This window comes from Castanea sativa, chromosome 7 (genome assembly GCF_040712315.1).
Source record: "Castanea sativa cultivar Marrone di Chiusa Pesio chromosome 7, ASM4071231v1".
In the NCBI taxonomy this organism is placed as follows: Eukaryota; Viridiplantae; Streptophyta; class Magnoliopsida; order Fagales; family Fagaceae; genus Castanea; species Castanea sativa.
In genome coordinates, this window is record NC_134019.1 from 8,159,542 (window position 1) to 8,227,281 (window position 67,740).

The following is a 67,740-nucleotide window of genomic DNA, read 5'->3' on the forward strand; positions in this document are numbered from 1 at the left end:
AGAAAAGAAAATAGAAAGTTTGACACCAGAGACACAAGGAGATTTTAATTTTAATTTAGAATTATATATTTTTGCAAGTCAATTGTATTGTTATGTTTTGGGTCCTAATATTTTATTAGGCTATTAGTATTTTAATATCTGTAAGCAAAGATATTTTTGTTCCTATGCCAATTAGAACTAGAGTTTAGTCTTTCTATATATGCAAACTATTGTATCCTTTTTGGAGATGATTTTGATGAATGAGAAGTTTCTTTTAGTTTCTTTGGGGCCAAAATTGGGAATTAAGCCCATTTTCCCAACTATATAGTTAGTAGGCACGATTTCAAAAGTATATATTTTACTAACATCTCGAGTCTCAAAGACTCGATTTTGGCCTATAAATCGAGTCTTAAAGATTTGGTTTCCATTAATCACGTCTGATGTGGCGTTTTGTCTATGTGGCGTTCACCTGAAAATTGAGTTTCTAAGACTTGATTTATAAACCAAAAAAAATTTAAGTCTCAAGTCTCTCATGTACAAGCCATTCCCAGAAATACCAAAAAAAAAAAAAAAAAAATTGAGAAATCCCAGAAACACAACAATCCCAGCACAATGAAACACATTCGCGCGGCTGTGGGTTCTTTGGTTTCTGGTCTGATGAGAAGGTGGGGTGGGGTGAATGGTTTATAGTGTAAGGAGGCTGAATATGTAGGGTTAAAGGTTGGGCTTATAAATCGAGTCTTAGAGACTCAATTTTAAGGTGATCACCATGTGAAAAAAATGCCACATGGTGATTAGACCATAGAAATCGAGTATTTGAGACTCAATTTATAGGCCCAAAATCGAGTCTTTTAAACTTGAGATGTTAGTAAAAAAATATAGTTTGAAAACAGTGCCTATTAATTATATTGTTTGAAAAACAATGTTAATTTTCAATTTTGGCCGTTTCTTTGGTCTAGTGCCAACTCTAGCTGACCCTAGTGCTAATTCATAGTGGTTTTCCTCGCTTAGTGCTGACTCCGAGCAAGTCTAGGTGCTAACTCCTAGGTTTCTATATTTATTTTCCTCCAATTAAATTATTTTTGAATCATTTTGGTTATCCTGCGTCAAAGTTAGAATTTAATTAAAATCTTTACAATTAGCATCATTATAATCAAATTGAAATCTTTACAATTAGCATCATTATAATCATTCGAGATGTTAAGGGAGGTCTAAGAAAAACGTAAGAAATACACATTGATCAAAACACTGACTCTAAGATAACCACAGCAAACAATTTAAAAGAGAAGAGTGGGCAAAGGGGAGAGAGAGAGAGAGAGAGAGAGAGAGACACGCACATTGGAGCTTTCCATATATATATATATATATATAGTCTCTAGTCTCTGGCAATAGTCTCTACTCTCTACAGGGTGTTTTAGGACCACCAGTCACTAATTTTGTGAGGGGCGAAAAATTCTACAGAATATGTTTTTCCATTTTCCAGTATTTTTCTATTATTATAACATAATACTTATTTAGGAATTCTGAATAAGATAATCAGCTTTAAAAAAAAAAAAAAAATTTCTTGAAATTAACATCTCCCAAAGTATACATCTTTCCAGACAAGATATCAAATCTATTCAGGGCAAACACATGAAGTACAAAGGAAGACGAATCTCGAGCCAATCTAGTCATATATACAAAGTGACGACTGCAGGTTTTAAAACCAAAGCCAATGTATCAAAGAACTGATATATAACAACAACCAATCCTTAGTCCCTAATTTTGGGGTTAGTTATGAATCCTCAACATACTAATCATGGTCAGCCATCAAAGAACTGATGTAGACTCCATTATCATTAAGAATCCTTTTTTTCTACACTACCTGGTCAAAAAATATCTGTACACAAGCAGCCCACCACTTGTCAGTAATTCCAGAAGATTTGATCCCTCCGATATTGTTTCTTGAGATACACTGCAATTAGCCGCCTGTAGTTCCATTTTCCTGGGCTTTTAAACTCCAAAAACGCCTCTGAGCTTGTCTGAAAGTCCCCTTTACCCAAAACCTCAAACACAAATGGATCTGTTAATACTACTGGAGAATCATCCAAGTCCATTTTGTTCAAAGCAAAGTCCAAATTTCTTCCAAGTCTTTTATCCAAGTATGCATCAACAAAACAACCACAAGTCACAAGATCAGGGGCAATTTTTTCATGTTTCATGTGTTCAAGGCTAAGATGTAGATCCCAGAGCAAAGACATTCTTGAAAAGGCCAGAGCTCTGATGTTAAATGTTGTAAGATCAGGATGAAATCCAGCTTCAACCATTCTCACAAATTCTCTCTGCAAGCTTTTCATTTTAAAATTGGCAGCATAGGATAGCAGCAGCAGGTTCCATAAAAGATTCCCCACATTTTTCCGACCAAGACCCACATCCCTAAGGAACTCACCCAATTTGTAAAACTTTCTTCTCTTAATATATGCAAGTGATATTGCCCTGATTCCTTCATTTTCTAATAGAAGTCTAGACTTTTTAAAGCGGCCATAAGCATTCTCCATCTCTGTCAGAGAACCAAAGATGCTATAATATCTAACAAAAGCGTTACCAGTGGAAGAATCTACAACATATCCCCTAGAAACCATTTCTTTCAAAGTTTTCTCCATCAATTCAAGCTGCCCTCCTTTTCCAAAGCAAGAGATAGCCAGTGAGTAAGCTTCAGGTAACAAATTAAGATCCCTTGAACTTACCTGACCCAATATTTTGGATACTTCATCAAAATACCTCATCTTCCCATATGCATCAAATAACTCTGAAATTACTTGAATACTTGGCACAAAAGAACTATTTATTATTTCATCCCAAACTGCCTGTGCTTGGGGAAGAAGGTCATTATCTGCATAGCATAACATCAGAGATGACAGTGTAGAGCTGTCAGGCAAAAAACCTTCAGATTTCATCTCAAGTACAAGCTTCTGAGCTAGATGAGGCATTCTTTTTCTACACAAGGCTCGAACCAATGCAGCGCAATCTATATATCCATTTTTGTGATCGAAACCTCGTTCATGCCTCCACTGCTGGATTATCTGTTTGAAGCAGACCCAAATGACAGGAAGTTAGATAACATCTGTCTTAAGAATTCTAAACAATTGCAACTCTATCTAATTATACAAAGACATAAACATATTTTCAAACTAGGGAACTCAAAAGAAATCAATGTTTGAATAGTTTACTACATTTCAAGAACAATTATAGTCATTGAAAAGGAAATGCATGTTTAGATAAGCTGATAAAAAAGAAAATTGTACAATCATATATGGCAGTTGTCAGAAGAAGTTAAATACTTTAAGGATTTTCTGTTTATAGAGGCCTGAGCTTGGTAAAAGATTGGAACAAGAGATTGTTGAGTTAATACATGATATGTTATGTCACTAGTTTCTTACACAGCTGATAGCCCTTTTTTTTTTTCAGAATGTAGAACGTCAAACGATTAGACAAAAAGGGGTTTGTGTCTGCCATGAATATAATATGAGAAACATAGAATTTTTCCCTCCAAGAGAAATGTCAATAGGAGCAACAGATTGAGCTAAAGATTTCCCACCATAATCATTTCTAACATAATTACCAGATTTACACTACAAAACTCTAATGTAAATGCAGTTAAAATAGCTTTAGCAATAAGTAGGGAAAAAAAAAAGTTCACTTCATGAACTTTCATTTTTTGATAAGTCAATTCATACTAGAAAAATAAAATAAAAAATTGGTTTGGTTTGGGAACGCCTTGGTCAAATGTGGGTTGCTAGCATTGCAGAGAGCCACCATCAATGATAATGTGGGATTCAACAAATCTTAAAAAGAACTCTTGAAACAGGATGCACATTAAAAAAAAAAAAAAAAAATGGAAACCCCTTACAAAGGATATATACATCAATACTCCTTTTTCGTTTATTCAATGTCATTATAATTATAATAAGTGGCATTTACATGTACCAAAATCATAGATAACATGGATACAGGCTAGTTTATAAAGCATAACCATTTACAATAATGATTATTTATAATTAAAATGACATTGAATAAATTCAGAAGTGCATGTGGTTAATGACAATTGACAACAACAGTGAAATATGAAGAATGAGAATTTACTTTTGTGAAGAATAGGATATGGCAATATGGGTTTTTTTTTTTTGGTGGCGATAGATACGATAAAATTTCAACCTACGACGTCTGTTCTATAATAATTGATTTTTATCATCAGGCCAAAACAGTTGAAAACTGAAACCCACGTGCGCATTACAGCGTTCTAGTCATACAATCTTGCTTGAAAATAGAAAACTTAGTTGGCAGATTTCAGTGTTATACCCAACAGTTCCTTCTGTTTATGGATCATACTAATGATTCAAGCTCTTATTTGGGAAGTTAAAAGCATTTAATAAATCTCAAGAATTTTACAACAACCAACAAAAGCATCGAAGTTGTAGTAGAGAAGAGAATTTAGTAGCATTATTTTAATAATGCATATATATACCTTGTTGTGTGGTAGAGATGGATATTGTGAATGTGAATTTTGGTGGCAGAAAGGCGTGAAACGAGTGGTTTTGATAGTCCTTCGTCTAAGGCAAGGAGAAGCTGAGAGCAGAGAGTGATGATAAGGAATTTCCATTTCCGCCACATATTCAGAGAGAGATAAGAGAGGGATTAATATTGGGCACTTCGTGTGGCCTTTTAACAAATTTAAAGCAAGCCCAAATCAAAGCCCGTTTCTCCTGTTCAAAATCTTCATGTACTGTGGGTTAGAGTTTGCTCAATTGATAAAATATTTGATAGTTAAATTAGAGATCTGGAATTCAATCTGCGCCTACACTAAAAATCAATTGGTTTCTTGATCTGACGATAAAGAGCAAAAATCATAGAAAATCACCATTGCTTTACTCTTTGGGCATACTATTTTACTCTTTCGCTGTTTATGAAATATTTCTGAAAGCAAATAATAATGGTGTGGTAAATGGAATTTGAGGCCTTTATATTTACTACACATATTTGAAGTCAATTGAGTCCACTACTCAGGTGTTCATATATGGAAGTTTATTAAGTACTTAAAATCACTAGAAATCAATTATACTACAACAATAACAAAGAATTAATCCCAAAATTTTTGGGGCTCGATGGATCTAATACTTATGTCACATGAGACACCTTGACCCCTTTAACTTAGGCCAAAATATATATATATATATATGGGCTAAATTAGGAACTTTTGTTTAGCAACTTCTTATGTATAGGGATGACAGTAGAGCTCTACATTAATAAGGTAGAGATGAAAAGTAAAAGAGAGAGGTAGCTGTGAAAGTGCTAACAGCACCCAAAAAAAGAAAACCCCAAGTATTTCACCGACAGTAATATATATATATATATATATATATATATATATATATATATATATATATAAAATTTAAATTTAAAATATATATAAAATAAAAAAAAATCTATACATTTGTAACAGAGTGAAGTAAAACATGATAAAGTAAATAAAACTTGTTTTTGTTTCATTGCCTCTTTTAGATAGAGAAAATTCATGCAGAATAGAACGAGTCAAGACAGACCAAGCAGGGTGGAAAATTTTCATCATTCCAACTTGCAAATACTCAAAAAATAAATAAATAAATTAGCTATATAAAAATTTGTTTAAAAAAATTTTACTTTCTCAATTTGCTATGATGCAGCCCACAAGTAACAACCATTTTTTTTGTTACTTAGAGGGAAGGAGGATCGCTTGGGCCTTTTGCGTATGAATTAAAAGTTGAAGCTATTTTGACTGTTAGATATTGGGCCAGGCTCGCTTGTATAATAAGCCTCAATTAGTACTAGTCGAAGAACACTCTATAGAGTATAGTCTATACGATACTGTTGTTTTCCAAGCAAGGCCCAATGGCCCTGGCATACACCAAACCATGATATCACATTATCACTGGTCGATATTGAGGAGGCATTTGAATTAGTTTCTTGCACAAATTATATATTTTTATTTACTAAAAATCTGTATATACTAATATAAGTGAATAATTCTATCTAGAAACTGTGAGGCTTTAAAAAGGTACATAGAAGTAAATAATCTAAAAAAAAAAAGGAACTAATCCAAACTTGTCAGGACTAATTTCACAAAGCCCTTGGGGAGTGAAGTGTAAATGTTTTTATATAATTCATGCTATTACTAAAGAGATCTTGGAGGATTAGATTATTTATTTATATATATGGCTCAAATGTAAAGTTGATTCTCTAAGTTTCTTAAGATTTCATTTTAGTCTTCTAATTTTGTTTTTGTTCATTTTAGTCCTCTTAGTTTCAAATTTATTCAATTAAGGTCTTTCATCAAAATTTTGTTAAAATTTTTTGAAAGAAAATCTAGAAAATATTTTTCAATTATTAATTGAATTTTTTTTAATTAAAAAAATTTGAAGATAAATTTAAAAAATTGAAAAATCAACCACAACATATAACAAAAATGGATGGAAAAGCCTTAATTGAATAAACTTAAAAATTAGAAGACTGAAATGAAATATGAAGAAACTTAAAGGATCAGTTTTGAAATAACAAATAATGTCAAGAGTTTTGTAATTAAGTTAATAACTTCTGTTGATTCCAACGAAGACATTTAAGATTCAAATTTCTCTACTTCAACTATTAAATTATATAAAAAATAAAATAAAAAGTAGCAAATATTTATCAAAAAATCAATTAACCCGCTCCTAAAATGGGTGATAATAAGTATTAACCCATTAATTAGAAGAAAAAAAATTCTAAATCTTTTTATCAGAATATTAGGCTCAATAGGTACAGACACATTTATTAATGATATGAGATATTTATAAGAATTTGACACAAACAGCGTCCAAGCCAGCTCTCACCATTTGGCCTTTTAACATGGTTGAGGACTAGTCTCAAACATGGTGAAGAGATAAGAATATTCCCATTATAGAAACAAAAACAAAAAAAACAAAAAACACGTTAAACACAAAACATTTCTTTTTTATGGAGGTTCCATAATAGGACAGACCTATCACCTATCAAATTAATAATTCCATGTGGCTGAGAATCAGTAAAGTTGGGGAAAGTTTCAACTCATATAGTTGTTGATCTCATAACCAATGATCACTGTTTCTAAAAGTAGAATCAACAAATTAATAGTACGCATGCAATTTCGAATCACTTTGCAAGTTGACATGGTCAGCACATGCAGAATACGTGGCATATTTCAGAAATGGTTACGTTTACTGTGTGACAGACGGAAATTTAAATTTAGGTAGTAAAAATTTACAGATATGAGAAGATATTTGATCTCTTCTTTTGGATATATTACACACTTCTCACCTAAGAGTCTCACATAAGAGGGAGCTGAGTGTGTAACCAATTCACCAATCTGTTAAAAGTTAAAACTGATCTAATTCAACTAAACTTGTTGGATTAGGTCAGTTTCTAGGGGTTGGGAGTTTGGTTGGATTGTCAAAATCTTTTTTACGGTAGGTTAGGTTGGGTGTAAATTAACAGATTCATAAATTCGCATAATCCAATCCGATTCACCTATATTTAATAAATAAATATATAATTAAAAATATATATAATATGATTTTATAATTTACTTTTTTGTTTATTAATTGAGTTGGGATAAAACTATATGTTATCTTACTAACTATATAATAATAAAACTAGTTTATGTTTATTTTGTTTCTCAACTGAGTTGAGATAGAATTATTTGATATCTTACTAGCTAATGAATATATTTTGGTTTAATTATTTGTGTTGGTTGGATGCACTGTTAATACAAATCTGTGGAATTTTCACTTTATCTTACTGGAAGTATTATTCACTTGATTTTAAAAACTGGAACGATAAAAAAAAAAAAAAATTGAAAAAGTGACTATTCTTGATTTTTATTAATTTAGGGTCCACTTTCCAATTGAACCGACCTGTCCCATTTTTAAAACAGTAGTTAGTCACTTCATTTCGAGATCACCACAAACAAACAAAAAAGAAAGAAAAGAAGTGGGAGGGTATGAAAATTTCACAACCCATCAACTTTATTGACAAATTTAAGCATGACAAAGGCATTTTCATCTTTACTATTACCATGGCAATAATATCTTTGTCGAAGTGCTCAAAATTCAACCCATTTGGCTGTTTTTGAGACTATCGGTACTCATGTTTGATGGGGTCCCCCCTTCATAACTACATTGTTATTGATAAAATAAAGCCATGACAAGCGAGGAAAGCTACAATTTTGAAAACTCAAACTGAGGTAACCTGTCTGATTGGTTAAGAAATTCCCATCAGTATTGCTCGAAGTTTTAAGGACCATCAATTAAAGTGGCATTTTCCTCCACTATAGAATGGACTGTGTCTTTATTTGGTCCTGGTGGTAGGGAAGCCATGGGTCACTTAAAAATGACTAACAAAGATATCTCATCTCAAAGAGTGATGTGGTCCATAGTTTGGAAACCAATAAAGAGAAAGTGGAAGCACATATATAAAAAGAAAGTAGGCATTCTTGTGGAATATTATTTTTCTTTTTTAGTATAAGATCTACTTCCCATTATTACATTTTAAATTATGTTGATATATCATTTTTCTAACTTGATGGATCAATTAAAGAAAGGCTATTCAACCAGGATATTTCCTAACTTGCTAAATTCCATGTGGTTTTAGAGTAATATAGATGTGTATTCCACTATAAGAAAGTAGATTCTAGGGTGAGTACAAATCCTATCAGATTTTTCAATCATATCACACTTCTAACTAAGTGTTCTTTCTTGTGAACAACTTTATTTTATAATCTTCGGTGGTTTTTTGGGGCATAAAAGATCTATTCTTCCCTCATTTCAATTCAACTTTATTAAGCTTTAATGCCAATTAGATATATATTAACTCTACTAATCCTCACTAGCTAATTGAGACCAACTATGAGTTTTAATTAACTCAACTGGTAAAATCTCTGATAGTTGAATAAAAGATCTAAGGTTATAGTCCTGTAAAAAACCAATCAGCGTCTTTGTTTGAAATCAACTACATTTAAATCTTATAAAAATATTATACTCTATTGTCCCTTATGATCATATCTTCCTTAATCACTCCTATCTATGTTCTTTTAGATCCCTACATCTATTATAAAAGCTGCAACCACTGGTGGTATTAGAAATGGAAATACTAAAGAAACATTAATGAAACACTATTTGTTTGTACTTTTTCACAACTATCTCACACCATCCTGCAAGAATATTCTCAGACCCCTGAATTGTCTCAAGTACACCATGCTTTACTAAAACCACAAATTAAGCATCAAACTATTGTAACAATTTTATAACAAAAGATGAATAAAGAGACATAAAATAACTAAGTGCTACCCTCTTGGACTCCAAGTGGAAGGGTTTGGACCACCATGGAATTGTTCTTGCTCTCGCATGATCCTTGTAGGTCCAAAAATAATTCTTTTTACCTTCCTTTCCCTTGGAATTTATCACTAATTTGAGTATCAAACTCTTTCCAACTGTCCAAAAGAATCCATTATTGATCAGGATGTTGAATTTATTGTAGTGAAAAGTCATAAAAAAAAGAGGAAAAAGAAAAAAAGAATTTGTCTCTCATAGTCGCATAACAAATTAAATCCTGATTTTTTTTTTTAATTTTGCCAATTTAAATCCTAGATTTTATAAGTCATAATTCATGACAATATAACTTCTTCTTTTTAAATCTATTAAAAACTACTAACAGAGCAAATTATACGATGAGAAAATTTTTTATTAGCAACCCAGTGGGGTTGACTAAGTGGTTGGGCACTCGGTTTCAAAGTGGTTGTATTGGGTTTGACTAGGAGCTCCCTAGTTCAAGTCCAGGTACCAGTACTTTGAAAAAACTCCCTGGACCAGCAATTTACCCCGCCATGGGCTCACTCGTCGTAAACAATGATTAGTTTCTGGTTAAAAGTTTTGAGGAAATACTAAAATTTTATTAGCACCCCTACACGAACAACATTATTTTAATCACTCTACAATCTACATACTCTCTCTCTCTCTCTGAGATTTCCTCATTTCATGGAGGGAAAAAAAGTATGCATGACAAAAGTGCTGTTTGAGTGTAATAGAAGGCAAAAGGAAAAAGAAATCCCTGCAAATTGGTTACTCTATTAGTGATTTTCAATAAATATGGATAAAAATTAAAAGAGCTAGATTGTCATGACTTATAAAATTTAAGTTTTAAAATGACAAAATTAAAATGTCAGGGTTAAATTTATCACAAATTGCAAACTTTGATATATATATATATATATATATATATATTTTTTTTTTTTCTCCTTGGATTATATTAATTTGCTGATGATTATATATTTTTTTTTCTCCTTGGATTATATTTGCTGATGATTCTCCTTGATTATATTTGGTTCATAAAGGCTTACAATCATATTAACAAATAAGTTGTTGCCATGTACTGTTCATAGAAAAAAAAAGTTGTTGCCATGTACTGAAGGTGTTGATTATCAAGCAATCATTAAAAAAAACAAAAAAGATGAGAAAAGATAAAGGAGCTCTGGTCTCCAACTGAACGACAAAAACAAAATACATGTTCTTTGAAAAGAGCAAATTAATTGATAGAAAAGTTGAACACTTGCAGAGCCTTTTAGCACAGTAAGCAGCCAAAAGAATTAAAAGAAATGACCTGTGTTTTGGTTCCTTAGTGGAAACCATCCCCCCCATGATTTACTTTCTTCTAAAATAATGTGCATTGAGAGGATGTGTAGTGACTGGTGAGTCTAAACCAAAAGATCCCACCCCACCTAAAAAGACTAAGAGCTTTTATCATTTTGCTCCCAACTCCATGAACAATATTTTAAAGCCTATCTTGACTCGAGTGATGCTACCACAGAAGAAAAGAAAGCTAGCGACCCACCTAGCACTAAGTTTTTGCGACCAATTGCATTTGGGACATGATTATGACCGCTAATGTGGACTTCAAGATATTGAAAATTATTAATGAAATAGTTGTTTAAGGAATTCGGATAGCTTTATAGTTTTTAAGTAACTCTACCATCATGTAGTTAAAATCTTGTCAATACATTATGAAATGAGTGGATGAATGATATCACATCTTAGATAATATTAAATAAATATCAAAATGTTGATAGTTAATATTTTTTTGAATGTTGATTCAAATAGATAGCTAAGATTTTAAGATTTTATGGTGGAATACTGGAATTATCTTAGGAAGTATTTGGTTTAGTTATTTTTTCATCCTAATAAAGAATGTAACGTTTTCTTAAAACATTAAATTTTTCAAGGTACGATTATGCTTGTACTCTTATAAAAAAAAATTATCCTTGTACACAATAAATAAAATAAATTAATAGTAAAAATAAATTTATCCTAAAGCACATTGATGTTATGTTTATTTATTTATTTTAAAATGAAAATGCCCTGTTTTGGAAAACTTACTCATTTTCTTATATTTGGTTATGATCCCAAAAATGAACAAAAAAAAAAATCTAATGGTTTGGGTCGAACAAAAAATAATTAATGGATAATTCTTGTTATTCCAAATAACTATCTGAACAAAAACTTTCATTCATGAAAGTAACCTTCAAGTAGATTTTTTATTTATTTATTTATTATTATTTTTGTTCCTTGGGCCGTTTGGAAGCCTCAAAGAGGGAAGCATACCACAAATGTGAAATCTACGTAAAAAAAAATTGAGTGAGAAAGTGGTGGATTTGAGCAAAAGGGGCATATGAAAAAAAGAAAAAAAAAATCAACTGTTGATTAATGACGATCAACAACCAGTCAATAATAGTCAATGACGATTAACATATGCGGAGATATAAAGGTCACCTAGTTTTATTTATTTTTTATATTTTTTTTTCGTAGTCTGAAGTTTATTAACTTTATTTATGATCATTTCATTTTATAAACTATTTATGACAGGTTTTTTTTTTATTTTTTATATATAAGATAGAATTTTTATTCTAGCATAATCTAAGTGTATATGCATATGTGTGAAATTTTCTCTTGGAGTCTTGAACTTTGGCTTTTGTCCCTCATACTCCACAAGTATTGATATTTGTAGAGTTGACAACCGTACCAAGGGTGTACGGTAGTATGACAAGTTATTGAATATGTAACATTTTAGAAAATGTTTAAATGTGGAAAAAATTCTTCATTATATTAGGTTTGTTTCCATTATTAATGTTTTTCATTGTACCAAACAAAAAAAAAATGCAAAAAATATTTTCAATCGAAATCAACGGAGCTAAGATTTTAAGATTGGACTTTTATACTAAAGATTCGTACTAAAATTAAATGGACTTTTGAGAAAATTACAAATTTGATCATGGATCAAGTTGTTACCCTTCTATTCTAGATGCTGGGGTTGTTGTAATGTAACGATGACAAGATAATGACATTCATTGATCACAAAGAGTCTCTTTGCCATCATTTAAAAAAAAAAAAAAAATTATAACTTGATTTCTTGTGTAATTTTTTTCAAACTTCACTTTTTCAAAGTACAATTGTATTTTAATTAACATTTAATAATAATCAACAATCAACAAAAAGTTCCATACAAATGCACGCCTAGTTCCCTAGGTTCAACCTATTATAGTCTATAGTTATAATTGATTGAGAAAGACTAGATAGGTTGTCTTCAAGTCGATGGCATACCGATACTAATTAATAATTTATTAAAAAGTCCATAGGGCACAACAAAACTCAATATTTTCACAAGAAGTTTATTGTGAGTTATGGTGGACCTTGTAGGTTTTTTTTTTTTTTTTTTTTTTGATAGGATTGATACCTAAACTTGTTATCAAAATGTTGTGGTATTGTTATAAATTTTTTTTAAAAAAAATGGTGGTATTTGTTGTACCCTAAAAGGGCTCATAGTCTAATACAATTTGAAATGAATATGTTGGACCTTAAATGAAAAATCTAATCGAGAGAAGAACAAATACAAGAATCTAACTTTTTTAGCATCCCACTGATTTTAAATAGAGGTCCATATATTGTAGGCCAGTATTGGAATAGTTGGAATTATTCCTTGAGACCAATACCCTCGAGCAAAGCTAGAGAAAGTTTTAACTCGATTAGTAGTGGGTATCATAACTAAGTTAATGGGGTTTTCTTGACATTTATATATGAAAGCGAAATGATTGTTAGAAAGCTATGGTCATTTGGACCATGCAGAGGAAAGTACGTAACATGTTCCCTAGGGGAAAGAGATTGCTATCAATTCTATTCAACAAATAAAGGACCTCAAAATTCTACTAGTCTTTTCTCCATGAAAGATGCCAAATACATCTCTGCACTCAAAGAGCTCATCATCATGCGCTCCTGATGATTGTGGTACCCCTATTAATCACTGTTGGTGTGATACTTTCAACTTTCTGTATATCAATGGATGAGAGCTATATACTTTGTGATACAGTTTGGGCATGTGAGAGAGAGAGAGAGAGAGAGGGAGTTGTGGTTGTGGAACATCCATTTGGATTGAGTAGTAGTATCCCAAAGTGTTCTATCAAGAACTCGCACAAAAAAGTTCTCAGTATTAAATTTGTTAAGAAATGGTATCAAAGCCAATGATTCGGGAAAGCAAATGGACCAGAAGGTCCAGAACCCATGGTAAAAAGTATGTATGGTTCTTATTACTTATTAGGTGTACGTGCATGTTATTAAAATAATAATAATAATAAAAGAAAAAGCCCACGAGAGGGAGAGCTCGTTTGAATAACTAACGTTTGGATGATTCATATTTGGATGGTGGCAACAAAAGTGAAGGATTTTTTTTTTTTTTTTTAATAATATTGATTGACTTTATCTCATACATTTAGTTTTTGGTCATTACTTTAATTATATTAACTGGTAAAGTTTTTGATAATTGAATAAGAGATTTGAGATTTAATCCCTGCGTACACTAAAAAACTGATTAGTGTCTTGGTTTGATGATAAAGAATTATCATCAAAAGTAGACACTATAAGTTAAAACTCTCTAAAAAAGAAGAAGTTGTTACTTGTGAGCACTGGCGGAGTCAGGGGGGGCGAGAGGGGGCACCTGCCCCCCCTGACTCCTAAAATTTTTTAGCATCAGTACTCAAGTACTTATTGACATGGAGGAAAAAAAAAAAATGACTTCTTGGTTGAACGTGACTCTCAATAAAAAGAAAGGAAAAAAAAGTTCACAAACACCAAACTTTTGTCTTGTCCTACATCACCTATTTCACTTTTTTTTTTTTTAAATTTTAATTTTATATTATTATTTATACAATTTTTACTATTTATGATACTTTTTATAGCATTTTATTCTTGAATGATGCTAGGATACTACATATTTTACTACTTATATCTTACAAATTAGCATGTCACCAATCAAAAAAAATAATTTCAAACATTTATTCATTATGTTTTTTTAAGTAACACTAATCACATTTTTACTCCATCAATTTGTAAATTTTTTAGTAGCAATGAATTTGTTATTTTTGTTTATTTATTTTAATAATATGAAATATATTCATATTTGCTTATAGTTTTTTATTTATTCTGTTATTATTTTTTATTAGTATTTTTTAGATTAATTTCACTTTTAATATTGCCCCCTCTAGACTAAAATCCTAGCTCCGCCACTGCTTGTGAGACATATAAAGAGCTATTATCACAAGTAGATGCCATATATTGAAACTCTCTAAAAAAAAAAATTATCTCTCGTCAGACATATAGGCTAGACTTGTGACTTACTGTAGTGAGAAATTAAATGACTCCCTAAATAAAACTAAACAATTTACCGTGTAATAATTATAATACAATTAAGTAAAGATAAATGATATGTCCACAACATATTCACAACATTTTTACAATAAATCTTAAGTGGCAGGTTGTTACTGGTTGTTATTGTTGGGGTAAAAAAATAATCTTACTGTTAAGTTCAAATTTAAACCAATAACAACTAACCACCTATGATTTATTGTAAAAATGTTGTGCTATTTAAGTAAAAGATTTAAAACTTTGTTCAAATCAGTTCAGTTCAGCATCTGCAATATATTCCATTTCAAACTTGCAAAGGCCGCAATGAATATATTTTACTGCCTTAGTTCAATCCATTTTTCCATTTTTGACTCTTATAATTACTCTTTTTACTTGTAACATATCCCTTGTCACTCCACTATAGATTGATTTTTGCATCTTAGCCCAACTTCATCACTTAACCATTTATTTGCAAATTGTTTTCTAACCCAAACTCAGCCTTGTACTCATACAAATTTTGTATTGTCATTTCTTTGTACATCAATTTTGGCCATTAATTCCACGTCATGGTTTAACTCGATCCCTCTTTCCATTTTAGCCTTTTACTCCTTTAATCTATATGTTTTGCTTTGTTGGGCTTGTACTTGAATAGGAAACCATGGACATAGGCTCTTCTACCATCATGATTACAAGAGCCTAACCTTGTTTATACTTTATATATGTCAAAGTTCAACATCAAATAAGACCAGTTTAAACACAATTTTACTATTTACCAATACTAAAGTTATAATCGTTTAGTCTTTAATTGAATCTTTTAATAGAAAATATTCAGTTTTTCCAATTCCCTTTCCAATTTTGATACTATACAATGCAAACAAACTATAGCATACTTCCTTTTCAAGGATTGCAATAATCTAACCTTATGAATACATTATGACTTCCTCTTTTTTTTTTTTTTTTTTTTTTTTTTGAGAATCTATGGCTTCCTCTTTAAGTTTAATCTAACAAAAGAGACGTGAAGTACTAACAAACTAACCACTATTACAAACTAACCAATAGCTAATAGACACGTGGAATCATTTTTAATAGATTTTATAATGAACTATGTCAGTTATCTTTATGCTTTTAGTCTTGTGCTATACGTTGTTGTGTAATGATTTGAGTTTGAATCTCAAGTAACTTGACTCGATGTATTCTGTTTTGGATTTTGAACTACTTTCGGTGGATTCTTGAGCTATATTAGTTAATGTTATTTTTTTGATAAGTTATACTTTGTCATTTCTTTGAATACATATTTCCACATTAATTTTCATGATCTTTAATTTTTCCAAAACCGCACATTCATCTTTGAAAGCAAAAATCCCATAAGGCTCTCAGCCATGCTCTTCATTGGTGACACATAAAGTGGTTTGCCATTTGAAACACGTCATAAGGCCATTAAGGCCGAAATGGAGAAGGAAGAGGAGGAGCTGAAAAGCAAATAAGAATGTAGTGTGAATACTGCTTACAACGATCCTACAACTTTTGATGCACGACTTGTTTAAGCCTGTGTTTCGGCGAAAGGAATCTCCACTTCCCAATTATCGAATTATCCACCCAAAAAAAAAAAAAAAATCAAATATAAAAAGTTGCAAAGAAAAGGGGTATGAACACTTATTATTTGATTGAAGCGAGGAGGGTATTTAAATGGAAATTATTTAATACGGAAATTAAATGCAATTTTTTTTTTTTGAATAATTGATGTATTATAAAAAAAGTCACTCATGCAGGTAGGCCTAAAACTGTGACATAAGAATTGCATGAGGTTCTGCTTACATTTTTTGTGTGAAAAGGAACAGAAGGAATTTCATGAGATATGTTTGCTTACATCTATTTTGCTAAGGGGGAAAAATTCTATAACTTCCACCATGCCCTTAAATTTCATTGTTGCTCTCCTAAATAGTACAAAGTAAACTAAGCATTATATTTTTCATTGAATAATATAAAAAATTTATTTTCCATTGAATTTTGTGATTAAAAATAAAAACTAATATTGTATTCCCTCTCTCTCAAATGATAAAAATAAACACTTTAATCATATCATTTAAAAAATAAAGTGACGAAATCACAAAGTAACTTTTGGATATCTGCATGTTAATAATTGAATTCAAAGCAAGATAGAGTTTAACTCCAAATCAATTTGGAAAAAAATTGGTTGTTGGGATTGACTGTGAATATGTTATTACCTACAAAACAAAGCATTATTTTGCACCATTATATATACTACCGTGTGTCCTTGACTAAACCAATTTTCTAAGAGTGCACAATTATATTAATGTGATTTTTTGTTTTTGTGTGGATATTTTCATTAACACCTACCATGTTAATTATAAACTAGTTGTGAAAAACCAATATTCCGAAATATTCCCAAAGTAAAGAATGGCAATGCTCAAGTTTTTCAGAGTGAACATACAATTGCCTGAAAAATCATGCTCCCATGCTTGTCTTATTGTTGCTTCACATTCATTATAGTGGGTCCAATAGCTTCAAACTGGATTGGTCTTCTTCGAAAGCTTGCCAAATCTTCTCGTGGTCTGATGCGCTAGTGGTGGGACTACGCATGTGAGAGACTTCATACTTGAGGACTTATTGTTGCACCAAGTGGAAAGGGTCACATTAAAATCCAAGAAATAACCTTTTATAAATTTCACTCTTAAGTTCAAATTTCAAAATGAAGAAGAAAAAATAAGTAATTAATAACGATAATAATTTACATAAAAAAATAAAAATAGTAAAAGTACTGCTCCAAATCTATTAAAATAAAAATGGATGAATTCAAATCATGTATAATGATCAAAAGTGCACTTTCTCACAATTTGAACTTATTCATACAATTTTGAAAAACATAAGTTTTGAGACAAAATTTCTTAAAAAAAAAATAAAACCTTATGATCATTATATTTATTAAAGTATTATTTTGTGTGTGGGTGTGTGTGTGTAAATATATATGTTTTAAACAGTAAGGGCAAAAATTAACAGAAATAAGGTTAATCAAAGGAGAAGATGATAGATATATAAGTGACTTACTACGTACACTCAAGGATAATTTTCGAGCCTCCAGTATAAATAAGGTTAATACTTCAAAATACGGACAACATGAACATGCAAATTAATATTCTACATGTTTATCGATCGTTATCTTTTCCCTTTTAGTATCAAATTTAGACGCAATTGTAGTTGTTATGTTAATCCAAGTGAATTTTCATCCAGTATCTTTTAGTTCTAATTTGAATTATTTAGTTTTTTTTTAGCATCATTTTTGTTGTTGTTGCACTTATCATGTATTTTTGTGTCAAATTAGTGTAGAACATTAGCTTCAATTCCCCTTAATTTGCAATTTATAATTAGTCATAGTTAGCATAATTATCTTCAAATCATTATTACAATCATTGTGTCTTGGATAAAGTTCTCATGGTTGAGGGAAAAATTTATCAAATATCGAGTGCATATATCTCCCTTTTACATGGAGGTGGACCCTCTTAGTGAGAAGGGGATACATGTAGCCGATGCATATAATACCCCTACTTCGTTGAGACATTACTAAGCCTAGAACTCCTAAATTAGAGTCAAAAGCACCCTCAAGACCATCTCGAGGCAAGAGTGAGGCATAGACTCGAGGCTACCCCAAAGCATAATTGTCACTTTGGATATATAAATTGGAGACGACAGTAAGAGAGGCCAAAAAAAGAAAAGAAAAAAAAGAGTATAGAAATATTAAGAGTACAGGTAATGAAGCTCCAACCCCAGAATAGAGCCAATTCAAGATCCTTTAACAGACCAATACCACACGTAATGTGTTGGCATATAAGTTGAAGCGAGGACCCCAAAATATGTTAGATGGACTGCCTAAAAGTGACATTAAGATCAACCTTCAAAGAGACATTAAGAAAAAAAAAAAAAAAGTTTTATTACTTCAGCTTTACAATTTGAGGTTTCTCAAAAAAAAAAAAAAAAAAAAAAAAAGCTTTACAATTTGAGAGGTGGACAATGGCAAACGTTCGGCTAGCCAAAGAGCAAACTCTACTTTTACACACGAGGGGACAAGAATGACCTCTTGGTTATCCTAAGATCCTCAGGTGAAAATCCATTGTTGAAATTAAAGGAGAATATTGACGTAGAGAATTGTAGAGATTAACAAAAGAGCAGAGGTTAGAGAAAATAACAAAACGATTACACGGTTCAGTCTGATAATCCATATATGTTCACAAAGGAATCACTTAGCAATTACACCTTTACTGATTAAGTATGATGTAGAATGAACCTTAAATAGGAAATTTAGGCTTCCAATATAATTGGGTCTCTTGGGCCATTACACATAATTCATAATAAACTAATATCTTTTAACATTCTCCTTAAACTAAAGGTGTAGAGGTTTGATGATGTCTTGAGTTTGGAATATAAGCTTGTGAAGATCCTTCGAACGATTCTTTGAAAGTGACCAAATTAGATGGAGGATGGATTGAGCACAAAGTGGAAATATGTAAATTATTGAATTGGCAAATTTCGCATATACTGTGAACCCAATAAAGAGGACAGATGAGTCAATTTGAGTGATTTAGTAGTCTTATGTAGGAAAGGAGCCCCTAAAATTCGAATCTACATGAAAAGAAAAGCAACATATGCCTAGTTGGAACAAGTCAAAGTCAACACTCAAAGAATAATGGATCGATTCATTGTGTTGCTCGGATTCGGGTCGAACTAGTTCAAGCCAAGTTAGGTTAGCTCGAAAGGAGGACATTGTTGACATGGAAGAGTATGTTGATGTGGCAAATGATGTAGCATTGACGTGGCAAGGCATTAACGTGCAAGTGAATTGATAGACGTGTTAATATCACTATTGACATGGAGACGGTTGATGTGGCTTGATCAGGATGAGACATGTGGTGTCATGATTGTTGTGTTATGTGAAGTTTAGTTTGTGTTTGATCTTGATTATGACCCAATTTGATATAAAAGTATTTTGACTCTTTTGGTCCATTTGTAAATCCCCTTTGTAGGATATAAATACTATTGCTTTAGACTAGTGTTGGGCGTGTTGTTTTAGGGGGAAAAACTGTATTATTGCACTTTGTATGATTTCTCTAAAAATATTGAAATCACTGCAACTTTGTAAACGTAGACAAATTGCTGAACCATGTAAGTTCTTGTATTATGTGATTGTCTTTGGGTATATGTTATTTTCTTTATATTTTTTGCATTTTACGGATTTGAAAATTTGTGTATACTCCTAACAATGACGTTGCAGATGGTTGAACCAGTGCATGGCACACATGGAGGTGCGTGATTTGAGCCTTGATAAGTGTGTGTAGTGCACGGTAAACTGAAGTATTCTAGGACCACAATATTTATCATACAATTTTTCACAACTATCATATGTGTCAAATTGTAATGACCTATCACTTTCATATGAACTTACCGCTCACAATCTAAAATTAAAGTTGTGCCGCAAAGAATTGTGGTCCTATATTTTCTCTGGCACGCTGGTAGTGCATGGAAGGATTTCTAGGCCACGTGTGGGGGTGCATGGGGCTTGTTTGAAATCGAGGAAGATGATGATGTTATTTTCTTCAAGAAAGTGACAAAGTGTGTGCAGATTTAATTGTTGCTTTAGACAGCAAACCAAATCTGATGACTCGCCACAAGATGCATGTAGATCGGAGCCATGACGTCGACAACGTGCAGCGATATTTGGTTTGTTGTCACTTTTGGCTACCATGTATGGTGGCTTTGTTTTGTTGTTGGCAAAGAAAGGATGGATTTTGTGGGTTCGTATAATCAATCTCAGCTAATTTATATATGTATGATCCTTGTCAATCCCATTTGGATAAGGCCGATTTTGAGTATTAGCTGAAAATAGGTTTATTTAGATTTTTTTTTATCACTATTTAAGAATTCTATTGTATTTTTTGATACTTTTTATTGGTCTCACGGTACTACTATTTCAGCTAGTTTTTTAGGTTTATTTATAGTACTTTAAAAAAAAATCAATTTCAACTAAATAAGTTGTTTCTTAATATCATAGTTTTTGTTGCATGGTAATAACATATCCCCAAATTATTAGCTGAAACAAATATCATTAATTCTATGTTTGTTGTATGTTCTAAGATCGTACGGCTCTAAAAATTCTTTGATGATGTTGGTGTTGATATATTATTACCAGCTATTTTGTACATTGTTGATTTTAGTTAGTTCAATTATAAAGTCTATTTTTCTTTTATAATTTAAAAAAAAAAAAACTATTTTGTACGCTGATAATTTTAACACCATATTATAAAGAGCTTTCAATCATGTCTTCCATGAGCTAGTAAACCAAACTCATTTCACGTTGAAATATTGATTATTACCATATTTATGAACTTTTTGATGGTACTAATACTTTGGATCATATTGCATCCCGTGAGTCCGTGACTAAATTGTTAATTTGTTTATCAACGCCATGACGGTGACACCACATAACTTCTTGTTTATTAATTGATGCTTCATTAGGTGTGAATAGAGCCTAGCTATGCGATAATGCCCACCTAGCCCTGAGTTTGCCTTGAATGACAATCATCGAATCCCGCATTTAAAGACTTGAAAATCTGTACAAATATGTAGACTAAAATACAATTTTTCACCCTTAAATTTTGGGTTTTTTTTTTTTTGGTTTTTGAGAAAAGGGACAATCCGTTATTATTAAGGTAGGCTAGTTAAATCAATTTACAATACATGAATAATATCTAGTAATACATCTTCTATCTAGATTGATAATGGAGGGGAAAAGATTGCTTTTCTCGCAAGAATATGAGTAACCTTATTATAATACCTACGAATGTGTGATAAATTAAAAACTGAAAAATGCGAGGTAAAGAAGTGAATATTAGATACAATATATCTGTATTGTGCTAATGACCTAAAATGAAACCACTATACAAACCCAGCCACACCAAATACCCACCGCAAAACCCAAACACAACTTTGTCAAAACTCGATCATTACAGAAACCACTACACAAACCCAGCCACGCCAAAAACTCACCGCACAACCCAACACAACCACGACAACGAGACACTCACAGAATCTAGCAACCCATGACGATATCAATGATTGACCTAGCCACACCAAAAACCACCACACGAGTCACCCACAGCTATGAGCAACCAGACAACCCAAGAATCATTGTAGCTAGTTTTTAAATTCTTTTAGCTATAACACTTTAAATGTAGCAAATTTTTTGGTGTTTGAAGTGCTAAAATAGCTTTCAAGTGATTTTACAACCTACCTACAATGTGAATGCTTTAACTATACTTTATACCTTGTAGTTGTTTCTTTCCAAAAATAAATTATAAAAAAAAAAAAACATTATTCATTATAGTTATTGATGTATCGATCCAACATGCTTAGAAAATCATTAAATTGAACCTCGCGATATCAACAAAACAAAGTTATATAGGTGTATGATGCCCTTTAAAATTTTCAAAAAAAATTTGTTTCATTTTTAATGTCTCTCTGTAGCTTTGAGTTCTTTGTTAAGTTTGTTTGAATTAATCGTAATGTTTTAGTCACTTGTTCCCATATGCGTGGTATGGGGTAAAATCGGCATCATAAAAGTGGTTTTCATATAATGCCAATGGAATATTACTTTAAACGTAATGCCAACTGAGTACAAAGATGATGAGTGGTTATATAAAGCTGAGTAGTTTTTTTACTTTTCTTCCTTTGTCCTCAAGTGTCGCATTGAAATATATCAATATCATAAAATCTTGGTTGAAACCGTGTATAGAAGTAGTATTTAGAATTAGCTATTTTTGTTTTATTCTATGTACAGTTATATATGGAGAGGTGCTATATATACAACATTTTTACAATATTTTCACAACAAATAATAGGTAGTAAGTTATTATTGGTTCTAATTTGAATTCACAACTTAAATTACTTTTTTATTTACGCATAACAGAAAATAACAACCTACCATCTATGATTTGTATGAAAGTGTTGTGAAAATATTGTGGATATATCATTTCTCTTATATTTGTTATTCACGTGACATTTTATTCTTCAAACTATTCTTTAAAATACCAACTTATTAGGAGTATACTTAAAAAGATACCTCAATTCTCTCTCCCTCTCTCTCTCTCTCTAATGTTTCTCAAAAATAACAAAATCTTTGACAATTTAATGAATTTATCACTTATAATAACATAAAACCTAAGAAAATTCCAATATAAATTCAAGGTACCTTATGATAAGGACAAAATTTAGGTGCGGTATTTAGGTGCTATTCCTTAAATTCTCCTATTAATATTCAGCCATATGGTTTTTTTTTTTTTTTTTCTCATGGATTGAAGTGTTTTCTTAATCAAGTCCAGCCACATGGCCGAATCTTAAAGAGGTGAATCTAAGGACCATCATCTAAATATTGTACCTAAGTTTTGCTCTTATGATAAATATTCCATGATTTATTGTTAAGAAAAAGACAATACAAAAAACGCTAGCTATAGGGGTTTTTTTAAGTTGCGATTATAAAAAACGTGGCTACAACGATAAACCTGTAGTCGCGTTTTTTGGTGTTTTTAGTGGTGTTTATGTGAGTAGAGCTTATGGCCATGTTTAAAAAATGCGACTATAGGCCCAACCAAATTTTTTTTTAAGATGTCCTATAGCCACGTTTGGAAAATGTAGCCATAGTGTTGTCTATAGCCACGTTTTTCATTTGCGACTATAGGTTGAACAATTTTTTTTTTTTGAAAAATGGCCTATAGTTGCGTTTTGGAACTGCGGCTATAGTTTGCCTACAGTTGCAATTGTTTAAAACGCGGCTTAAAGCATGTCTATAGCTGCATTTTATAAACGCGGCTATAGGCTTGGTATAAATTAAAATAAAATAAACCCTCAATTCCACATGAACTCATATCACTCTAACCTAGCTCGCGTTTCACAAAAACCTTCAACTTTCAACAACAAAAAGTCATCTCTTGATCCACGATGCCGCCGTGCTCCGAGCCACACCATCAAGCGCCGATCAATGTTGTTGGCATTGAGAGCAGCCATGCTTCTCCATGTACGAGTCCCAGTCCAAACCCTAACCCTAATCGGATGGAAATCATAGCCATGGGGTCCGAACAATGCTTCCCTCCGGTTCCTCTCATCATACGGTGACGATCATCTCACCTAATCCAAAATGGTACAACTTGTGGTCTGTACCCACCTTGGATTAAGTGATTTTTCTGTTGAAACTAGTATGGTTTTTGTATTTGGGCAAGACTTTGTGATTTAGCTAGGGGAAAAAAAACCTCTAGGAGGCTTTAGCCGCATTTTGAAAACACAACCGCGTTTTTAAAAACACGGCTATAAGTCTCAGCCTATAGCTACATTTTGGTGTATATAGAAAACGCGTTTTTAGGGTCTATCGTCGCATTTTTAAAACTCAGCTATAACCCTCTTTTTTGTAGTGACAATTCATCCAACTAGTCTCTTCACTTAAGTATTTTATATTGCATTTAATTTTTTTTGTTGGGGGTAAGTATGGTCATATTGCATTCTTATAAGCTAGTAATTTTAATTTTTCTAAAAAGTATTCTCTTCTTTATAAGGATAATTGCGTGGTTCAAGTGATAATCAAGTGGTAATAGTATCTTTCGTGTGGCCCAATTCCAAATATGTGGTTCAAACCACACCTTCCCTTTTCCCCTCCCCCAATATTTAACTATCTCAACAAAAAAAAATCAAAGTATGACTGATTTATTGACATATTCAGAATTTAACAGTTTTAATAAATTTTTTGAGAGAGTTTCAACTTATAGCGTTCACTCTTGATGATAACTCTTTATCATCGAATCAAAACACTAATCGGTTTTTGTTGTTTTGGCGTAGGTGAGGATTGAACCCTAGATCTTTTATTCATCCATAAAAAACTTTACCGGTTGAGCTAATAGTTTAAATAAATTCATACTTATTTATGGCTTTATCTTTGAGATAAGTAATAATTTGCAATATTAATAAGCGCTTCTAGGTTTGAGCTTGGTCACTGCTTGTGATTTCTTTATCTTTAGTCAGAAGCTAATGATGATCTAAATGGGCCAAAGATCATTAATTAATTATTATTAGGCAAGCGGTCATAAAAAGATTTGTATATCTACAGAAAAAATAAAAAACTTTCTACCACCTTACTTTATACATATATTATAAAAAGGTAACTGATTCTATGACCTAACTTGAAGGACTAATATCTTTTCACGTTGAAAAAGAAAACAAAATAAAACAAAAAACTTGCTTGTTTGTATTTCTAGGCATATATGTACCTCTTTCTCAACAAAAAAAAAAAAAAGTACGTACAATGTAGGTGAGCGTCTCTCTCTCTCTCTCTCTCTCTCTCTCTCTATATATATATATAGTTTGCTTCAAGTTATATTTGATGTAACTTTAAACAATATTATATTACCTAATATTTTCTATTTGAATGCAAATTTTGACAAATTCACAATTGGATTATATTATCTTTTTATATTGTCTATGCTTGCAAAGTTTCACGATAATAAAAAATCAAAAGCCATGTCAATCACCAATTATTTAAATTCAAGTTTTTATAATTTAAAATAATGCATAATAGACGAGTTTATGGATTGAATGATAAATAAGATTTTGATGTAGAACAGACAACACTTGCCTTCCTAGAGCAACAGGGGCATAAGAAGTCACAACGCAAGATCAAAGGGAGGTGCCAATAGATGCCATTAATATAGTTTGCTTCAAGTTACATCTGATGTAACTTTAAACAATATTACATTACCTAATATTTTCTATTTGAATGCAAATTTTGACAAAATCACAATTGAATTATATTATCTTTTTATATTGTCCATGCTTGCAAAGTTTCAAGATAATCAAAAATCAAAAGCCATGTCAATCACCAATTGTTTAAATTTAAATTTTTATAGTTTAAAATAATGCATAATAGACGAGTTTATGGATCGAATGGTAAATAAGATTTTGATGTAGAACAGACAACACTTGCCTTTCTAAAGCAATAGGGGTGCAAGAAGTCACAACGCAAGATCAAAGGGAGGTGCCAATAGATGCCATCAAGGTGACAGTGTCGGAATTGCATGAAATTCAACAGGTTGAAAGGAAACGATGTTCTGATCCAAATTCATGATGGCGGCCATGAACGTTGCCAAAATTTAGGCGAATTCCTTCGTTAAGGCCCTGAAAACAGTTTTTTTCTATTTATAGTAATTTTTTTTTTCCTTAATAACTTATAGTTTAAAAGTCAAAATAAGGTTTCGTCTGTTTTGGGACTACCCTTAAGGTCAGTAGTTTATGATTTTGCGTTTAACTCAATTTTGCCATTTTTGGTAAATTCCGATATTTTGTTACCTAATCGCGTAATTAGTGCGAACTAGGGATTTCAGACTTTTTCACAGTATTTATATGTTTTGTAGCCGTCAGAAGTAATATAGTTTATTATCAATAAAAATTTAGACTTGTGTCTATTGTGTTCTCTGGTGGATTTCAGACCTATCACCTCGTGAATTCAAGGAACTCCTTGTGAATTCGAGGTTTACTACCCAGGAACTAACAATTTAGTTTCTATTCCATCAAGAGAGCATTGTGTGTGTTTTCTTTATGCTTCCGTGATATCAGATTTGATTGGCAAAAAATTAGCATTCATGTTAAGAACATATAAAGCATGTAATTCAATGGTGAGATTTTCAAAATATGAATTTAATAATAAGTTATTAAGTGATGTAACATTATTTAAAGTTACTCTAGATGTAACTTAAACTCAATTCATTTATATGCATAAAGGTATGAAAGTGGAGAGAACTTAAATTAAATTACTGTGTACGTACACGAGTTCAATCAAGCGAAGATGGGCTCCTTTGAGGAAAACCTATTAAAATGCCGTTGAAGAGGCTTTTGAAGAGACAAGACAAGGGCTTGACTCCTACCTCAATTGATCAAGGTAGCTCAATTCATGGCTTGATTCCCAGTTGATCGATTGAAACCTATGTGGCTTGATTTCTAGACCTTTTTGTTTCCTTGATACTTGCCTCGATTGTAGGTCGATTGATCGAGTCATTAAATCTCAAACAGTCAAGGTCTGGGAATGCTTTCTTTTTTTTTGGGGGGGGGGGGGGGGGGGGGGGGAGAATTTATTAGATAATGGTTTTGAAGTGTCCCAAACGGTTAGTAAAATCAAAATGTTGTTGGAGTTAAAATTAACCATTGTGTCTCTCTAAAGATGTCTATTGAATGATATTACCTCTTTGTCTATAAATATTGATCCATATTCAGTTTTTACCAACTTTTTCACCACTTTTATAGAAATTCACAAGAATTTCTCTAAGATTACTGCTTGAATAATTTTTGGCTTAGTTGTATCTTTGAGTCAAATTTGCAGTTATAGCCCCTTTAGCAACTTTAGTTGAGGAAGGGGGGGGGGGGGGGGAGATGTTGTCAAGAAGGCAGTGGTTTATTGTGCCTTGGCAATCAAATTTTATTGTTCTTTTTATTTTTTTTCTTTCATTGATATCCTCACTATATATTTTCATCAGAACTAATATTTGATTCTGGAATTATTTAAAAACAAATATTAGCATAATTAGAGCATTTTTGTATGGGTCTAAAATTAAATCTTGTGATGTGCAAAATCCAAATTGTGGCAACCTTTTTCTTTTTACTTTTTTTTAGAATAAAAATGTGGCAACTAAATGTAAAAAAACTTATAAAAAAATTTTGTGCCTTGCCTTAACATTGGCTACAACTTTTACCCTATTTTTAGTTTGAAAATAATATTTTTAATGACAATTATTTTAAGATATCAATTAAAGCTTAGATATTTTAAGGACTTGACTCGTGTACTTGAGCTTCGAACATTTTTATAATTAAAAAGAAAATATAAATATTTAAAATAAGACTAAATTACAATTACACATTTTAACTTTGTCTAAAATTCAACTCAATCCTATAACTTTTGATTTAATCATTTAAGTCCTATATCTTTCTTATGTGTTCAATGTAGTCCTTTTGCCCCATTCTGATACAATGTGTAGACTTAAGTGTACTAAAAATAGCATTATTTTGTACTAAAAATAGCATTATTTTGTTGGTTTCTAGATTTCAAAATGATGTCATTTTAGGGACATTTAACAACAACCCACTTAACGAAATGGACGAAAATACTAAATGAAATAAAACTAAAGTTATAAAACTAAATAATAAAACTGAAGTTATAGGTTTGAATTGAATTTTGGGTTAAAGTGAAAGGGCATAATTTGCAATTTAGCCTTAAAATAATTATCAAATTAATTTTAAAAATGAAAAATTAAGAAGGTAAATTGGAGGACTGAGAATTATGCTCAATGATATTTGAATCTATACCCTCCTTAACCATTCATAATTATCAGAATTTCATCACCATAATTATAAAAAGTTTAGAAATATAATAAATTAAGTTACTTGAGTTGACATATCACTACAAAAAACGCGAGCTATAGCCGCGTTTATAAAAAAAAAAGCAGCTATAGCTGATCTATAGCCGCGTTTTTAAGAAACGCAGCTATAGACATAATCTATAGCCGCGTTTTTCGAAAACGCGGCTATAGGTCCCCCTTGGCTGCGTTTTCAAACGCAGCTCCAGCCTAATAATTTTTTTTTTAAAAGTGGGCCTGGAGCTGCGGTTGAAAACGCAGCCAGAGGGGGGCCTATAGCCGCGTTTTTAAAAACGCGGCTATAGGTCCCCCTATGGCTGCTTTTCTAAGCGCAGCTCCATGCCACTTTTTTAAAAAAAATTCACTCGCCTGGAGCTGCGCTTGAGAACGTAGCCAGAGGGGGACCTATAGCCGCGTTTTTAAAAACACGGCTATAGGTCCCCTCAGCCGAATAAATTTTCTTAAAGGACGTGGAGTTTGCAGCAGAGGGGGCCTATAGCCGCGTTTTCAAAAAACGCGGCTATAGGTCCCCCTCTGGCTGTGCTTTCAAAACGTGGCTACAAAAAAAAAAAAAAAAAAAAAAAAACTTAAACTTCCCACTTGCCCCCCCTTTCCCACCTACAGCCTCACCTACCCCCACTTTCAGTATAAGTTCTTTTCTTTTTTTTCTTCTTTTTTTTCTTTCTTCAATCTTCCCTCTGAAGCTTCAGGTTCTCTCTTTCCTTCTTCTTTTTTTTTTCTTTTCCTTTTCTTTCTTCCTTCCTCACTAACTTTTCAGGTTTTTTTTTTCTTTTTCCTTTTCTTTCTTCCTTCTTCACTAACTCTTCAGGTTCTTCTTCCTCTTTTTTTTTTTTTTTTTTTCCTTTTTCTTTCTTCCTTCATTTTTCCAACGTAGCTCTTTTTTTTTTTTTTTTTTTGTTTCTTTGAAGTTCCTACATCTTTTTTCTTTTTCTTTTTTTTGCTCCTTTCTTTTGCAAGTCATGACATTTTTTTTTTCCTTCTTCACTCCAACACATTTTTTTTCTTTGTTTCTTTCCAGCTATTTCTTCTTTTTTTCTTCATCTCAGTCACTGATTTTTCTATAGATCTAGTTTTTTTTTTTTGTTATTTTATGTTTAGTTAGTAAGAAAATGGAGAAAATGCTAAAAATTTTGAATTTGTGCTATTGTGTCCCTGATATTGTGTTTATGTTTAAATGGGTTTGTGTTTCTGAGCTTGTACTTGAATGGTTTTAGTGTTAGATTTGGGTTGGCTTTGTTGAAAGAGAGGAGATTCATGGGTTTGTGTTTTTATATTTTGGAGCAAATTGTGGTTGTATTGTTAGTATGTTGTGTTTGATTTTGAATTTTTTGGGTTTGTATTTAATTTTGAATTTTCTGGGTTTCCGTTTAATTTTGAATTTTATTTTTGGTTTGAATTTTGAATTTCTTGGGGAAAAAAAAACACCCAGAAATTTTTTTTTTGTTTTTAAAAAAACCTATAGCCGCGTTTTTGAAAAACGCGGCTATAGGTCTCAGACTATAGCCGTGGTTAAACAACGCGGCTTTAGGTCCAATCTTTAGCCGCGGTTGTAAAAACGCGGCTATAGACCCACAAGGGCTGTTGCTGCGCCGCTTAGGCCGCGTTTACAAACGCGGCTCTAGAAAACGCGGCTATAGGCTATAGCCGCGTTTTTGGGGTCTATAGCCGCTTTTTTGAAACGCGGCTTTAGACCCCGTTTTTTGTAGTGCATTGACAAATGATTATTCGACAAACTTAATATTTGATTTTTGTAAATTAATCTTAAACTAGCTTGTACTTCTATGCATACACATTGTGCATTTCTTTATATTAAAAAAAAAAAAAAACATAATCAAACACATTAAAATTCATTCCTAATTAAGTTGAATAATACTTATGGCCATTTTTATGTTTTTATTAACCTTTTCATTAAAATTTATATTTGAACTAATAAAAAGTTTTGTAAGAAAATTTGGATTAGTTTCAAATGAACTTAAAACAATTTTAAATAGGATAGAATTACACATTTAAAGTTATACAAAGAAGTGTGGGGAGTAAAAAGACCCTGATGGGGATGTGGGCCTTTGGGCCATGCTAAGGAAGGCCGACCTGCTCTTGGGTTTAGAATTTGTTAGTACTACGGGTCGGCCCATACGCCGAGGATCCAGCCGAGGGTGAATTTCCCCTCGGACGAACACCGGAGAACCCGGGACTTCATGGTAAAGGTTAGGGAATGACACGGTCAAGACCAATGGTTAAAAGGGGAGAACCCTTGAATGTCCTAGAAGCACCGATGTTAGAGAAATACCAAAGATAAAGGCTGCCACCTCCACATTAAAGACCCTGCACCTACCACCCTGGCCGCATTAATGGGGAAGTGACACCTGAACAGTGGAAGGGAAACTTCTGGTTACTATTCAAAGGCACTGAGAAAAGAAATATCTAGGCTAAGGGAGAGTTGGGGCAACACGTGTACAAAGTATCAAGAAGTGGAGTATTTAAGAAGTAACCTAGAACAGGAATGGGGGTCCCTTGGATGTAATCAAAAAGAAAAAGAAAAAAGGGGAAAGAGATAATATAAGAACAACTCTCGGCTTACGTCCGAGCAGGTTGATTTACAATATTCCTTGTTGTTTTCAAGTGTTTGCAGTCTTTGGCTTGTCATTTAATCCTCAGACACTTCTAACTTGGGTTTCAAGCCCACACTCTACAAATTCATATTGTTTAAGGCTCATTGGGCATGAGCCCGTAACTGTTCTTGGGGCTAGGTGCAATTATGCGCTTACAAGAAGTATGATATATATTTAATTGAGATTTTCAAGTTAAAATTCATAAATCTAGATGTAAAGACATTTGACATGACACTAGAAATGCAATGACACTTGGCAAAAATTTGAAGCCAATTTAAAATTTAAAGATATTTAGAGACTATTTGGTTCAATGAAAAAAGTGCTGCATTTTGTTTTTATTTTTAGTTTTATGTGAGACCCACTACTAAAAAAACCTGTTTGCATTTGTTATTTGTACTCACTTTTCATTTTAAGTATCCAAAAAAATGGGTTTGAATTTAGAAAATGAATACAATTTTTTGTCATTTTCATTTCTATTGGAAATGAATAGGGTGAAATTTTTGTAAAAAAAAAAAAACCCCAAGTTTGTGGGTCCAGACACGCAAGTTTCCATTATTACTCTCAACGTCTCTCTCTCATTGGTAAGATTGTTCGTTCTCTCTTTCTCCACACCGAAAAAAGTTCTTATATATAAAACAAAAAGTAGCCCAAAAAATTTGTGTCAAACATAAAATGAGTACATATTTGAGAAAAAGAAAATGAGTACATAAAATGAAAAGTGAAAATGAATACACACCCAACATGAACCAAACAACACCTTAGCATTATAGAAGTAGGCAATTAGAAGGACAGTTAGCACAAAAATGTAATGCAATTAAAATATAATTGGGATTATTGATTGAGTTTCTCCTTTAATATATTATGGGTCTGACTAAAGGCTGCTCTTAAGGAATTTGTTAGCGAACTATTTTAGAAAATTTTTTATATCACATTTATGGGAAATTAAAAATTTTGTCAAAATATCAGTTTTTTTTTTTTCTTTTTTAATAAAAACTTTCCTAAAATGATTCACTAACAAATATCCTTAGAGAATCTATTAAGAAAATCCATATATTATTACTGGGTTATAACTTGTGCTAATTCTAAAAAGAAAGAGTTGTAACTTGTGCTTATACATGGAAATATTGAACAGTAGTGATGATGATGTTGTCTTACTTGGGTGAGTAAGGTAGTTATCTTGGCTTTCATGTTAAGCATTATAAATGAGTCACTTAACACAAAAATTTAAAATAAATACTTGATGCAAAAATAAACTACATGTGTGTGTGTAGCCAAATTTGAGAGAAAATTCAATTTAAAATTGGAGTATGATTTTATGTTATGTGTCCCATTTTATTTTATTAATTTTGATGCAGCTATTTACTACACTACAAAAATAGAGGAGTTCAATTAATTTTTTTCGGTGCTAAATAGGTTATTAAGTACAAAAACCATAGAATTAAAATTCATAAACCTTAGAAAAAATGGTCATCATTGATTCATTATTATTGTTGTTGTTGTTATTGTTGTTATTATTATTATACAAATAGTGGTTCAACAAACTAAAATTGAGAATTTTATGGATAACAATTTAAATGATTTTTTTATTCATTAATGAATAAAAAAATCATTTAAATTGTTATTTTCAAATATACATAAAAAAATAAATGTAATTTTCTTTGAAATATTTCAAAAGAAAATTACATTTATTTTATTAATAACTATTTTATATTTTCAAATATACAATCATTATATATATATAGTAAAATTTTAATACGCATTTTATTATACTTATTTGTAAAGATATCTCATGCATATGTATGAGTCACAAGCTAATTTCAATTAAGTCAAAGCTTTTTACCAAGTAGCCCAATTTTGACTTTTGTTCTTGAAGAGCTTAGAAACATAAATTCTACTCTAGATTGGTTCCATATAGTTGATTTATTAAATTTTCAAAAATTAAACAAACCAAATTTAAACACTATACTAAGTTAGGTTTATTTTCTTACAACCTTATTTTTTGGTGAGTTATGAGTGCTCATACTTAAGATTTTTTTTTTTAGACAGCTCATATTTATGATTTATTCCCTCTCATGATTGTAAATGTTGTTCTCTGCATGTGACAACATGTACGAGTAACTCACTTCACACCTTTTTCTACCTCTCTTTTTTCTTTCTCTCTCACTTTTTTTTTTTTTTTTTTTTCACTTTATGGATGATGGTTTTCTTCTAAAAAAAAAAAAGAGAAGGAAAGAGGAAAAAAAATAAATAAAAGAAAAGGAAAGAAACAAAGGCCGGTCCTTGCCTAGGTAATTTCCAAATGGGCTAGACTTAGGTATAATACTTAGGTGTTGTTCCTTAAGTTCCCTTCTTAAGATTCTTTCATGTGAATTTTTTCTCATGGAATAGAAGTGTATTTTTTTTAATTAAATAGCCATATAACTGAATCCTAAAATAGAAACCTAAGAAACAACACTTAAGGTACTGTACGGTACAGTCTGTACCTAAATTTTGTCATTTCAAAATGGTATGTCATACAACAGAAAATTATATGTCATCAACAAAATTGCTAATATTTATGTTGATATGCTTTTGGTGTATAAATTACATGTCATACGATAAATTTTTCTTTGATATCTAAAGATGTTAAAATATTGATTTATTAAATTTTACATTGTTTTCTTCATATATACAATAGCAAATCTAAAGTTGAGATTAAAAGTTTCAAAAGCCACTTTTAATCTTGGACTTTGAATAAATTTTTTTTAAACTTTTTACTATTTTATTTTTACACTTTATTTTTTAGCCTCTCTCTCACGTCCAATGTTTAATTGCACGGTCCAATGGGATAACAATCTTATGTTGCATGTTAATCCCATAATCATATAATCATTATACGTTTCTAATCATAAAATATTGCACAAATTGGATGAAAAAAAATAATATTATAAGTGATATGATCCCCATTATACGTATGCCAATTGTATATGCGTTATACCTATTTGCTAATATGAGGCATGCTTGGCATATAGGCTACAATCATTTAAAAAAATACTACTCGTTTGCTGGACTCTAATAAAAATGGAATCTAGTAGCATAAAATATTTTTTGGTATAGCAATTAGGGAGTAAGAGCATTTGCAGCAGTGGAGCTAAATAGCTATATAGCTATTTTAGCTCCACTCAAACACAAAAAATCCTCCTGCAGCAGTGGAAGTAAAGCAAAAATTTTTTGCTAAAGTGCTACAGTGCTCATGTATCAGAGCATTTGCAGTAGTGAAGCTAAATAGCTATATAGCTATTTTAGCTTCACTCAAACACAAAAAATTCTCCTGCAGCAGTGGAGGTAAAGCAAAATTTTTTTGCTAGAGTGCTACAGTGCTCATGTATCAATACATGAGCACTGTAGCTGAAAGCTATAAAAAAAAAGATTTTTTTATTCACCTTTGAATTCAAATAATACACCTGATTCTTTTATTCACGCTTCCCTCTCTCTCTCTCTCGCTCTCTCTCACAGTCACTCTAATCTGAAGCTCTCAACTCTCTCAAGCTCACTCTCTCAAGCTCACCGCCGGCGACCCTTGCCTTCTTCAACGTCACCGATCCACCAGATAAGACCCACCGCCAATCAGCTGAGACCCATGCCGACCCACGCCGATCAACCCTCTCGGCCTCAGCCCACGTCGTCCAAGCTCTCAACTCTCTCAAAACTCTCTCAAGCTCACCGCTGCCGGCCCTTGTCGTCTTCAACGTCACTGTTCCACCAACTAAGACCTACCGCTGATCAGCTGAGACCCACGCCGATCAACCCTCTCAGCCTCAGACCCACGTCGTCCAAGCTCTCAACTCTCTCAAGCTCACCGCCGCCGGCCCTTGTCATCTTCAACACCGCCGACCCACCAGCTGAGACCCACCGCCGATCAACCCTCTCAGCCTCAGACCCACGCCGTCCCGAGCTCTCAAACTCTCTCAACGTCACCGACCCACTCTTACCTCTGTTTTACCGCCGTCCCAAGCAGCCAATCAACTCAGACCCACCGCCGATCAGCTCAGACCCACCTTTCTGTTTCACTTCAGGTTAGTTGGCTCTGTATTTGTATTGACAGAATGTATTTGTATTGAACAAAATGTATTGGGAATTTTCTGTGTGCAGGGAACTTTGCATTTTTTTTTTTTTTGGCTTTTGATTCAGACCGTCCATGAATGGACAGAATGTATTTGTGTTGGAATGTATTGGGATTTTTCTATTTGCAGGAATTTGTTGTGTGGTTTTCTTTATCAGTGGAATTAAGCTACTGTCAAATTAAGTATTTATGCGTAATCATGTTTTATTGTTATAATTCTAAGTATTTTAAGTTTTGATATAAATATTAGATTGGGAATTTTCTGTGTGTGGGGAACTTTATATATTTTTTTTTGGCTTTTGATTCAGAGCATCTATGAATGGACAGAATATATTTATGTTGGAATGTAGTGGGATTTTTCTGTTTGCAGGAATTTGTGGTGTGGTTTTCTTTATCAGTGGGATTATGCTACTGTTAAATTAAGTATTTATCAGTGGAATTTGTTATAATTCTAAGTATTTTAAGTTTTGATATAAATATTCGATTGGGAATTTTCTGTGTGCAGGGAACTTTACAAATTTTTTTTTTTTGTCTAATTTCATGGAGTCACGTAGAGACATAGAGTCATGTAGAGACCTACCATATTACACGGGTATCATGAATGGGGATATAGAAATTGACTCACAACTTTTAGGAACATCTCAAAATACTCCTATGTCAGTTTCTGATTCTCCACCTGAAGTTGAGAATGCCTCTTTTACAAAAGGAAAACGGGGCGCTAACTTTAGTGTAGAGGAAGATCAACTCCTAGTGTTAGCATGGCTTAATACTAGTGTTGATCCCGTAAATAGTAATGAACAAACACAAGCTACATTTCGTCAAAAAGTTTGGGAATACTTCACGTAATACGATAAATCCGATACCACACGTACTATTATCTCTTTGTTAAGTCGTTGGGGAATGATTAGTGAAAGGACAAATAAGTTTGCAGGGTGCATGGCTAAAGTTAACGCACATCATAAAAGTGGTATAACCGAACAAGATCAGGTATAAATTATATTGCATTAGTGTTAACATACCCATTTACTAATAGTTTGAAGATTCTAATCATGTTATATTTTTTTTTTTAGATTACCAATGCGAAGGCTTTGTTTTTGGAGATACACAAAAAACCCTTTCTTCTTAAGCATTGTTGGCTCATGTTAAAGGACCAACTAAAGTTTGCCAATCCTAATGGAAGATCAAGAGCATTCGTGCCTCCAACTCCAGAGTCAACATCTATTGGCGAAGAGGGTGAAGGGATTGTGGGTCCGGACTTGGTGACGATTCCAATTTTGAGAGGCCAATTGGTAAGAAGGCCGAAAAGGCCAACCGAAAGAACAAAGCCACCGGAAAAGATGTAGGGGAATATTGACCAAGGAAATGAAATTTATTGAAGAGGTAACTCGATTGGAAGAGGAAAAGATGTTTATTGAGAGGGAAAAACTTACAATTGAGAAGGAAAGAAGTGAAGAAAAACTTAAGATTGAGAAGGAAAGAGTCATGATTGAGAAGAAAAAATTTGAGATGCAATATATGTTAGAGGAGGAGAGAATCACGATGAAAGATACAAGCGGCTTGACCGGAACACAAAAAGCTTTTTATGAACAACTCCAAGAGGAAATCATGGCAAGACGAAGTTCACGTAATTAATGGGTTTTATTGCATTTTGGATGTAGCTTAGACCTTTATGTATTTTGTAGTGGCTTATGTAAGCCTTTAAGTATTTTGGTTGTAGGCCTTTAAGTATTTTGGTAGTAAACTTTTAAATTTATGGTATTTTGGTAGTATTTTGTAGTGGCTTAAAATTTATAAATTTATGGTATTTTAGTAGTTTGTTTGTGTTGTTTTGCTTTGATAGAAATGAGAGCAAGTTGTTGTTGTTTTGCTAAGTTGTTGTTGTTGATGCTTTGATAGAAATGAGAGCAAGTAAAATTTCAAGTATTTTATAGTATTTTGGTAGTAAACTTTTAAATTTATTGTTCATCTTGTTTGTGTTGTGACTTGTGCGTAAATTGGTTATATTCAATTTGTTGTGGCTTATGTCACTTGACTTTAATCTTGCATCTATAGTAATAATTGTTTTCTAATTGTCTTGAAGGTTGCATCCATGAATCACTCTTTGTTTCACAAGTTGCTTCTTGATGACTCAGATGAGGATGAGATAATCGAAGAACTTGTTATGGAAACATCACAACCTAAACGTCGTCGCTCTATTCGACGTAATCATTTGGCAGGCCATGAGAGGCTTTTTCTTGATTATTTTGCTCCCACGCCAATATATCCACCAGCTTTATTTCGCAGGAGATTTCGGATGAAACGTTCTCTTTTTCTCCATATTCAATTTAAGGTAGAAGCTCATGACTTTTACTTTGTCCAAAAAAGAAATAGTGCCAACAAACTTGGTTTATCTTCATTACAATAGATAACTGCTGCACTTAAAATGCTTGCGTATGGAGTATGGAGGGATTTGGTAGATGAATATGTGTGGATTAGAGAAACTACTGCATTAGAAAGTTTGTAAAATTTGTTACTGCGGTAATTGATGTTTTCTCTAAGAAATACTTGAGAAAGCCAAACAATGAAGACATTGCTAGACTGTTAGCTCATGGCGAATGCCGAGGTTTTCCAGGTATGTTAGATTCAATTAATTGCATGCATTGGAAGTGGAAAAATTGTCCATCTGCATGGAAATGTCAATATTGTGGTCATATTCGTGAGCCTACTATTATTTTGGAGGCAGTAGCATCATATAATCTTTGGATATGGCATGCATTTTTTGGGTTACTTGGGTCAAATAATGATATTAATGTGTTAGAGCGGTCTCATGTATTTAATGAACTTGCTGAAGGACGTGGTCCTGTAGTACATTACTCAATCAATGGTCATGACTACACAATGGGATATTACCTTGCTAATGGCATATATCCAAAGTAGGCAACATTTGTGAAAACAATCCCATCTCTACAAGGACCTAAGCGAAAATTATTTGCAGCAACCCAAGAGGCGTATAGGAAGGATGTTGAGCGTGCATTTGGAGTGCTTCAAGCACGTTTCGCAATTGTCTGTGGACCTGCACGCTTTTTCCATCTTGAAACACTCCAAAAGATCATGAAAGCGTGCATAATTCTCCATAACATGATTGTTGAAGATGAGCAGAATGATAATGAAGTGGTAAACTTGGATTATGAACAAATTGATGGAGTGGATAATCCTCCTATGCAAGTGTTACATGAACAAAATGATGGATTTCTGTCATACATTGAGAGGTATGGACGCATTAGAGACCGAGACATTCATTTTCAACTCCAGAAGGACTTTGTTGAACATTTATGGCAATTGCAAGGCGAGTCGTAGTAACTTGTACGAGTGTGTGAGTTTTATTGTAATTTAGTTTGAGTTATGTATGTGAGTAATCTATGGACTACATTGTTCCAGCTATAATATGTATTTTATTTTATATTTTTTCTTATAAAGTTCTCCATTTCATAATTTAGTTTGAGTTTTGTATATATATAATTTGGAGTTAAAATAAAATATTATTGTTACGCTATCATGATGATTGAGAAATTTTTTTAGTAAAAAAAAAAATGTATAAGTATAATTTGGGCGGTGGTGGAAGAGTCGGTGGCGACGGCAACCGAGGTGGTGGAAGAATCGGTGGTGGTGGTAATGGTGGCAGTGGCTGTAGCGGTAGTGGCGGCGGTAATGACTGCAGTGGTGGTGGTGGAAGAGTTGATGGCGGTGGCAGTTGCGGTGGTGGAAGAATCGGCGGCGACGGTGGTGGTGGCAGCGGCAGCGGCAGCGGTGGTGGCGACGGTAGCTATTGCAGTGGCGGTGGAAGAGTCGATGGTAGCGGTTGCGGGTAGTTGTGATTGTTGTTTATTGTAATGAATATATTATTTTATTGTAGTGGATATATTATTTTATTGTGATGTTTATATTATTTTATTGTGTTGAAAGCTAAAATAAATCCACTGCTGCAGCATGTTTTGTAAAGTGAGTAGGTAAAATAGATAAAGTAACTTTTTGTGGAATTAAAAAGTTAAATTTTTAACATCACTGTTGTTGTGGATGCTCTAAGAAGTTATACTAAAAGGAAGACAAAGTTAAATTACATAGGAAAAGACAAATAATCTATAATGAATTATTCATATAAAAAAATGAATTAATAATTGCAAAGGAATCTCGAAACTTGAAAGGAACATGATTAAACAAACTTAGGGGCGATTTTAAGAAGACGAAAAAAAAAAAAAAAAAAAAAAAAAAAAAAAAAAAGGGAAAATGACAACCACAACATTATCGCCATGTTATTCTTTCAAACAATTTTTTTTTTTTTTTAAATATTCAAACAATTATTAAGAGATGATAAGTTATTATTAATTATACTCTACTCATCGGTGACACCATTTTATAGTCTATCATTTATAATTTATTATATTTTTTTAGACTTCTTGTATTTCTTAATAATGATTGCCTTCTATTATTATGTTAATGCACAAATTGGTTCTAGCGTAGAAGAGATTATTTTTGTCATCCGATCAAGACGGCAATTAGTGTATGGCATAGAAGAAATTTCGAGTCTATATTTCATATACATTATAAAACTTATTGGGTTAGCTGGAACCATCAATTGAGTTGACTAAAATCCATGTATAATCTAATTTCTCCTTACTCCCATTCATAATGAAAAAAAAATTGTGAAAAATTGATTGTATCACGTAGAATTTATACATACATTTTTTTTAATAGAATCGTATTGTACTTAGACGTATTGCAATTATTATTCATTATTCAATATCATGACCCAAAAAAGAAAAAAAGCAATTATTGTTACAAACAAACTGTTTATATTCCACCTCTCAAAACCACAGGCGTTGGAGACCAGAGGAGAGCTGAAAGGTGCTTTCTCTCTCTCTCTCTCTGTGTTTGCTTCTACATCACTCTGAGTCTGAGAGTCTCTGTGATGCTGTGTGTGGTATAATCTCAATGTTGCCTAGACCTGAAAACAGTGAAAACTCTTTCTCTCTTCCTTTCTTTAATCAAAAAGCTAAAAACTTGCTCTGAATTAAAACAAGTTCTTAACTTTTTCACCAAAATTGTGGATTCTGAGGGATACCCAGTAGCCAATTTTCCATAAAAAATGGAGAATTCACAACCAAAAAAGAAACCCACTCTAAATCTTTCCATTTTCACCACTCTCTCAGAGTCTTTCTCTTTACCAAGTCCCTCCAACAAATCTCCAAGGAATTTTGTCCAGGGAGGTGTGGTTGGGCTTGGCATAGTGGCTGCCATGACTGATTTGACCCACCAAACTAAGCCTGATGTAACACCAGCACCACCTATACCAATCCCCATAGTGTCCTCTGCCAAAGCTGCTACTGCTAATTTCAAAGGCAGGCTCAGTGATTTGGCCTTTGAGGATGAGGTGGATGAATTGTCTGAGAGCTATACTTGTGTGATATCTCATTTGGGGACCAAGTTTGAGAAACGTGTCTATTTTGATGATAAGCTTGATGGGGTTGTTGGTTGTGGTGGTGGTGGTGGTGGTGATTGTTGTGTGGTGAGTGATAGAAGGGTAGGAGTGTTCTCTGCCTCTCCTGTCAATTTTGGTGATGCCTATATGGAGATTTGGACTGCTGATTTTCTTAGCTCTTGCTATCTTTGCAAGAAGCAGCTTCATGGACTGGATATTTTCATGTACAGGTACAAAAAAATTACTTACTTTTTTGGTTGGCGTGGTTGTAATTGTTGTGAATGATCTGTGACTTCTGTGTCTTTTGGTTGGAGTCTGATTTGCTTTTCAAATTCAGTTTTTGAATTGATTTTCTATAAATGATTGATTCACTTTAGGTTGAAGCCAGCGCAAAATACACTTTGGAAGCATGTTTGAATTTTTGAATTATGGTTGTTGTTTGGTTGGTTCTTGATATGTTTTTATTTGGAATCTTTGTGTTTCAAATGGGTTTATGGCCCATATGAAGTTTGTTGGCTTTGTATTTGTTATTATTATGGTTTGTTAGAATTATGTTTAAATGATTAAATTCACCATTTCCTAATAGGCAATAGTAATAGCTTAACTTTTGGGATAATTGGTAATTCATCATGGTATCATAGCAGGAGATCCTAAGTTCAATTCAGCTTAAGTTTTTGGGACAATTGGTAATTCATCAATATATCTAGTTCTTGAATGGAAATAGATAGATGCAGATATTAATTTAGTGATGAGTGAGGACTGACTGATGAGTGGATTTGTTAACTGGTTCTTATTATATGACAAATTTTTGTTTTTGTGTAGCCTTTGAAATAGACTAATAAAGTGGAGGGTCTGGTTGATGATTTCTTGGAACTTGGGAGCTTTATTATTGCTTTCCATATTTAGAGTCTAGTCTTTGGGTACAGGCTGTTCTGATGAGTATGTAAATGGTTTGGGGCTCTTTGAGATCCTTGTCAATGGTCTCAACAGAAGTGCATATTAGAAACAGAAACTTTTTTCCCTGTGATAATTTTTATGGGAGCTATTTGAATGATAATACCATTAATAGAACATATATAGGTTTCTAGTTGGTAGTCCATTCAGAAATTGCAAACCTCAAATCGTTGTCAGATTGTATTATGACCCTTTAAATCTGAGGCATTCATATGGCTTGACTGGGTGAATTATTTAAGTTCTAACCTAGTCATTGTTGATACTTTATCAGAAATCTTTCTACATAAATGTATATCAGCATGGCCATCTCTTGCAGATCTAGAATAAATTTTTATTATTGCTTAATTTTCTATCTTCTAGGCTGCACATATATCGTAGGAGTAACCAGGATGATTAGTTCTAAATGTGCTTCTCTTCATTTGGGACAGCAAAATGGACACAGATGTGTATATTGATGTGGGTTCTGCAGTCCCCATGGCTGCTATCTTGCTATAAGAATATCAATAAATGAAATCTCTTCAATTTTGTAGAAATGTATATTGGGATTTGGCCCATTCTATATCAATTATTTGATAAGCCATTATTATGCCTCATTCTTTTGTTGTAATTATGAAAAGAAACAAGTGAGATGCAATTCCATTTGATGATTGCATGTCAAGCCTATATCAAGGGCCAATTGCTATGAGAAATAGGTCCCAAGCAATTCCATCACAGAAAATATTGAGAAAGTTAGGGGTTTCCGAAATGGCTTTCAGAGTTTGCATTTTGGAATAATTCAGTCAAGGTTAGGAGTTGGGCTTTTCATTGTCACTTGCATGAACAATAGAAATCCCATTGTAATTTATACATGAGGCATGCAGATTTATGGGTTTTCTTGTAATTTTTTACTTGATTTTATGGATTGTTTAAGTCTTCGGTTGTAATCTCTAGGAATCTCTTCCTTCAGATCTTTCCTTTTAGCGTACTGATAAAATTCTTTGTTATTTAACCATATAAAAATATTGTAGTCGGCCACCTTTTGTCAGTTGTGACTATAAATTTGGTTTGGTGGGATTTTGGTATGTGTAATTGCATTGGTTATTATGTGGTTCACAACACAAGTTAGCAGTCCTTTTCCCCCGACCTCCCCCCCTTGGCCTCATTGTATTTAAGATATTTGATGTTAGTGGAGTGCTCAGTTGGTATTGTTTGCTTCTGTATGTGGTGTTGATTCTTTCGGGTTTATGATTGAAAATTCAAACCCTGGAGATAATTTTGGAGTTAAAATTTAGCACCTTCTCAATCCACCCTTCATATAGTTTTCACTGATGAAGCATTTATGGACCTTTGCAGAGGGGAGAAGGCATTTTGCAGTGCTGAGTGCCGGGACAAACAGATTAGAAGTGAAGATTATAAAGAGAAGTTCGTGTCTGGAGCACTGAAGCCCCTTGATTACTCCGTGTCTCCCTGCTCCGGTCCATTGATGTTTTTTGCTGGGGTTGTTGCGGCGTAGAAAATTTCATGATTCTTATATAAGTAAATAAAATGAAAGTAAAGAACGTGGAAGCTTGTCCAAATAAACTGTTATCACCGGCACAATAAACTATAGACAAAAAAAAAATTTGAGAGAGAGGGTTTGAACAAGTAGTTTCTGTATCCCTGATTGCATGGAGATTTCTTAAGATGGGAGATATTTTGATGAATAGAAACTTCTTTTTGAACCGATAGAGGGAAACATATGTAGATTTGTATTTTGAGAACATTATAGTAATCATTCTATTATCAGTACCCGATACTTTTAACTCTCAATGTATTATTGTCAAGTTTGAGAAGCAGATATCTTTCTGTTTCCATGACTTTTAAGACTAGGGTGGTCCATCGCTTGAAAAAGCCAAAGTCGATATTGACAGAATTGGCATATTCAGCTGCCACTAATTGCTTAATGGTGGGCGTATAATGTATGGATGCAGTTTTTTTCTTTTTAACTCTTTTGTTTATTTGTTCTTGTTAGACATTTAAAGTCTTGTGTTTTTTTCTATGTGCAATTATACTTTAACCAACTATTTTTTTGTTTGATGGACTTTAACCAACTTTTAGTAAATAAGCATATTAAAAATTAGCAGAGAGATCAAAGTGAACATAACATGGTAGGAGCAAGTTTTTTGAATACAACTGAAGGGACCCAGTTAGTTTTTTGAATTTGATCTGCGAAAAAAAAAAGGTCAGATCTTGCGCTGCTTTTTCTTTCCAATTTTGTCAAATGTGTAATGTGCTGTCTATTTTGATAGACTGTCTTAAGATGAATAAAAGAACCATATGGCTGAATAAAAAAAAAAATAATTCCTTTAGTTTTTCAGTTAGTGAAACCACATATATATGCATCACATTGCTGTTTTCCTTACATGAAATGTACCACAGTCACAGACCTGATTTGTATGGAACACCTGCAGCCGGGATCCATTTATCCCCTTTGATGAATGAACTCACAGTGAATTTGCTGACTTGGTGGCTGGTCATGTTCTTCACCCCCTTCCATTGGACTCTATCATTTGTTGATGAACCGGGTCCATAATTTTGAAACTCACTGTAAAATATGGTGTCTGGAGCTGATGTGCCTACCCATGGCAACCATCCACTAGAGTTAATAAGACTCCCCAAACTGTTACCTATATATACAGTTGTGGAGTAATTCTTCCAAGGCCTTCCAAGGTATGTTTGGCAGCTCAAGTTTGCATATCCATATGGGAAAATGGTGCAATTCTGGATTGAGATTCCAGTGTTCTGATTTGGGTCAAACTTGCCTTGTGCTGTGATGGTATTTTGCTGGCCAAGTAAAGGCTCTTTAGGCAGTATGTTGCAGTTTTGAAACACCACTGCTGAGTTTCCAAAGATGAAATCAACTGTCCCTGTGATATTGCATTCACTGTAGAATTGCCTGTTGGTATGTGCATAGAGGCTGTCCTGAAATGCATCAATAAAACACCGGTAAAAGATGGAATGGTCCGAGTCTGACAATAAGGCCACTGCCTGATGCTTGATTGCACCTGCAATGTTCCTGAACCCCATGTCTATAGCAATGAAGCCCTTGCCAGTTACAGCAAATGTTGCTGTTGAAAATGTTGGAGTCCCATCAATATTATTGAGGCTACCGTATACAACTGTATCATTCATCCCATCACCAACCATCACAATGTTCCACTTGTTCTTATTGACCTTTACGTTTTCATAATACGTCCCTTTCTTCACATATATCACAAACCTGTTTGTGCTTTTATCTGGGACTGCAGTAAGGGCAGCACTTATATTTTTGTACTGGCCAGAACCATCTTGTGCCACAATGATGTTGGCCTGCTTCTTCACATCCCAACTTTGAAGTAGCTTCCTATCCTTAGGATTCAGCCACTCTGGATCTTCATAGTGCCCAGTGAAACTCATTAGCCGTCTAAGCTTTAAAGAGCTTTCTACATTTGAAATCCATGATATGATGGCAAGGCAGTTGCTAGTTAGTTCAGTAGAATTCTGTAGCCAATTGGTAATGCTGGTCTTAACTGTTGCATTTGCAGTCTCAAAGCCTTCTTTGCATGTATCCTGGTAAGTACCTGCTGAACTCAGCCAAGTTTTGAGATCATCAGCAGCTTCTAGCAATGTTAATGACCCAGAGGACAGTACCATATTGAGATGATCCAGTGCTAGGCTCAAAAGTTGGACACAATTTTCCAAGGCTGCGACAGTCATGTTGTCAGCGCTACCATTAAAAGCATTGTGACCCGAGAAGTATTGAGCGACTTTAGACAATTCATTCATGGCCACTTGGGTTGCCAACTTGAAGATGTCCTCTGGCTGAATGTGGCTTGAGTTATTCAGTGGAGAAAGGCTGCTGTAACAAGTATTTGGGTACAAGGTAAGGTCACAAACGGCTTTAATAGAAGCAGCTGAAGACTGAGAAGTACCACCACTTTGAGAATTTTCTCTGGAACTATGAGAAGTTCCAAGCACTGCACCCACTATAACACAAACAAGAATTATGGAGGATATACTTATGATGATGACTCTCTTTCGGGTCTTCTGACGAGCTTCAAGCTTTAATTGCTCAGCTTCATCAATTTTGCCATAGGCTTTGAAAGAAGACATGTTTATCATTTTGTCTATGTTTTTTTTGCTCTCACATTAGGAGATGGTGGTTGGGTAGAGCCTTCTTTAGATATATAGAAGCAAGAGTACGTAGAACGTGCCAGGCATTATTCTCCTAGGTAAGTATTTTAAAGGTTCAACTATTGGAGTGCTTATCATGTTGAAACATCATAGATTTGACCACTTGGGTGCTCTTGGTGTAGGGATATCTGATATCTCTTACCAGCAAAGAAAAATAAAATAAAGCTAAACCTTCTTGTTTATTTGCCATTAAAATATAAATGGTCATGGAATTGTTTTATTTTTCATATCCAGCTAGTAGCATTAGTTCATTTGAGTAAAAAAATTAACAGTGAAAGCTGTTGGAGTATCATAGACACGGTTTTGGAAATAGATACGCTTCCTCTCCAGCAGGTTGTAGCAGTTTAGTTTATAATATTCACAATATCATTATTCGCTCACAAAGTCTTCAATGGATGTCCAATACTTCATAAAAAGGTTGATTAATTTTGGAAAACAGATCTCACATTAGCTGGATATTTCTCAAAATATATTGAGACATCTTCAATTTAGAACATAATTAACATTTTTTGAAATATAAAATTGGTATAGAAAAGAAAAAAAAAAAACATAGGACTAGTTTATGACATATTTTACCTAGGATGCTTGAATTATTAGTTATTAACAGAACGAAGAGAGAGAAGAACATGAACATGACTTTTCTTTTTTATACGGTGAAAAACTCTATATTTATGTATAAAGATGACTAAGAGATCTAACTGTTAAAAAATGCCAACTATCCATGTCATTATTAAACATTTATTACTTGTCACATGATCACATCAGTTAATTGTAGAAAGGGAAAGGCTTGTGTCCAGTGAAAATTTTCACTGGACACGGCAGGATTCGGACACGTGTCCAAGAGTGGACACGTGTCCGCAATCTAACATGTCCTGTGAAAACTTTCACTGGACACAAGCTGCTCCCTTGTAGAAAATATTATGTTAGTATTTTTTTTTTTTTTTTTCTATTTTCTCTTTCTCCGTAACCTTGCACGGCTATTCCTAACTTTTTGAGTTGCAGATCTTCTTTAGCATGACCTCATTCTTTTAAAATACTTACATACTGGTTTTCTGAAGGAAAATGCGTGAGGTTTATCCTAGGAAAAAAGTTAAAACCAAGTCCAATCTTTAGAGATAAAGATAAAATTGATAAGCTTGTAAAGATCAAGATAAGATAGAATTTATTTTAATTCAATTTCATCTTCTCTACAAATTGATTCTAAGATAGTGTTTTATTCCTTAGAAATCCAGAACAAGCCTAGTTTTTCTTATGAAATTAAGTTCTCTTTAACATATTAGAGTTGGTGTCGAACTCGTAAAAAGCAAAATTCAACAAATGAACTTGTCTCAAAAGACTCATCATGCTGCATATAGAGTTGCTAGGATAACCATAAGCATGGTGCATAGAATTATACGAGATTGCACTTAAGGTAGAGATGGATGAAAATCTGCAGGTTCACAAGTGCATTTATCCAAAAAAAAAAAAAAAAAAAAAAAGAAAGAAGAGGAAGAAAGAAAATAAAAAGTTTGACAGGCAGTCAATAACACTAGGATATCCCCTAAATCTAGCATTAATGACTATATTAATGGCATGAGAAATAGTGATTTATCACTATTAGATCTAATATGGTCTAAAAAATGCATAATTCTTGTGAACTTGAGCTCTGTTTATTTTAGTAATGATGTTTTTTAGAAAATAAGTCATTTTCTAAAAAGCATTTTCCATAGAACTATCTCATTTTCTTATGTTTGGTAGCAACTTTATATGAGTTGAAAAACAATCTCATAACTTCTCTTATTTAGTTTATTGTGAGATAGAGTTGTTTTTAAAAAAAAATTAGTAGAAAACAATCTTTTAAAATAAGTCATACTTTTTCCGTTGACTAAAAATAGTTTTCCTTTGACTCATTTATCATATTGCTACCAAACATTAGAAAATACAAAAAACTATTTGTAAGTTTGTATTAAGAGATTAAGAGAGAGATACAAGAGAGAGTTGACCTAGAGGTCCCTTGATTAGGTTGTGAGTCAAGGTGAATTGATATATGCCATAATTCAGGCCATAATCAAAGGCTGGCTATTTGCACAATAAAAATGGAAATTACATTAAATACAATAAATACAAACATCCTCCAACTCAAGGTAATGTGGAAAAAATCAACTTGAATTTGGTGATGAGATAATGAAGACTTGAACTCATAGCCTCATATCATGTGCCAAATTCAAATAATTCGTAGTGTTTAACCATCCTAATCGTTTTTTTTATTATTATTATTAAGATTTCATTAGTGCACGTAGTTGTCTGGCCATGTTTGAACTCTAGGTGTCCAACAGAAACTCCACTCATCAAAAATAAAAGACAAGTCTACATTGTCCACAATGTCCAGTACCACATCAGAAATATGTTCAGTTATGTATTCAACATTTGTTATATTATATTGAACAATAATGTGACTCTATAAAGTGTTACTACCTTCATAATTTCTATTCATCCTCAAAAACATAAGGTTAATAATTGAATTTGGTCTGAAGCTGAAAATCAGAGGATACATGCCGAGTTATAGCCAAAGCTAGCAAGAAACACACCAAGCCTACATGCTTTTCCCCATCAGAAAGGGTGCATTATACCCCAAAAAGAACAGGATCATTGCACTCAGGATGCTTAATAGAAAAAATTCAACATCTAGCGAAAGGCTTCTGCAGCATCATATGACAGCACTCGGTATTTCCTCCTTCCACCACAATCAATAGCAAGCAACCATTTTGATTTTTTAGAACTGGGAACTGAAAAAGGTTGAAATACCAGAGCAACAGATCCGTCTAAAGAAGCTGTGGCAGCTAGATCTTTGCCAGGTTATGGGGCTGCAGGCACACACACCAATTTGGTATATAAATTATTTCATAAAAAAACTAACCGAACACAAACACACACACACAAACCAGCTTAAGGTAGAATATCTATCAAATGTAGCTACTAGGAAACACCAACCATCTTCAAGCAGTATTAATAGCTAATGTCATGCACAGTTTAGGGGATTTTTTTTATTTTTCTCTTTTTTTTGCTGAGGTTTTACCTGTACAAACTGATTCAATTAATTGGATCTGTGCCTTCATGGCTAATTTCTTTAGGTGATATTAGTTAATTGGAGGGATGGTCAATATTCTGATATCTGTATATATAATTGGAATAAGACTCTTTGGTATTTGCTTTTCACTATTTCCAAAACTACCACTATTACTAAAACTACCACTATTGCTAATTGGAAATTGATCTTCCTAAAAGCACAAATTAAGGGAAAAAAAGTATTTTAACAAATGGTTAAAAAACAAATTGGAATAAAATAAAAAGATAAGGAGAAAAATAGTCAAATTAAAAAAATGTATTAAATTTTTCTGACTTTCTACCTCGCATTTATCCATAGTTATAACTATGGAAACTTTCAAAACTCTTTTCACAACTAGATAACTATTTATTTTGAACAGAAAAGAGTATTACATAATGGAATTTTTTTTTTTTTAAAAAAAAAAAATTCTTGAAGCTAATTAAAAACTGAAAGTCGTGGCAAAATGCATTTTTCAGAATTTCTTATGAAATTTTATTTGTAAACCTGGATTTGGAGTTCGAATTTGAACAAAGTACATAAATCAAGGGCTGCCTAGAAATTCGTTTTAACAGCATAGGCTTGCAAAACATTTGAAAACAATGAACCAAATAGGAGTCAATTTAATGAAAATTTTTTAAACATAAAGTAATAAATGTGGCATGTGCCAAAAAGTATACAAGATACCAAACAGGCTAGATAAAAGTGATAATTTAAAAAAAAAAAAAATTAAAAATCACAGTTATATATATGTATGGATGGATGTATATGTATACGTATATGTGAATATTTAAGATCAATCAGCTTCTTACCGCTGCTAATTCCTGCTCATGCTTTGGGATAAAGGCAGTATCAACTTTGCCACTTTTGAAATCCTGTAATAACCGGCAAAACTCACAAATTAGATCCAAAACTTTTGAAGTTCTCTGCGTTCATATCACTTAAAAGAGAGAAGAAACATACATGTACAGAGACACAAACAAAGATGAATTAAATAAAGATTTTAAAATAAAGGATCCATGTTCTGGTTGCCTACCTCCACATCAAGTATAAGTTTATGGTATTCAATGGTTGTTGGAACTCCTGTGGAAAAGTGATCAGAATTAAACTACTTAGATTAATCAAGAATTCCAAGAGAGGATCAGTCAAGAAAACCTATAGATTTTAGGCACAGGACAATTACAATCAATGAGTCTATGAATGAAAACACAATATAGAGAGGGAAGTACGGACACCTATCAACTACAAGATCTTGACTAAAGGGCAATCAAATTAGCTCATACCAAATAAAGGCAAAACCAGGGAAAAACCCTCTTCAAAAAATACCTAATCCATTAACTAGTAAAGGAGATTTGAAGACTTAGAACTTATAACAGCTCATAATTGGCAACACAGGCTGTTTAAGGATAATATTCTGGGTCCCATACCAACCTATCACATTCAGTAGACTGAATGCCTAGCATACATGACACCCAGAAATTGAAGTGTAAAGTGAAAAAAACATATGGAGAGAGAGAGGTATAATCTTAATCCAGAACTAGTAAAATTACCAGTAATAATAGTGTCATTAAGAGCTCTTTTCATGCGCTCAATTGCCTTTTCTCTTGTTGGAGCCCATACAATAAGCTGCATTTTAGTACCAAAGTTGCCAAAACTGATTAGAAAAATTTGTAGCTAAAACTTCCAATTTAGAGGAGCAACCCCAAGGATATTGAAATTTTAGATTATCAAGTTCAACACAAGCATAAGCTGTTCATCCATCACCTAAACCAATGCTCAGGGGACAGGGAAAGTTTACGAACACTAACGTACTTTATCTTGAACTATATGCATGATAAAAATGTCCACAGATAGTATAAGACACTTGATGTATCACATGTAAGAGATATAAAGGCTGAAATTTACCACTTGCTATATTTAGCCGAAATTGTGTTACTCAAACCAGAAGCCACAATGCATGCTTTTCATTCCTTTATTCAACAATCATTTTTTTAATTACTGATTTAATCCCATTGTTCAGTAGCAAGTCCAAATGAAACCTGTTCAGAAATCTAAATTAATAATTACCAAAAAAAATCAAAATTATTACTAAACAACTCAGAATGTTGCACCGTTCACTGCTCTGTGGCTGAAACCTTTGAATGTTAGCTCTTTGAATATTTGGGGTCCATTGGTTTATGCCGAAGAGGGTGGTGGATTTATTGGCATGGTGGAAGGGGCGGTTTTCTAGGCATTGTAATGGAGATATTTGGAATGCAATTTCATTGTGTATCATGTGGACCATTTAGAAGGATAGAAACAATAGGGTGTTTGAGTTGAGGACATTGTCCAATCTATGATGCTGGTCAAGTGAGCATTCCTGAACTCGTTGTATGAGTGGATGGCGGCTTTGTTCAGTCATTCTTTTTCTAGAATTTTGGACTATATTGATTGTTGTAATTTTCTTTAATTTTGCTGCACTTCCTGAGTGCTACTGTTATCTATGTTTTTCCATTTCAATTAAGCTTTCTTACTTATCCAAAAATGAAATGTTGTATAATTTAAGAAACTTCTCTGTTCACAAGCCAGTCCCCAGTCTAGAGAAGGAAGATTTTGCTAAATAAGTTTTTTAAACTTCACCAAGCATCCACACTACATAAGCCTACGTACCCCGACATCAATCAATTAAAACTAAACAGAAATTGGAGAATTAGCTGGCCAGAAAAAGGCCCTTTTTTGCATCTGTAATCTTAACTACTGCAAGAATTGAGCCATATCGATTACTGATGCACAAAAAATTCTGAGACACAGACTACACAGATACAACAGCATGTTGATACACATCCCTACAAATCCACCACATGCACATTAACTTGATGGCGTCAACTGCTCATACATACCACACATTTCATAGGACAAACATATACTAACAGCAGAAGTGAGACATACCTTTCCTAGAAGGGAATCATAGCTTGGAGGAACCACATAGTCAGGATAAACATGGCTATCCATTCTAACAAATGGACCTCCTGATGGCAAATATGCTGTTATTCTCCCTGTAGCCCAAACAAAGAAGATTGGGAGCACTTAGAAAAGATTGATAACAATTATACATTACTTTAGAAAATATTGAAATCTGGAAGGTAGTCATGTATCATGTGGTGTACTTAGAGAGATAAAAATGAAGAATTTCAAGGGGGTGTCAATTTACCCATCCTGAAGCTGAAGTTTCTATTCTGCATGCTCTCAATGATTTTTTTTTGATAAGTAATACATTTATTGATATCAAAAAAGGAAACACCCTAGTCCACAGGGAGTGTACAAGGGTTAAACAATCAAGAACGTCAATGATTGGGTGGTAGCTAGTAGTTGTTTGTCCAACTCAAATTTGTGAGAGTTTATTGATCTTTTAATTTTAGATGATAATTGTTCCTTTTGAGTTGTTCCCTTGTATAGTTTACATGTACAAGACTTGTGCCCTTTTGTGCATAAATTTTTTAATTAATTAAAAGGTAAGGTCATACCCAGTGCACAAAACTCCCAGTTTTGTGGCATCTGGGAGAGATAATTGGTAGGAATCCTTAACCCCTTTTTTTTTCTACTTTTGGAAAGGATGGTTCCTAAACTCGAACCCCATGAATTGTTGCTTTTGGTAGAAGGCACTTGCCGTTGCACCAAGGCCCAACCTCTACATTTTTTAATTAATTACTTAGCAGAAAGAAAATGATTGAAAACCACCATGCTAATTTGTTTCATTTACTATTCTTAATCAGTATGCATTGAACTATAAACCTCTTTCTGGTTGATTAGGGAATGACTATGTTATAATAAGAAAAATAAAGGAAAATTTAGCAAAGCAGCTACAAGCCTACAAGGCCCAACTGTAAGCAAATGGAGCAAGTTATCTAACAAACTTGAGAAGACAGTATCAGAAAGGTTTGGTGCAACAATTGATTTTCACATGCATGCAAGACAGAGATCATAGGCACACTATCAGAAAGTACCTGGCCCAGGTCGGAATCCTTTAAAGGCATCTTCTGCATTAATACGGCATTCAATTGAATGTCCTCTGAGCACAATATCTTCCTATATAAAAAATCCAAGTCATAAATTAAATTTTATGTTTAGGACTTCTTTCATTTCCCTTTTTCTTTTTCTTTTTTGGGGGTTGTGGGGAAGTGACTATGGTACCAAGGTATCACTTGCCAAAAAATAAAACTAAAAATGCCTATAATTAAGGCATCCCTTTTTCATTACCTGTTTGTACCGGAGTTTTTCTCCCATAGCTACAAGAATTTGTTCCTCAATCAAGTCCACAGAAGAAATCATTTCTGTCACAGGATGCTCAACCTGAATCCCGCCAAAAAAAAAAGGGAAAACATTATATAATTAGTACACCCTAAAACAGGCAAGCTTTTAGACATGCTTATGTAAATCCATATTCTCAAGAAATATTTCTACCTGGATCCGAGTGTTCATTTCCATAAAGTAGAAGGAACCTCTTTCGTCCAAAAGGAACTCAACTGTTCCAACACCAATGTAACCTATAGATGCTGCTGCTGCAACCGCTGCGTCACCCATTGCTTTCCTCAACTCTGGGGTCAATGCAGGAGAGGGTGCTTCTTCCAGCAGCTTTTGATTCCGTCTCTGAACAAAAGCCATAGTCAAGAGAGCTTACTACTCGCATTTCAAAAGTAGTTGAAAGAGACTTTACAAAAACAAAAAGCCTTTTAAAACAGCCTCATAAATTTAGTGTACAAACATAACAAAACAAAAGCCAAATTGTGGATAAAAGTTGGGACATAAGTTCTATATTTTTCTTGAATTGTCGCTATCAAAAGCCCATAAAAAATTGACCACCTTCAGATATTTCCATTTGCCCAATAGAACTTTATACATGGTTATTCATTTTTGGATATGAAGCAAACTCCATTTTCATGGCTAAATTAAAAAAAAAAACAGTCTGAATTCAGTTTGACAAAATGTCCCAAAAATAAAAGGAATGAGTTCTGGTACCTGGATGCTGCAATCACGCTCTCCAAAGTGGACGACATTACCATATTTATCTGCAAGGACCTGAAAACCATATAGTATGGCAGGGATGAAGTTAAAGTTCCAAGTAGTTGTTAGATGGCAAATTAAAATTAAAAGGAGAGCGTAAATTTTACCCTTTTTCTTTTTCATTTTTAGGTTAGTCATTTTTAAAAAAAAATTTATTTTATAACTAGTTGGCCAATATTATCTTACTATTCCATATGTCAACACTCAATATGTAATGATGTTAAGTTGTCAACAAACAACTCTATATATGCATCCATAGTAGTGAGAATTAGGAACATGATATCTGCACTCCACACCATAAAAATAAATAAATAAATAAAATCTCAGTTCCAGAACAAACCTATCCATGTCAACCTGGACTTCAAAACGTTTTATGGTTATGGACGTCCCAAATCAACAACCCAGAATTCATTTGAGAATGTTAAGAGGTCACACATTTGAAAAGACATCAAAACACCCACCCAGCAATTACCTGGAACTCAATATGCCTAGGATTTTGAATGTACTTCTCCAAATAAACTCCATCATTTCCAAATGCAGCTGCTGCCTCACTCTTGGCTTGCTGCAAAAGTCCATACAAATAAAATAACATTTCCATCACTCCATCATTTCAAAGGAACTATACAAATAAAATTCTTTGTAGCATATATTTGTTAAGATTAAATTGTGCTATGTAGTTTTTAGTAAAAATTTCAAACCAACTATGATATATAAGATCAATTATCTAAGAGGAAGCAAACAAACCATAATGGAAAACAGGGTAAATCATTTCTCATGATATAGATTGATTATATTTATCAGAAGAAAATTTCATAAACTAACGCACGTAAGTAGTGAAAATGTATATACAACCAATTTCAAGTCATGCAACAACATCAGCAGCAGTACTGGACAGTGTAACTTTAACAAAAGTTACACGAGGTGTAACTTCCTAATTTCACTGAGTAACAGACATATTATTGGCTTTAGAAACCCAAATTTAGCCTGTGGGCGTGAAGCCAGTCAGTATCATTCTTGATTCTTTAAAAATATCCATCAAAACAGTTTGGGTCTTTAGTAGTACAAACTGTCAGGTTAACATAATAGCTTTTGTTCACTCAATTATCACAAGCTAGCAAAACAAGCACTGAACTTTCTTTTTTCAGTCATTCTAATTTCTATCAATGGTTCCAATTAGTTAATCATATTTAGCATCAGTAACTCAATATTTATTTGACATTAGAATTTGATGTCTAAGTAATAAACTAATAATACAATTGAGATCTCAGCTTTAAACTCTGTATAAAGCAATTACTACATTTCTCAGTCTAATTTTCATTGTATTCTCCTTGTTACTGTCTCTAAGATTTTATAAAATTGAAGTGTAACCTTTTGAGTTTCTCTTCCAGTTTAGGCGAAGCTTTTCAAATATGCTGCATTTTGGACAAGTATCTTTTTCTTAAGTACCAAACAAATAAGCAACTAGCAAAAACTTCAGAGATTTCACAAAAATTGTTTATTTTATACTCCATCAGTCAAAAGAGGAAGAGAAAAGAATAAACACACCAATACAACAATATAATTTCATAATCTATTACAACTATTTTTGATAGGTAAAATCATACGTGCATTAAGTGGATTTTGAACCCACACCTTCACCCTCCACACCATTCTTACATAGGAAGGAGGTGCTAACATAACATTATTAGTATACCTTGCAAGAGGAAGATCAGGAAGACATGACTAAATTTTACAGAAGTTCAAACATCATACAGTATTTAATATAGCAGGCATCTGCCCAAGTAACATGACAGGAAAAACATGCATTTGGGGCAATACCTGTAGCAACTTCACAAACTCATCAGGTTCTTTAGCTAGACGCATGCCACGGCCACCACCACCTGCTGTTGCCTTGAAAGTATAATATGTTTGTCAGTTCACAGAAAATTCAATAAGGAATAAAGATAAGATTTTAATACTTCATTTACCTATGAATATATATATATATATATATATATATATATATATATATTGATGCTTCATTTAATTTAAGAATTGTACAAATTGGGCAAGAGAGGGACCCTGAAATCTCAGAAAAGTTATACCAATACCCATCCATTAAACATTTCATGCTTGTTTCTTTTCCTTTTCTTTTCTGCAATCATATTGATACAATTTCAGACAGGATTTACTGACAGTTTTTTTATACTTTTTCATTATTCCACCAAATACTAAGATTGACCCCTTCTAAAGAATTCACACCCATTGACAAAAGGCAAAAACTATTTCATCATTAAATTTTTTGTTTAATCTCTTATACCCACATGCTTGCACACATATAAACCATGAGATAGTAGAGAATAGACCTACAAAATGTCAACAAGTATCTGATGTTCTCATTAACTCCTCTGACAGGAAAGACAGGAATTGTAAGTGGCTAAACACATTAACAGGAAATGCAAGTTTTTTCTTAAATTACAGAACTTAAGCAATGGACTTATATGTTCATCACCTAATGGTTTACTCTCTACTTCTCAATGAGTTCACCTAAAGGCCGCACTCAAACCATATGCAAGATACCCAGAAAGAACGAACTGACTATGAATTTGTAACCTTCAATCTACAATAATAGTTTTGAATGAATAGAAAAAGAAACTTAACACTGTGATAGCATTGATACACAAAACTATCAAAAACTAATCTCCAAATTCTCTAACTCATAGGAATAAGGTCTTCCAAACCCCCCCCCCCCCTTCTTTTTCTGCCCAAAAGTAGAAAACATTGTCATGGTTTGCAGCATTTTGTGACATTATTTTTCTTCTAATAAGAAAAAAGGCTTAAAATTTGCATCTGATGAGTAGCTTGACTAATTTTGTAGGTGCGTATGCCAGTATATAACTCTACCATTTATTTCTATACTAAATTGATAATACAAATGTTATTAGTACCAATGACATGTATGAACTCTGCAATTTTCATTTTTGTTACTCATCAAAAGCCACAGAAAAAAAAAATTAGAGCAGATGTATTATAGTCAAGAGCATGTCAAAATTCCTACTTCTCTTAAGTTAGTAAAAGGTAGAAATGGGTCTGCATTGCAATTCCTGCAGCCACAAAAGGCAGTGTTTAATAACTATTATAAAACAAATACTAAGACAAGATTATTTACCTTGATCATAACAGGATATCCAATCTCGTTGGCAAGCCTAATTGCTTCTTCTGTGCTCTGTGAAAATGATTATTTTAAAATAAAAAATTACCAAAAGATAGAAAAAAGTGGTTCCACAACTTTTTACCAAGATGAACAATAATATAGCATCACAAATCACACATTATACCTGTAATAATCCATCACTTCCTGGTACAGTCGGAACACCTGCCTTCTTCATCGTTTCTCTAGCAGTTGACTTGTCACCCATAACACGGATACTGTCAGGCTGCAAAAAGTAATCAAGAATTTAAATTTCTTGCGCAAACTTTTGGAATTCAAGAAATGACTTCTACCATGGACTCCCAATAACAGCTATGTATAAATCATAATTTTTAACTGTCTGTTTAGAAAGTCAAAATCATACATAAAACAAATTAAACCTTGAGTCTTTTATAAGAGAAACCCCTTATATGTTATAACTGGGGAAGGAAAAAAGGTACACCAATATCTAAAGTTGATACATGTTTAAGTATTGATGTAAGGTTTCCCAGTGCTGTCTCTCTCTCTCTCTCTCTCTCTTCTTTGCAGAATTGCTGACTTAAATTTTTTTAGTAACTATAACAAGTGGAAAACAGCAAAGCACCGTGATGAAGATCCTTTCTTTCCATCTTAACAATCTCAAACCATACCCCCATTCCTTGCCTTTTTGAATCCCTAAAACCCCCAAGTGTTCTTTGAATATTACATCCATTGGCCCATCAAATCAGCCTCAAAAAGAACCACCTATCTGCTGTGTACAGAAAATTTCACAATCGTATTTTATAAACTTCATCCTCTATTTGCCTTTCAAATTTTCAATCCTATCCTTTCACACCCTAATATATTACATACACTAGGTACACTTCCCGCGTACTAGGGTTGCACCCCTTTTTGCTCTTTTTAATTGACGATAATTACTTGTCAAAAAAAACTTATTATCATATACCGAAAACCTTTCCTCCACCTTTCTAAGCCCTAACATCATAAGCATTCCTACCAAGAGCCTTTTAGCTCAACTAGTTGGCACCTCTTGGTGTTTTTAATGAAGGCATCCAGGGTTCATATCCCCCCACTCCCAACTATTGAATTATCAAAAAATCATAAGCATCCCAATCTTAGCCCACCACATAAGCAATCATAAGTAGCTTTCACCAAATCTGTCCATCAGTATTTACGGCTAACCAAGCGAAAAATACTTAAACCTTCTGCTCTCTCTGCTTGGAAAAGGCCCAGTATCATGGAGGAATCAAATTTACACGGTCCTATATATATTTCTTTTTTTTGGAAAATAATCTTCATGAGCTTAAGTAACTATCAATTAGCATAAAACCTACCAGAATGAAATCAAGAAAGTTTACAACCTACAACATTAATAAAATAGCAGGCAATATATATATATATATATATATATATATATATATATATATATATATATATTTTTTAAAGCCAGATTTTGCCAATATAAAAATAAAGCATGGCATAAAAAGTCTTTAGTCAACGATATGATAGACATACTGATGCAGGAAGCATGAAGAAAATTTTATTCATATATAGTCTTATTTTGGAAAAAATTATGTTTTTGTTGGTCAATTGGATTTTATTTGAGGTCTTATTAGTTAATTAGATTAATTAGTATCTTATTTTATTTCCTAGAGTTAGGGCTACTTTTGTAATTAAATCATTGGAGTTCTCAAGTCGATTCAAATTAGAAATATAATTCATAATAGTCTATATAAGCACCGGGATATGTCACTGTCTGGTGTTGTTCTTAGAAGATGATTTTGTTCTTGGAAGACAAAAGATTGGTTATTGGGAATTAGAGGATGAGCTTCACATCCTTTTTATGAGGAAACATTTGAACTACTTAAGGTACTTACGTTAGGCCCAATGAAGTTGATTCGATGTTCTTTGCACATTTCAACAAATACTGCATTCTCAGCTAGGAAACCATATCCAGGATGCAGCATTGTACACTTATGGCTGATAGCAGCGGATAGAACATTTGGAATTAATAAATACCTGTAAAAAGGGCAGAACAATATTCATGTTACACCACTATCAACCAAGTCAAGAACTAAAGAGGAAAACACAAATATTTGGACATATATTGATGAAATATACAACAATAATCAAACCTTAGCCCCAAATTTTTGGTAACCCTAATATTGGAGAGAGGGAGAGAGAATTCATCATAATCTATGCAACTTGACATTTATGCTTACCCAAGGGGTAGCACAATTGGCCACAGACTACACAGATGAAGCAGGTCACTAGTTCAGATCTCCTCTTCCCGTTAGGGCCAAATTACTTATTAAAAATAGATTTAAAAAAAATATTTATGCTTTACCCTTCAAATCCAATACTCTATTCCCAACTTGGAATCTAAAACTTTTGTTGAAAAGAATTTTTTTTTATTCGTATTACTTTCTCTTTTCACTATGCAAAATATTTTTAATTTTTTTTTTTTATATACATATAACATATTACTCTCTCTTTTCACTAAGTCTCATCATTTCTCCCAATAAGATTTCCCATTCCCTCACCAAAACATAAATAAATAAATAAATAACAAGGAGTTGTTGACATACATAATGATGAATATATAATGGTAGCAAATGATTAAGGAAGAAGAACAAGAAAGGTAATCATATCATAAATCACTTACGACTGATTGCTTGGCGCTTCACCAATGCAAACTGATTCATCTGCCAATTTCACGTGGAGTGCATCCTTGTCAATGGTTGAGTAAACAGCCACACAAGGTATCCCCATCTCATGAGCAGTTCTAATGACCCGAACCGCAATCTCTCCTCTATTTGCAATCAGAATTTTCTCAGCACGACATGTAGCATTGAGAGCTCCTCCACGCTTCTTAGATTTATAACCACCAACTTGGGCACCCACAACTCTTTGCCGAGGAAAGTTCACTCTACTAGTTCCCACCATAAAGCTACATTGGGAAGCTCTGATTCCTCTACTTCTCCCCACAAATAAACCCTTCCATTGGATTAACAAAACCCAAAAGAACATCAAATATAATGATCATAACAATAATAACAGTAACAAGTAAAGATCCATTTGTGACCCAATTGAAGACTCGCTAATTTGAGCAAAACCCAACACTTAGAACCAAATTCACATTCAAATAAAATGAGTTATAATAGTTAAAGATCCAATTGTGACTCCATTTAAAGATCCACTAATTTGAGCAAAACTTGAAACCAAAAACTACATTCAAATATAAAATGGGGTATAGAGGGGACTTACAGGAGGTGAGGTGACAGATTTACAAAACGGCAGTGTGGCATCCATTTTTGTCAGAACAGAAGGAGAAAATGCCTAAAACAAAACAAACCCATTTGAAATAAACAAAAATGAACATAAATTTTAGCATCATTATCAAAGCCGTAAGTGTGAAAACTACCTCTTTGGAATGGGAACAATGATAATGGCGGTGTTCTGATCCAAAATTTAGAGAGGCAGAAACAGAGACAGAGTCGAAGAAAGAAGTGTGAGAGTTGGAAGAGGTTTTTGAAGGGTAAAAGAGTGAGGAGGTGTTCGATAAAAACGAGGGAAGTGGCACTGGCAAGTTGCAAGCTCCGCCAAAGTGGTTGGGAAACTCTCAACTGTGCGTGGACTTAGATTTTGTTTAGTATTAAGTATTAACTATTAAAACAAATGTGCAAGAATTGTAATAATGCAAATCAATGGTTGGGATTCATGGGGGCTATCGAAAACAAGAATAGACAGACAGGAGGAAGAAATCAATGAATCAAACATTTATTGGTCCAGATGATTTTGTACACGGGGAATGAGGTTATGAAACATTGAAACTAGTTACCAAACATAAGAAAGTTGCTGAAATTTAAGTACAAGAAGTCACCGTTGACAGTTGTATGGGATCAAATTAAAAAAAGAAAAAAGAGGTTTAATTCCAAATTTTTATCTTCTTCTAACTAACTATCAAATGGTTAAAGAGATCGTGGTGGTAAATCCAGTGGGGTTGGCCAAGTGGTTGGGCATTTGGTCTCAAAGTGATTGTCTTGGGTTTGACTAAGAGCTTCCTAGTTTAAGTCCAAACACTAGCACTTTGAAAAAATTCCCTGGGCCAACGATTTACCCCGTTATGAGCTCACCCGTCGCGAACAATGATTAGTTTCTGGTTGAAAGTTTTGAGGAAATATTATGGGAAATACGTGGTTAAAGAGATTGTTCATGGGTAGTTTTACATTTCATTTGAGAGTTCATAAAGAGTGGAATGGAATAAGTAAATCATAAGGATAAAATTTAGTTATAAAATTGGTTGCAGCTTAAGGTTATAATCTTACTTAATATCTTTTTATTGAACGTGAATTTTGATAAATTCACAATTAAATTACATCTTCTTCAAATATTCTCCATGCTTGAAAAATTTCTAGAAAATTAAATATCAATAGTTATTGTAAGTGCACAATTGCACCTGGACCCAAGAACAGTTATGGGCTCAGGCCCAATGAGCCTTAAACAATAATAATTTGTAGAGTGTGGGCGTGAAACCCAGGTTAGAAGTTGGTGAGGATTAAATGACAGACTAAAGATTGCAAGTAATTGAAAACAACAAGGAATATTGTAATTGGGCCTCCTCGGACGTAAGCCGAGAGCTGTTCTTATATTATCTCTCTCTTTGTCTTTTTTTCTTTTTTAGGTTACAGAAAGTCCATCCCCTTGTCTGTTCTAAGTCCTCCCTTAAATACTCTTCTTTTTAATACTTTATACACGTGTTGCCCCAACTCCTCCCTTAGCCTAGATATTTCTTTTCTTAGTGCCTTTGAACAGTAACTAGAAGTTTCCCTTCCACTGTTCAAGTGTCACCTCCCCATTAATGCGGCCAGGGTGGTAGGTGCAGGGTCTTTAATGTGGAGGTAGCAGCCTTTATCTTTGACATTTCTTCAACACCGGTGCTTCTGGGGGATTCTAGGGTTTCCCCCTTTAACCATTGGCCTTAACTGTGCCATCCCCTAACCTTTACTATGAAATCCCGAGTTCTTTGGTGCTCATCCGAGGGTAAGTTCACCCTCGGCTGGGTCCTCGGATCCTCGGCGCATGGGCTGATCCATAGTATTAACAACTTCTAAACCCAGGGTCAGGTCGGCCCTCCTTAACACGGCCCAAAAGGCCCATGTTCCCATCAGGATCTTTTTACCCCCCACAATAGCCCCTCAAAACTCTAATTTTCAACGTCCGAGGAGAAAAATAGGGTTTTGATCCGACGAGAACCTGCTCTACTCCCTTTGCGAGTAATGCCACGTGTGGAAATCGTTTCGCGTCCCAGAGTATGCCACTTGGCGGTTTTATTTTCGAAAACGCGCGCATTTATTACTGTAAGTTACTCTTTGTCTCCCACGTTCAACGGTGAGATGGGCATCCAACGGTTCTCATTACTCCACGAAATTTTAGGCGGGACAGACATAATTTCGAGGCCGTCTTTTCGCACGTCGTGACGCTTCGGGAACCCGCGCCTTCATTTAATTCCTCAGGGGGTAATCCCATCAAGACATCAGCCATCATACCTTTCCCTGCAGAAAACCGTGGAGATTTGCACATCTTCAACCTTGTAAGTTCTTGCTCCTATTCTAAACCTTTTCTCCTCAATATTTGTCCTCGGCTACCAATACAAACACTCTCCCTTTTAAAGTTTAGTCTATCGTCTCTCTGTAATGGGAAAATTCAAGTGTCTAGTTGATACCGCCGCTGGGATGGAAGGCTTTAGAGCCAAATACCATATTCCCAGCGACGTAGGGTTAGAATACTGCCCGGCAACAGCCGTGGCCGGTTCTAGGAAAGAGGGAGAGGTTATCATCCCTATGATAGCCTTCATAGAGGGTGGGATGACCATTCCAATGAAACCTGTAACTAGGGAGTACCTTCGCAACCACCGGTTGTGTCCCGATCAATGCCTCCCAAACGTTTTTAGAGTTCTAGGCAGTGTAGATGCTTTAAACGAGCAGATGGGTTTAAACCTCACATGGCACGATGTCGTGTTCCTATATGAGTCCCACAAACTTTCTAATGTAGGTTATTACATTAAATCTCGGTCCAGCACCATTAGGCTAATCTCCTGTCTGCCCAAATCAAACAAAGGCATGAAGGACGACTACTTGATCGTGTCTGGGAACTGGCACGACGGCTTCCACTGCCCAGTTGAGTGGGGAGATCCAGGTGCGACGCCGTAGGATTAATCTCCCCACAACACAACTTCTCCTAACACACACACAGAAATGCGTATTTGTATTTACTTAAACTTGTTAAATATTTGTGTGAATCTAATCAGGTTTGTTTGTTTTGACGTCTTTTTTGCAGATAAGCAGCACGTGCGTCCTCGCCTGAGTCACTGTAACGTTGCCGATTTAAACCGAGTACTTCGCTCCGAGGTGTTCGTTAGCGAAGACTTACAACTCCGGGCGGCTCACCTCATTCTCGGATACACTCCCCTTTCCAAAGACTTCCAAGAGATAGAGGACGCCATTATTGCAGGCGACCGAAGACGGAAGAGGATCAACGTAGCTCGGCTCCATTTTTTGGACGACCGTGACCTCCCGGACGCTCCTAACACCGTTCTGTACAACCGGGCGATAGCAGCAGTCCCCCTTGCCGTGCATGCACAAACAGCTGTCATTCCAGAAGAGCAGGTGTCTTCTTCACACACCCTTGACGACGAGATAGATCAATTCCATCTCGAAGACACCGAGAGACCTCACGGGAACCAGTTTGTAGTGCTTTCCGACGAGGAGGAAGAAGGCACCGAGGCCTCTGGAATTGCAGGGTTTGTAGTTGCCCTTCCCGAGGACGAATCTATAGAAAACATGGGACGAATGGAGGGTCTTCTCACTAACAGGGCTGCCAAAGTTGCAGAGAAGAAGAAAACGGGGACGTCCCAAGTTCCCCCAGCCTTACCTCCTCCTCCTCCTCTAGCTGAGCCAAAACTGCCAGCCGAGGATCCCAAGAAGAAGAGGAAGGGGGATAATGACGGGGCGATCACTAAGGACCCCAAGAAACCACGCCAACAACTCCCACCGGCCCAGCAGCAGAAGCCGGACAAGTGCAAGGGTAGAGCACGTTCAGCTGAACTTGGGGAAATCAGGGATGAGGCTGTAGTGCACCGAGCATCGGCCACCTGGTCCCCCGATCTAAGGCTGGACGGCGCTCCTATCTCCTACCAGTCCAGTATAAGGGCAGTTCAACAAGGCCACGCCCACCACCTGGCCGAGGTCCTAGAACGCCCTCTTCTGCTGCCCAAGGACATGGAGACCTTGGAAAAGATGGGCCAACCACAACTATTCCTCTCTCTAAAAAGAGACTTAGCGCTGGTAAGTGTTTCTCCCTTCAACAATATTTATAAGTAAATTAGTTTTTGTTATTCCTAACTCCATCATGCTTTTTTACAGGCTATTCAGGAGGTCTTTGTAGCTGAAAAGTTTATTGAAGACGCTCGGAAAGTAGCCAGGGCTGAGCTCGAAGTTAGGGTGGAGACTGAGAAGACCTTAGGTACAGCCCTTGCCGAGAACGAGAAGCTGACCTTGGAGGTAGCAGAGCTGAGGAGAGAGAAGAATGGGGTCGAGTCAAACTTGAAGACCATGAAGACCCAGATAGAAGGACAGCGCAAACTCCTTAAGGAAAGAAATGAAGAGCTCTCCCAAGCTCAAAGGGAGTACTCGGATCTGAAGAAACAACTGGCTCTGATGAAGGAAGAAGCCAGCTCCTTCCAACTCTCTCTTCAAGCTGCCAAGTAGGCAAGTTTTGACGAAGGGGTAGCGACCACCGAGGAACAGCTGACAGAGGAATTCGCGGCTTTATGCCGCGAATACTGTCAAAAAGTATGGGGGGAAGCTTTAAACGTAGCAGGAGTTCCCCAGTCTTCGGATTTGAGGAAGTCCGAGAACGTTTGGCTTCCCCTAGAAATACAGGAGATTGAAGAGGCTCCTGCTGCTACTCCTACCCCTGAGACAACTCTTCCTGTCCTACCTCCGATGGTCCCACAGCAGATTCCTGATCCTACAGAACCTTTTGGTTCCAATAAAGAAAAGGAAGGAGGAGTAGATGCAGAGAAGGACTTGAACCAGATAGTGGAACCCAACGTCCTTCCAACAAAGACAGCGGATAAAGGAAAGCAGGTTATGACTCCTTTTGAGCTGGAGTTGAGAAAGACCGAGGGCTCTAGTACCTCTCAGCAAGATCCTCCTCCAACAGTTTAGGACTTAGCTTAGGGCTTCTCTTTTTCCATTCTTTTTTTGTTTTTGAATTATATATTGTAATGTATATTCAACTTGATTAATGAAGAACAATTTCGTTTGCTTTTCACTTGGATTGTGTCTGCTTTTTCTTTATTCTTTATGTGCTTATTACAAAAGTTTTCCCATTAAGTCATATCAGAAGTTTCTCAGAGCATCAAAATATAACTCCAAGGATTGCATAGTCATAACTTTCACATAATCATGCGTATATTATTAGAGATTTAATACAAGGTGACATGGTTAATTCATTCGAATAATACCTCGATTAAAAAAGGAAAGAGGACTTCATATAATGATTAAGCCTTCACAATGCATAACACTGTTTCTGTAGGATGTAAGATTCGAGGACCATTCCTTACACAAAATTGCTTAACACTTGGAGATATGAAACTTAAGATCCGAGTTTAATAAACAGTAACGTATTAACGTCCAGACACAAGTAAAAGTTAAGTTTAAACAAAGTCATAGTCCGAAGACAAATCTTAAGCAATCTTTCGTTTAACTGCAAACGTTAGTTTTCCCCAAAGTAGGAGGTCCGAGGACCCGGCATAACTAAGGTTCTGCTTGATTCTTTAAAACAATAACTTCAAATGTTAATTTTCCCCAAGTAGGAGGTCCGAAGACCCGGCATAACTAAGGTTCTGTTTGATTCTTTAAAACAATAACTTCAAATGTTAATTTTCCCCAAGTAGGAGGTCCGAAGACCCGGCATAACTAAGGTTCTGTTTAACAAACGACAAGACATCAATTTCCACAAGGTTTGTGGTCCGAGGACCGTACTTAACCAAGTTTCTGTTTGATTCTTTAAAACAATAACTTCAAATGTTAATTTTCCCAAAGTAGGAGGTCCGAAGACCCGGCATAACTAAGGTTCTGTTTAACAAATGATAAGACATTAATTTCCACAAGGTTTGTGGTCCGAGGACTACACTTAACCAAGTTTCTGTTTGATTCTTTAGAACCGTAACTTCAAATGTTAATTTTCCCAAAGTAGGAGGTCCGAAGACCCGGCATAACTAAGGTTCTGTTTAACAAATGATAAGACATCAATTTCCACAAGGTTTGTGGTCCGAGGACTACACTTAACCAAGTTTCTGTTTGATTCTTTAGAACAGTAACTTCAAATGTTAATTTTCCCAAAGTAGGAGGTCCGAAGACCCGGCATAACTAAGGTTCTGTTTAACGAATGATAAGACATCAATTTCCACAAGGTTTGTGGTCCGAGGACTGCACTTAACCAAGTTTCTGTTTGATTCTTAAAAATTGTAACTTCAAATGTTAATTTTCCCAAAGTAGGAGGTCCGAAGACCCGGCATAACTAAGGTTCTGTTTAACAAATGACAAGACATCAATTTCCACAAGGTTTGTGGTCCGAGGACTGCACTTAACCAAGTTTCTGTTTGATTCTTAAAAATTGTAACTTCAAATGTTAATTTTCTCAAAGTAGGAGGTCCGAAGACCCGGCATAACTAAGGTTCTGTTTAACAAATGACAAGACATCAATTTCCACAAGGTTTGTGGTCCGAGGACTGCACTTAACCAAGTTTCTGTTTGATTCTTAAAAATTGTAACTTCAAATGTTAATTTTCCCAAAGTAGGAGGTCCGAAGACCCGGCATAACTAAGGTTCTGTTTAACAAATGACAAGACATCAATTTCCACAAGGCTGGTGGTCCGAGGACTGCACTTAACCAAGTTTCTGTTTGATTCTTAAAAATTGTAACTTCAAATGTTAATTTTCCCAAAGTAGGAGGTCCGAAGACCCGGCATAACTAAGGTTCTGTTTAACAAATGACAAGACATCAATTTCCACAAGGTTTGTGGTCCGAGGACTGCACTTAACCAAGTTTCTGTTTGATTCTTAAAAATTGTAACTTCAAATGTTAATTTTCCCAAAGTAGGAGGTCCGAAGACCCGGCATAACTAAGGTTCTGTTTAACAAATGACAAGACATCAATTTCCACAAGGTTTGTGGTCCGAGGACTGCACTTAACCAAGTTTCTGTTTGATTCTTAAAAATTGTAACTTCAAATGTTAATTTTCCCAAAGTAGGAGGTCCGAAGACCCGGCATAACTAAGGTTCCGTTTAACAAATGACAAGACATCAATTTCCACAAGGCTGGTGGTCCGAGGACTGCACTTAACCAAGTTTCTGTTTGATTCTTAAAAATTGTAACTTCAAATACGAGAGCTAGTCATAACTTTGAAATATTAATTGACAAAAGCTTATTTGATTAATAATAATACCTTCTAAGATTATTTACATTCCATGGACGTGGTACAACTCGTTCATCCAGGTCAGCTAGCCTATACGACCCTATGCCTGCTATTGAAACAATGCGATAGGGGCCTTCCCAGTTAGGTCCTAGCTTACCCCATGCTGGGTTCTTAGAAGTGCCTACAACTTTCCTTAATACAAGATCACCAGGTGCAAGTGGCCTTAGCTTCACGTGGGCATCATACCCTCGTTTTAGCTTCTGCTGATAATAAGCCAATTGGACCATAGCTGCCTCACGCCGTTCCTCAAGTAGATCAAGATCTTTCTCTAGAAGTCCCTTGTTTTTCTCTGGACTAAAAGAACTTGTCTTTAGAGTAGGAAAACCGGATTCCAGTGGTATCACCGCCTCGGCTCCATAAGTCATGGAGAATGGAGTTTCTCCAGTGGACCTAC

General features: G+C 34.1%; 4 protein-coding genes across 5 annotated transcripts; 1 reads left to right on the top strand and 3 right to left on the bottom strand.

Moving 5' to 3' along the window:
* Positions 1 to 1,623: 1,623 nt before the first annotated feature.
* LOC142642704 (pentatricopeptide repeat-containing protein At3g42630) lies at positions 1,624 to 4,623 on the bottom strand. The gene is made up of 2 exons (XM_075817114.1): positions 4,484 to 4,623; positions 1,624 to 3,041 (listed from the first exon to the last, which is right to left on the bottom strand). The coding sequence occupies exons 1-2, from the start codon at positions 4,616 to 4,618 to the stop codon at positions 1,884 to 1,886; spliced, it is 1,293 nt and encodes a 430-aa protein (XP_075673229.1). The 5' UTR covers positions 4,619 to 4,623; the 3' UTR covers positions 1,624 to 1,883.
* Positions 4,624 to 39,764: 35,141 nt separating this feature from the next.
* LOC142643394 (FCS-Like Zinc finger 14-like) lies at positions 39,765 to 43,106 on the top strand. Its single transcript, XM_075818007.1, has 2 exons — positions 39,765 to 40,594; positions 42,651 to 43,106. The coding sequence occupies exons 1-2, from the start codon at positions 40,032 to 40,034 to the stop codon at positions 42,808 to 42,810; spliced, it is 723 nt and encodes a 240-aa protein (XP_075674122.1). The 5' UTR covers positions 39,765 to 40,031; the 3' UTR covers positions 42,811 to 43,106.
* Positions 43,107 to 43,618: 512 nt separating this feature from the next.
* Positions 43,619 to 45,603, bottom strand: LOC142644710 (putative pectinesterase/pectinesterase inhibitor 24). Its single transcript, XM_075819283.1, has one exon. The coding sequence runs from the start codon at positions 45,435 to 45,437 to the stop codon at positions 43,716 to 43,718; it is 1,722 nt and encodes a 573-aa protein (XP_075675398.1). The 5' UTR covers positions 45,438 to 45,603; the 3' UTR covers positions 43,619 to 43,715.
* Positions 45,604 to 47,833: 2,230 nt separating this feature from the next.
* Positions 47,834 to 60,586, bottom strand: LOC142643435 (biotin carboxylase 1, chloroplastic). Of its 2 annotated transcripts, XM_075818062.1 has the most exons (17): positions 60,225 to 60,586; positions 60,068 to 60,139; positions 59,466 to 59,797; positions 58,678 to 58,819; positions 56,949 to 57,047; positions 56,780 to 56,836; positions 55,450 to 55,521; positions 54,104 to 54,193; positions 53,587 to 53,646; positions 53,032 to 53,217; positions 52,828 to 52,920; positions 52,575 to 52,656; positions 51,520 to 51,626; positions 50,142 to 50,217; positions 49,628 to 49,674; positions 49,404 to 49,466; positions 47,834 to 48,352 (listed from the first exon to the last, which is right to left on the bottom strand). In XM_075818062.1, exons 2-17 carry the CDS (start codon positions 60,110 to 60,112, stop codon positions 48,329 to 48,331), a joined length of 1,575 nt encoding a protein of 524 aa, XP_075674177.1. In that variant the 5' UTR covers positions 60,113 to 60,139; positions 60,225 to 60,586; the 3' UTR covers positions 47,834 to 48,328. The 2 variants fall into 2 exon arrangements, with proteins under 2 accessions (XP_075674177.1, XP_075674178.1); XM_075818063.1 differs by lacking the exon at positions 60,225 to 60,586 and having other exon boundaries at positions 60,068 to 60,141.
* Positions 60,587 to 67,740: the final 7,154 nt, after the last annotated feature.

Coding starts and splice junctions, on each gene's coding strand:
- LOC142642704 (XM_075817114.1), bottom strand. CDS start 4,618: ATGGAAATTCCTTATCATCACTCTCTGCTCTCAGCTTCTCCTTGCCTT. Junction 3,042..4,483: donor CATCTCTACCACACAACAAG/GTATATATATGC, acceptor TGCTTCAAACAG/ATAATCCAGCAGTGGAGGCA.
- LOC142643435 (XM_075818062.1), bottom strand. CDS start 60,112: ATGGATGCCACACTGCCGTTTTGTAAATCTGTCACCTCACCTCCT. Junction 52,657..52,827: donor AAAAACTCCGGTACAAACAG/GTAATGAAAAAG, acceptor TTTTTTATATAG/GAAGATATTGTGCTCAGAGG. Junction 50,218..51,519: donor ATGATTCCCTTCTAGGAAAG/GTATGTCTCACT, acceptor ACTAAAATGCAG/CTTATTGTATGGGCTCCAAC.
- LOC142644710 (XM_075819283.1), bottom strand. CDS start 45,437: ATGATAAACATGTCTTCTTTCAAAGCCTATGGCAAAATTGATGAAGCT.
- LOC142643394 (XM_075818007.1), top strand. CDS start 40,032: ATGGAGAATTCACAACCAAAAAAGAAACCCACTCTAAATCTTTCCATT. Junction 40,595..42,650: donor CTGGATATTTTCATGTACAG/GTACAAAAAAAT, acceptor GGACCTTTGCAG/AGGGGAGAAGGCATTTTGCA.